This window comes from Spinacia oleracea, chromosome 3, assembly GCF_020520425.1.
Source record: "Spinacia oleracea cultivar Varoflay chromosome 3, BTI_SOV_V1, whole genome shotgun sequence".
NCBI lineage: Eukaryota > Viridiplantae > Streptophyta > Magnoliopsida > Caryophyllales > Amaranthaceae > Spinacia > Spinacia oleracea.
The window spans coordinates 15,000,501-15,072,132 of NC_079489.1; the positions used below are offsets into that span (position 1 = coordinate 15,000,501).

At 37.1% G+C, this 71,632-nt stretch overlaps 7 protein-coding genes across 8 annotated transcripts in view; 5 read left to right on the top strand and 2 right to left on the bottom strand.

Moving 5' to 3' along the window:
- Positions 1-2,152: 2,152 nt before the first annotated feature.
- LOC110793067 (uncharacterized) lies at positions 2,153-6,364 on the top strand. The gene is made up of 9 exons (XM_056838842.1): positions 2,153-2,371; positions 3,109-3,151; positions 3,305-4,072; positions 4,167-4,259; positions 4,352-5,035; positions 5,141-5,278; positions 5,382-5,459; positions 5,602-5,769; positions 5,888-6,364. Exons 2-9 carry the CDS (start codon positions 3,110-3,112, stop codon positions 6,362-6,364), a joined length of 2,448 nt encoding a protein of 815 aa, XP_056694820.1. The 5' UTR covers positions 2,153-2,371; position 3,109.
- A 6-nt stretch (positions 6,365-6,370) lies between these two features.
- On the top strand, positions 6,371-9,020 carry LOC130469499 (uncharacterized). Its single transcript, XM_056838843.1, has 7 exons — positions 6,371-7,221; positions 7,297-7,480; positions 7,557-7,649; positions 8,014-8,145; positions 8,246-8,370; positions 8,459-8,531; positions 8,622-9,020. Exons 1-7 carry the CDS (start codon positions 6,371-6,373, stop codon positions 8,727-8,729), a joined length of 1,566 nt encoding a protein of 521 aa, XP_056694821.1. The 3' UTR covers positions 8,730-9,020.
- Positions 9,021-36,995: 27,975 nt separating this feature from the next.
- Positions 36,996-41,387, top strand: LOC110797439 (glutamate receptor 2.5-like). The gene is made up of 4 exons (XM_022002556.2): positions 36,996-37,420; positions 38,452-38,761; positions 39,375-39,787; positions 40,750-41,387. The coding sequence occupies exons 1-4, from the start codon at positions 37,082-37,084 to the stop codon at positions 41,059-41,061; spliced, it is 1,374 nt and encodes a 457-aa protein (XP_021858248.2). The 5' UTR covers positions 36,996-37,081; the 3' UTR covers positions 41,062-41,387.
- Positions 41,388-59,976: 18,589 nt separating this feature from the next.
- Positions 59,977-63,464, bottom strand: LOC110797438 (glutamate receptor 2.6-like). 2 transcript variants are annotated; one of them, XM_022002553.2, is made up of 4 exons: positions 63,047-63,456; positions 62,682-62,949; positions 61,339-61,760; positions 59,977-60,348 (listed from the first exon to the last, which is right to left on the bottom strand). In XM_022002553.2, the coding sequence occupies exons 1-4, from the start codon at positions 63,380-63,382 to the stop codon at positions 60,088-60,090; spliced, it is 1,287 nt and encodes a 428-aa protein (XP_021858245.2). In that variant the 5' UTR covers positions 63,383-63,456; the 3' UTR covers positions 59,977-60,087. The 2 variants fall into 2 exon arrangements, with proteins under 2 accessions (XP_021858245.2, XP_021858247.2); XM_022002555.2 differs by having other exon boundaries at positions 60,212-60,348; positions 61,310-61,760; positions 63,047-63,464.
- A 997-nt stretch (positions 63,465-64,461) lies between these two features.
- LOC110797452 (putative leucine-rich repeat receptor-like serine/threonine-protein kinase At2g04300) lies at positions 64,462-67,719 on the top strand. The gene is made up of 7 exons (XM_022002569.2): positions 64,462-65,451; positions 65,757-65,855; positions 66,086-66,309; positions 66,395-66,524; positions 66,635-66,688; positions 66,865-67,054; positions 67,148-67,719. The coding sequence occupies exons 1-7, from the start codon at positions 64,674-64,676 to the stop codon at positions 67,560-67,562; spliced, it is 1,890 nt and encodes a 629-aa protein (XP_021858261.2). The 5' UTR covers positions 64,462-64,673; the 3' UTR covers positions 67,563-67,719.
- Positions 67,720-67,846: 127 nt separating this feature from the next.
- Positions 67,847-70,062, bottom strand: LOC110797453 (glutamate receptor 2.6-like). The gene is made up of 4 exons (XM_022002570.2): positions 69,661-70,062; positions 69,261-69,537; positions 68,350-68,768; positions 67,847-68,266 (listed from the first exon to the last, which is right to left on the bottom strand). The coding sequence occupies exons 1-4, from the start codon at positions 70,000-70,002 to the stop codon at positions 67,991-67,993; spliced, it is 1,314 nt and encodes a 437-aa protein (XP_021858262.2). The 5' UTR covers positions 70,003-70,062; the 3' UTR covers positions 67,847-67,990.
- A 607-nt stretch (positions 70,063-70,669) lies between these two features.
- LOC110797465 (putative leucine-rich repeat receptor-like serine/threonine-protein kinase At2g04300) overlaps positions 70,670-71,632 on the top strand; it is a 3,718-nt gene continuing 2,755 nt past the window's right edge. The window contains exon 1 of the mRNA XM_056841201.1: positions 70,670-71,589. Coding sequence (XP_056697179.1) covers positions 70,797-71,589 — 793 coding nt within the window. The 5' untranslated portion in view covers positions 70,670-70,796. The remainder of the gene's footprint in view (positions 71,590-71,632) is intronic.

Genomic DNA, 71,632 nt, shown 5'->3' on the forward strand with positions numbered 1-71,632 from the left:
AATACCGGAACAACAACTTATACTGAAAGTCAATATTTGAAATAAACACACATACAACGGAAGAAACAAGCTATAGAGAAGGAAAAACAATGGCTCAATTCATAGTGGCCATGGGCTTGAGGGAATCAACAGGAACCCAATCCAGCAACTCTGCTTCTTTATCATTGGAATTTGTTGCAACAACGGCATAGAACCTCCTCTTAACTTTACCCTCCAACACTTCCAACATCATATGGTGCAAAACTCTTTCTTCCGCAACCAATTCAATCCAGGCTCCCACGACCTCCAGATATTTAACACGTGGCCTCTTTTTTTCAAAATTAAAAGAAAAAAAGTTGAACAGTCAGTTCCCAAATGGGCAAATACCTCAAGTTCTCAAAGAAAAACCAGTAATGTTAGAATTGAAATTTTTTACGCCTACCATAAGAATGAAACACCCTTCTCAACCATAGCGTTTAATGAGGAGAAGACACAAAGGGGAGACAAACACACAACATAATTTTGTAATAACATTACAAGAATTTATATCTTTTATGAAAACCTAATGAAGACGGGTTAAAAATCCCGTTTAGTCTTTTGCGACGGGGATAACAACCAAACAAAGATGGGAACAATAGTCGCAAATGTCTTTTATGACAGATTAATAACGGAATTTTCCATTAACGATTGACAATTTTAGGGTGCGTTCTGTTCACCTTAAAAAAAAAGTTTGAGGTCCAATAAGGTCAGATATTTCAATAAGTTTCAATAAGTTCAGATAAGTTCAGATAAGTTACAATAAGTTCCAATAAGTTGCAATATTAATAATAATAATAATAATATTATTTATTATTATTAATATTATTATTTATTATTAATTATTAATTATTAATTATTATTTATTTATTATTTATTTTTATTATTTATTATTTATTATTTATTATTTGTTATTTGTTATTTGTTATTTTTTATTTATTATTTATTACGGAGTATTTATTATTTATATTTATTATTTATTACTCCCTCCGTTCCTAAATACGTGTCCAGTTTCCATTTATGCCATTTCCTTTTATGTGTCCACTTTCCGTTTTTGGACATATATACACTTTTCCCACTTTTCCATACACTTTTCTATACATCATTATTACATTTTCTTACACATTCTACACTTTTCCCAATTTTCAATCACCACCTCCACTTTTATTTATACTTTAACAATAAACAATTATCTACTTTTTCCTTTCCTCCAAAAAAAACATTCCCAATCATTACCTCTTACACACCATTCAATTTTATTAATTACCGTGTACATGTCCAAAGTGGACACGTATTTAAGAACGGAGGGAGTATTTATTATTTTTTTATTTATTATATGTAATAAGTTTCAAGAAGTTCCAATAAGTTCAGATAAGTTCCAATAAGTTCCAATAAGTTCATATAAGTTCAGATAAGTTCAGATAAGATAAGTTCAGATAAATTCAGGTCAAATAAGTTAAACAGAACGCACCCTTAATCTTAGGAAAAATAGTTTTACACTCCTTTGCAAACCAAAGACACCTTGCATCTTCAACCATTGTTCCAAAAAAAATTCTGATAACTCCAGAAAATCATATGCCTAGTTCTCAACGTATATAGAAGCCAAAGAGATAGTTACATACGAATCTACACAACTAAAGCACAAAACAACAAGATCAGATATAAGAAAAGAGCAAACAAATATAACCTGGTCCTCATCTTGTTGATCGAGTACAAACATTGCATGTGACCAAAGTGCATCATCATCTAATGACACATTGATGACACGTGGACGAGAATTCTTAAAACGGAATCTATTTAGCTTCTTGAGACCTAGACGTTTAGCTATGATAGGACAGCTACGAATATTGGAAAAGAGGAGGGTCTCCGATGAGGGTTTCTGAGACTCTACCAGCTAGAGTCTTTGAAGACTATACCAAGGGTAAAGGTAAATGCAAGGGGATGAAGTTGTTTGGCCCACTTTTAATTTCTTTCTCCTTTTATTTCTCATTCTCTCTCTAAAAATCTGGTCCAAAATTCAAAAAATATAATTTGTTTTCCTTTTAATTATTTTGGGGAAATATTGTTGGCAACTGTAAATTGTAATAACTGATGTAATAAAATTTAACACCCAACTTTTCACTCTCTCTCCTAAAACTTACCTTGGAAGCTTCAGTTCTTGCAGTTCGTCTCCCGCTCGTTTCGTTTCTTCTCCCTCCAAATTCGGAATCATCAATCGATTAACCGCCTCCCATTCTACAACTTCGTAACTGCCGTAAAACCGCCGCACTTCTTAACTGCCGTCCCGTACTATATAATTGATAGGAGGTTGAAGTTTTTTCTTGCGAGAGGAAGTTGGTGAATTGCGAAATCTCAGGTAAAGAGTTAATCTTTATTGAAGAATATTGTATAGGTATTCTGCTGTTATAATCTAGGGTTCATTTCGATTTTGGGTAAAAATCTGATTTTTATTAACAATAATATAATTAGGGTTTATAATTATGGATTTGGTATGATTTTTATGCAATTCTGATATAAGTTGGTGATTATTATGCAAGTTGTATGATTTCTGGAATATAGAAAGTGTTGATTTTTTACATAGTTTGGAAATTTGCATGCTATTGTAGTTGGAAATGACTTTGTACTCTGTAATAAATAATCTTTATCTGATTCAAGTTAGTAATGAATTTGTAGTCATAAATCTTTATCTGAATTATAGTTATAATACGTATTAATTAGATGGTTTGGAGTGGGTTCTGTTATAATAAATTTGATTAATAATCCCGAGGTACAAAAATTGTTCTTTAATTGTTATTTTGATTTCTGCTTATGTTGGTCAAAATGTTCTTAAAATATGTTAATGTTTGTGTATTTTGTCATGAATATCCCAAAACATGGTTACTCGTTTATTGAATTGTTATATAAATTGACCAAACGTAGGGTTTAATATTGCTTATATTTGTTATGTTTTGGTTATGTGTTCATCTGTTGCTTCTTATTCAGTGTCGTATTTGTTTGGTAATGCCTAGCTGTTCTGAAAGTTCAAAATCCTGAAGTAATTGTTAGTTCGTTATTCAGTTTCTTATTCACTTTATTGGCCCCTTGTAATTTCAGGATGGTCTTCAAAAAGGGTCACACCGGATCAAATAAGCAATGGGTGAGTGTTGTTAAGTGTTGTTTATATAATTTTATGATAGCCATATAATATTTTGGTTGGTATTACTTAATATTGTATATGTCTTTTCATTAAATAATCATGAATATGTTTGTGCATTACGTAATCATGGAATTTGTTTTCGTATATTAGCAGAAATTTGCAATGAATGAAGTTTTTAAGGATAAACCTCCCCAGGTACCCGGCACTAGTAACCGTAAGAAGTATGTGGAACCGGAAATTGATGAAGATGATGAAGAGTACGAGGAAGATCTCGTTGGATCAGGGGATGATAGTGAAGATACACCATATGAAGAGGAGGGTGAGGAGTTAGAGGACGAAGAAGAAGACGACGACGAAGAGTATGTAGATGAGGATGAGGATGAGGGGGAAAATGATGTTGGTGTAAAGTGTAAGTTGAAAAATCAGGGCAGGAAAACGGGTAATGCTAAAGGAAGGCGTCCTGTTGTTGTAGAGGAGGATGATGAGTTTTATGATGATCTTGAAGTTGATGCTCGTGCTAAGTTGAAGATGAAAGAGCGCAGTAGGAAGTATGCTAAGAGCAGGCGTTTAGCTAATGATGTAGAGGATGAAGGAAATGATGATGAAGAGGATGACGAGGAAGATGGAGAAGCTGATGTCCGTAGAGTGGGGAAGAAGCATCCGAAGCATGTAGGCCAAAATGTTAGGCGGTATCCAGAAGATGAACAACATGGGTTGAGGAAGAAACATTTGAAGGTGATTAGGAAGAGGCGTCGTGGGGATACTGATGACGAGGAAGAACAGGGGAAGCCTGTGAAGAAGAAGTTGTTGCTGAAGAAAAAGGTTGGTAAGATTGTTGATAAAGAGCGTAGAAAAGGAAAGTCTCCTCTTAAAGATAAGGGAATGACTAAGAGAGGCAAGAATAGGAGAGTGTTTCTGCGGGTATGAATGACATCTATACCGTTATTTTAATATGTATTCATTAAATTAGTATCAACTAGTTGTTTAATAATATGTTGTTGTACCCTCTGATCAGGTTCCAATCCCCCAACATCCAATATCTAGGGGTGAATATGCCAAGTGTCATGATGTTGTAGTTGCTACCCAAAGGGCTAATTGCGATCGCAAGGTATATGGTAATTTAATTCTTGAGATTATGATTATGTGATTGTGAAGCAGATATTATGTTAGGTTCTGACTTACTTAATGGCATGTTGGTAGCAACCGAGTGTTATATGCCGCACTGATGCTTTCTCAAAGATCATTGCTGGATTTGATGACTCTAGAAGAGCCTGTGTGCAAAAAATGGGGTTTGGAGGATTGTTGGAGTTGAAAATATCCAAGCTTCCGAGGCAGCTTTGTTATTGGCTGATGACCAGATTGGACGGAGTCAACAGTTATCTGGTAGGTGGTGACGGGCATGTGTTGCCGATCACACCTGGCCATTGGGAAGATGTGTTTGGTTTGAGGAACAGCGGGCTTCCCGTCCCTGAAAAGGATTCTGATTTGCCGGCTGGAAAAGCTCTAGCGTATGCAGTGAAGTATGGTGAGAAAAACCCTGCAAACAACAAGACCACAGTACTGATATCCAACGCAACTCGCGTGTTGTTAGGTCCCTTGGACAAGCTCGGCAACTTAGTGCCGCTCGCAAATCAACGTCAAAGGACTGAGTTCATGGAGAACTTCATGATTGTGGTAATGGGACAGATTCTTTGTCCTTCTACTGATGGTGCAAACATGTCGACGAAACTGCTAGGTGCTGTATGTGTTGCAAAGGACGCAGATCAGTATAACTGGTGTGAGTTTTGTCACAAATGGCTGCTAGACTACGCGATCACATGCCAGCGGAAGCTAGAAGTTCAGGGTTATGCGGCTGGGACTGGTGGTTGTGTTTTGTTTTTGTTGGTGAGTGCTCTCCTGAAATTGACATTTAATAAGTATGTTCATTATAAGTGTTATATGTTGTAGTCCTTTTCTGGCATGTTTTAATTAGTTATCCATTTCTGGCAGGTTTTTTATCTAGATCGTTTATGTCGGCTTCCTGTCCGTTGGGACGAGTTCCCCAGACTAAAAGTCTGGACTGAGGAGGAAGTGGAGAAGGTGAAACTTCATGATAGGAAGCCTACTGAAGACTATGGGAGGTTATCGGTGTGTATTCTCCTGTGATCAATATATGGTGTTTGTTGCTTTAAATATGACATTGTTATTAGTACTTCTTAAATATATTCTTGGTTTTATTTCATTTCAACAGACGTTTGATGTTGTTTACCGGGAGCCCCATCCTCTATTTGGAGAAAGAAGGCCATTGGCAGAAGAGGTTGCTGATATGGTATGAGTAGCAGTAGTTTGATATCAATTTTTCTTGTATTGGTATTAAACACATTCTATATGCTGTTGTTTGAAGGACGATATACAAGTGTACAAGTGTAGCTTCAGAAAGCTTATAATAATACCTTGGGAGGATTCTGTAGTCCAATGACAATGAAAGAATGGTGATTCTTTCATTTAAGGACTGCTTAATCCCCCAAAGTATTATTGTGAAGTCTTTTAAAGCAGATGAAAGACTTATGAGTGTCATGGTGGTTAAGAAATTTGGTACACCGGACTGTGTACCAAATAATAGAAACTGGAATATATTTGTAAATACTGAACGTGTACCAAACGGTATTATTTGCATTTTTATAGACTGTTCATTATTAATAATATTGTGTCAATGTATTAGACTAAAGCGTCCTATTTGTTTGACCTTGGTATTAGGTTATGCAAAGGATGGCCCCCTTACTGCAAGACCTCCGTGTCGTGATACGAGAACAAGTAATCATACGCAGGCTGGGGGCAAAGGAAAGTGTTGCTGAAAAAGATCCCTCCCCTGGTGTTGCTGAAAAAGATCCCTCCCCTGCTAGCAGTTCCCATCGCCAAATCAGCGATAATGCTTATATTAACGTGGATGGTGAGCCAATGGCGGTGGATAAGTCGGTCAACAAGGTCCTGAGTGAGTTAGATGTCATTGTACTGGAGGAGGATGAAACAGACAATGTGCAACACACAGTGGAACAACCATTGGGAGGTGAAGAAAATGTGTTTGTGAATTACCAGTCCTTGCCTGTGGAGCAGCCCGTGTTTGAGTTTCTGCATGTTCCAGCAGTGGTGGCCGTGCAGAATGAGCCTATGGAGGAGGCAGAGCAAGTGCAGCAGGCCCCCCCACAACAAGTGGTTGAGCTAGTGCAGCACTAGGAGGCCATGCAGAATGAGCCTATGGAGGCACTGCCGCAACACGAGCCACAACAAGAGCCACGTCATGAGCCTGTCCAGCAAGGTCATACCGAGGGAGACCAAGGCGGACCACAAGAAGAAGGGCCAGTGGTGCCTGTTGTGCAGCAAGAGGCAGACCCCCAGGGCCCAGTAGAAGAGCCACCACAACATGATTTTGTGGAGCCACAAAATGATGTTTTGGAGGACCCCGAAAACGAAGATGAAGAAGATGAAGAGGAAGGTGATGAAGAAGATGGCGAGGAAGGTGATGAAGAAGATGGCGAGGAAGATAATGAAGAAGATGGCGAGGAAGGTGATGAAGAAGATGGCGAGGAAGGTGATGAAGAAGATGGCGAGGAAGATAATGAAGAAGATGGCGAGGAAGGTGACGAAGATGAAGAAGATGTTGGTAATACCGCGGATCAAGATAAACCTGGTGATGATGATGATGATGAGAACCAAGGAGCAAATGGTGGTACAACGGGTCCGGTTGCTGGTGAAGCTGAAGGTGCAGATAATGCAGAGGGTCCGGGTGCCGATGGGACCGAGAATACAAGGGGTGGGGGTGAAGGTTTGGACCATGGTGCTGTTCATGGTTCCAATCCTGAAGATTTTGATGGTGCTGAACCAGGTGGTGATGGTCAGGTGAGAACAAGAATAAAGGCAGCGAGGCCTAAACCTAGTCCCAAACCCCGCACTGCGACAAAGAGATCCCGTAAGCCTAGTGAGAAGGCAATAGCAATGAGAACAGCTCGTCAACGACTAGGTATTAGAATGACGAAGGCAGACAGTTCTATTTTGAAGTACGTAGAGGCTTACGACACCAAAAAGAAAGCAGGGTATGTTCGATTCTCTAAAAGATGATAATTACCCCACTGTTTGTTGAAATCTACTAAATCGTTGTTGTTTTGCAGAGGGGCTATGTTGATTGAATGTGATGGGAACGACGCAAACCAGCAGATGTGTTACTCGGTTGTTCACCCCAGGTCCTATGTGAATTCCCAGTATGTTCGTACAATTGCATATCTCTACAACCGGGAGTGGGCTAGTGAATTTCCAAAGAGTTGTCGCAGACTTATGCTTGACTCTATGTTTGCAGTGAGTACTAAAACTAGGTCTTTAATATACGTTATGTTTGATCCAGTTTATTGAATGCTAAATCCTATGTTGGCAGCATCAAAAGCTAAAGACGAAAGAAACATATGCTGGGTTGTTCAAGAAGTGGTCGCAACCACTTAGGAAGGTGGTCTCCTCGGATATTTCTGTGGTATTACCATCTTATACTATTCATCCCTCATTATTAGATATTTTGTATGTTCGCAATAGTTGACTCATGTTGACTTAACACATGATCGCTAACCAAAACATCATCATGCATGTGACTATTATCCATATTCATTGGTACCAAACGTTCACATGGCATGTGATTGGGACCCATTGTCTTTAGGTTTGATACAAACAGTTGATGGTGTTGTTCCGTATTGGTACCAAAAGTCGTTAGGAATTGGTATATTGAATACCAAACATTAAATTGTGTACCTGTTTTGTTAGTCCATATCTCATCACCTATGTGTCATTGTTATTACTGAATGAAGACAGGTTTAAGAGATATTAGACTTTGTAAATTACAGGTTTTTGTTCCAGTTGTCGAAAACGAACACTGGTGGTGTGTTGCTTTTGCACTCAAAGACCAGAAGATATGGTTCATTGACAGCATGTATAAAAATCCCGCTGCAGAGCATTCTGCGGAATTAAAGAAATTGGTATACGGACTAGAGATTTGTAGTCCTTACTAATTTTTGCGGTGGTAAACATTATTGAATAATGTTTTTAGCTTCATTTAACCAGTTTTTTAAATTCCAGATACCTGCCGTTGACTACGTCTTACTGGAGACTGACAAGGAGTTTAACGCATCCCCGGCATGGCAGACTAAGCAAATGGGGAAATGGCCCCTGGATGTTGTTGGTTTTCCTGATTATAATGACAAGTATATGGCCGTTGATATTCCCTTAGTTTATTTTCCCTCAGTTGTGTACATTTAATATATAATTAACTATGCTATTCCTCCTACACAGTCATGCATGCGGGGTTGTGATGCTTATGGCGATCCGGGAGACTGCTAATGCTTTCAAAAAGTCAATGCATGTGGTAAGTGTTATGTTAATCAAATTTGTTGATTGGAACATAACGTTATGTTAAAATACACTTAGCATGCTGGTTATTTACTTTCCATGGCAGGGGGAGATAGGCGCTGCCCGGAAGGCTCTGTTCTTGTCCCATTTGAATTCAGACTACAACTCTTGCCGTCCATTGATACCGGAGATAATTGCTACCCATTGCCGTTGATTTATAATAGTCTAGTGTCATGAACTTATGTTTATTTTAGTTCGAGTGTTTAATCATCAACTTTGTTTATCGGTTGCGTATGAACTATACCGTGCTTTTGTTGTTTGGTGACCAATACTTCCCTTACACTATGCATTTTGGTTAAAGGGGATGGAATACTTTGTAGTTTTGGCACCAATATATGTGTGTAATATTTTAACGACATTGTTCTATATTGCAATGTCGTCAAGTTCTACAAGTTGATCCCTTTAAATGTTGGTTTAGTCAAATTTCTTATGATTTGTTACCCCCAACACTCGCTGGTGTTGATCCCTTTTACATTTGTGTTTTTAGTTCGTGTACTACAAGTTGTGTTCATTTCAAAATTCTTATGATTTGGTGTGAAAATGTGTTATTAGCCTGGTACCCAATGTCATATAGGTTTGGTACAATATTAACTTTTATAGCTGTGGTACCCAAAGTCATATATGTATAGTTGGTACCCAATGCGTGCACTTGAAATAAAACGACATAAAAAACACATATAACGCGCGTGTTTAACAAAAGAACGTTTATCTTGAACAAAAGAACAATACCCTAGAACAAAAGAATATTAAACGCTCTAGTCTTCTCATCTCTGTTTTTTGCGTTATTTATTCGATTTGCTTTCTTCTTGCGATATATATTTTTCAACATCAAATTAAATCGATTATCTTCTTCTGCAAATAATGTTTTGATGAATTTGATTTTGTAATAATCGTGTGTTTGATGATTTAGTTTTTGTAATAATCGAGTTTTGGTGTTTTTGATGATTTTAATGAATCAAATTATGTAACAACACGTTGATTTCATTGAAATCGCTGATTGATTTTGAAGAATTTGATTATGTAAATACGATTTTTTTCATAAAAGGACTGTTTTACCTCTATATGCTCGTATTACAAGAAAAGTTTCTTTATGGTAGAAAAATAGACCATTTTCGTTTCATAATTTGTTCTTTCATTATATTGTTTTCTTATTTTTTATTATTTTCAATTTCATTTGTGTTTCATAACTTGTTGTTTTTATGTTATTGTGTTATTTTTCTTCTTACTTTTTATTTATCCTTTGTTCTCTTGGTTGCGTTCTTTTTATTATTATCAATTTCATTTGTGTTTCTTAACTTGTTGTTTTTATGTTATTGTGTTATTTTTCTTCTTACTTTTTATTTATCCTTTGTTCTCTTGGTTGCGTTCTTTTTATTATTATCAATGTTATTGTTGAATAAGGTACTTGTCTTGTTCTTTTAGTCTCTCCATTTGTTCTTTTAGTCTTTTGGCATCCTTGATTTGAGTTAATCTTTAGTTATACGTTGGATGCATTGTAACGTTGGATCCAAAATAACTGTAATTATATGTAAACTCCTTTAAGTGTATAATAACTGTAATGATATCCAAATAACTGTAAGTTAATCCAAATAACTGTATGTATTTACAAAAATATTTAACTGAAATATGTAACTGTATTTACAAAAATATTTAACTGAAATATGTAACTGTATTTTTTTAATTTCCGATTTTTTAATTAGTCGTTCATGTAATAGGGTTATCGTATGACGTTCATTCAATCACCATAATATATTAAAATATTTAAAATTTAAACTTTAAACAACATAATTCACATCTAAACAACAGATAAACTTTAAACTTAAACTTAAACTTTAAATCACATAAATCACATAACATAAAAAAACAGATAAACTCCTTAAACAACAGATAACAACGTATTGTTGAATAAGCATCTTCCCTCCTTAAACAACATATTCAGGTTCTTCCTTGCGGGTGTGGTGGTGGGGAAGGTGTCTCATCTCCTCTCCTTCGTTTTTTTTCATTCACTTGAGGAGGAGTTCTCGGTCTTATGTTCACATCAGCTTCAAGTTCAGCCACAACCTCATCGATCTCCTCAGCATCAGGTTCAACATCAGCTTCAAGTACGTCCTCGATCTCCTGAGCGACGTTCACTACAGCAACATCCTCGATCGCCTCTTCGACGTTCACTGCACCAACTTCCGGAACAACACCTAGGGGAACATCTGGAATTGGTAAATTGGCATCCAATTCCTGATCACCAGCAACACCTAGGGGAACATCTAGAATTGCTAAATCGGCATCCAATTCAGCGTGTAGGTGGAGCAACGGGTCGGGGTGTTCCTCATGAATGCCCTCAGCTTCAAACACTTGCCAATAATGCTCGAGAAGTTCTTCGAAAGTAAGGACGTCCTCTAGTGGAGTGTGTGGAGGAGTGGGAATTGGGGTACCTCCCGAGCTTGAAGACGAAGAAGCCATGGTGGTTGAAGAGGAGAAAATGTGGTTACACAAAGGTGTTTTGGAGGGAAAAATGGGTTTTGGAAAATGGTGGTTTAAGTATGGTATTTATAGATACCAAACTCCCTTGATTCGATGGTGTACGTCATACGATAGTAGGGGAGTTAGATGGTCGTTTTGAAAATTTAAATTAGTTGGTATACGTTTTGGGTATACGAAATGGTATTGAAAATTGTTACTTTTTTTTAAGAATTGTGCCCTAATTAATATCCAATCACGCCTAGTTAATAATTGTGCCCTAATTACTACCCAAACACGCCTAGACAATAATTGCACTGCACTAATGAATAAGCCTTGCATTGGTACCAGAAATTTAAAATTAATACATATTAGAATTAGTTGTACATGTTAAAAATTAATACATATTATAATTAGTTGTACATGTTTAATATTAAAATTAATACATGTTTAATGGAAAAATTAGTGTGCAATGAAAAGATAAATTTATTATCTAATGTTAATATGATAAATTTATTATCTAATGTTATTATCATAAGACACACTTACAAACATCTCAAACCCTAATTTCATAAACAAAGAGACACTAACATACTAGTAATGTGTGCAACATACACTGCGTCACACAATATGACAAATTTGAACATAATATTTACAACTAACACTGGCGTCACACTAACTTACTATTAATATGTACAACTTATAATGCGTCACACCTTACTTTAGCAAACATACGAAATTGCACTCCCGAAGCAATGTATTGTCTCACGGAGCAAGTGTAGGGGACTTGATACGCTCAATTCCTATATTAAGATCAATCACCCTTTGTTCTGCGTCATCATATTGCTCAATGATTTCTTTCATATGGTCATATAGATCTCCATGACCACCAATACGCAGCGCTTGGTGAAGCGATGTGAAGAACTGACGTTGGATGGATTTCAATCGATGTATATGTTCTTTGCAATTTCGTATCCCATTCTCCATTACCTTGTTCATTTCATCAACGCCTTGTTCCACATCGTCATAGCTCTGTAGCAAATCCTTGAAAAGGGTCTCAGCCCGACTATTCCCTTCCCACCTCATTCTTATCATTGTTGATTTTATGTGTTCACGCTGATTTTTTTTCGCGTCCTTGATTTGTTGAACCTTTGCATTAATTTCTGCCATGGCACGTTCTTCCGCCGTGGGTCTACGCGGGACGCTAGACCATCTTGAGTTTGCGGATGATGCCATTTGATTTTCGTTTTTCTAACAAATGTGTTCTCCTAAATATGCACTCTTAAAACGTGGCGTAGTCCGACCTATTTATAGAAGACGATCACTGGGTCCGTCCTTATCCAAATAATGTGGAAATAAATAACTACCCTAATAATGAAAATAATGAAACTGCCTTTAACTACCAATAATGTGGAAATAAATAACTACCCTTTATTATTATAATAATGAAAATAATGACCCTTTATTATTTTAATAATGAAAATAATGAAACTGCCTTTAACTACCAATCGGGGGAAATAAATAACTACCCTTTATTATTATAATAATGAAAATAATGAAACTGCCTTTAACTACCAACCGGCTAGTACTAGACTATGTTACCCTTTCTGTTAAAAAAAATTAGTACTAGAGATTGGAGACTATAACAAAAACAACATAAGGGAAGTTATATTTAGTACAAGGTTACCAATACGAATACATAAGGAGTTCTAAACATAAGAAGTTCTAAACATACGAATACAAATCGTCTCTTATGTAACATGAAGTATAACATAAGGATTTCTAAGCATAAGAAGAAATAGTACTAGAGACTGGGGACTATTTAATACAACACATATCATTTACGATTCATCGAATGCCGATGATAGTCTTTAAATCTCCTCACTAGCGTCGCTGTTCGAACTATCTTCTTCGTCAGCTGAATCCTCCACAACATGCTTCATGTATTCTTCATCGAAGTACCATTTCCCCGTGTAGCGCATTGCATTTGCCAATGCCATCTGCCTTTCGTAAGACTCAGGATAATTATGTTCAGAGTAAAACGGATTTTCTAGTAACAAATCAAGCTCGCTCATTGTGTCTAACCCATTAATGTCTATCATTTCGTTCTTAAACTTCAAATACTTACAATCATCGTATTGTAAGTAGTAAAAAAGATCAAACATTCCAAAATTAATCCAGTCGAACGTTATTTCCCTTTCAGTGAATCCCATATATTTGCGACCTAGCACCAAAAGTCCAAAATGACCAGACTCTTTTTCATGCACTGCTAACCTATGTACAACATCATCTAACCAATACTGGATAGGCTTAAAGAGCTCAAAGAACTTCACCAGATAGCGATAGAATAGCTTATTCTCCATGCACTTCATTAATATTTTTTTCAGCTTGTGCAAGTTAAAGCTAAATGCCATGTTGTAGGAGTCAACTAAGTAATACAAAAAGCAGTACGCTTCTTTCCTAAAACGTCGTGCACTGATAATCTTAAGCGGAGTTAAAAAGGGCCATTTAGGGTTAAATAATATACCCCCAATTGCATCATCCCCGTGCCTAGAAACCGCAACAAGTAAGTGTGGGAAGAATTGACCTTTAGCCCTACTGCGTACCGTGAATATGCCGACAACGTCTTTCACATCCCGCTCACCTGACTCAGCTAAAGTGGCCATTATGTCGTCAGTGTCTATTGCCTTAGCCTTCCCTTTCTCCCTCGCTGTATAGCGCCTTCCTCTCGGTGTTTGCCCCTCTTCCATACCATTATCTACTTTTTCCTTTCCTTTCCAAGCCATGGCCTACAATGAGTTATATTAAAATCTTAGCTAAATAACAGCGAACGGATTTGTATTAAAATCTTAATTATATATGACAACGTACACTACCAGACCCCTCATAACATACTTGTACCGAACCCAAACTCTATACGTACCAGACCTCACATAACTTACATGTACCAAACTCTACATGTACCAGACCTCACATAACTTACATGTACCAAACTCTATATATACCAGACCTCACATAACTTACATGTACCAGACTCTTTGCGTAATGTATTTACTTTTAGTACCAAACGACATATTTAAGCGGGGAAACACTTTTGGGTATAATAGTGTGTGTATGGTGTATGAGTACACAATTATACATTTGAGATTTTTGAATTATTACTTGTAAAAAAAAAAAAAAATAGTCCGAAAACAAATATGTGTAACCCAAAACAACAGACAAATTAAATTAAAATGCATAATTTGATACATGGTGATCTATCAAAAGTTGGAACCATGAACGAACAACATTAAAGTTAATGTTCACGTTTAATCTCCACCTTTGACAATAAGGTAAGCTGTGAATAGTAGATATTTAAACAATTACAGTAGATAAACTTGGATTACCTGGACGTTGTATGTCCCCTATTGAGTGACCTCTTATGCCGTATGAAAAGGTTTGAAATGTTTGTGTTTTGCAGTTAGAAGTTTGGAGTTCTGGTTTAACTATTTAAAGGAGGATACCTCTTTTAGGGTTTTAGGGTATCCGTATTTGTTTGGTGGGTGTGGTAAATGCAAGTAAATGAAGGGATGATAGATGTAGTTATACGAACTAAATGAACTCTCCATATTGGTATGAATGTTGACAGAATGAATGGATAACCCCTTGTACCTTTGTACTTTAAAATGTATTTAAAATTTATAGTTCACTTAATGCTTATAAATGCAGAACACCTACTCATAATAATGAAAACCAGCTTATAGTACACTTAACTTGAATTTGATAACAACATCACAACCACACAATCTCAGACAAACCAGAAAGTTCAGTTTTGCATAACAAACACTTAGTTTGGTTGTCTGTCTCTTTCCACGTAGAATTGAAGATGAATAAAACACCCCATAATAATAATTCTACCACTCCCCACAAGAATAATTCTCCCCACGAGAATGTTCTTAAACAAGTTGTGTCGCATGAAATGTCACCAACACGACAAATTCACTTTCATCCCCGTGTTTCAATGTACTTCGCCCCTTCGAAAGGTACGGAACCGGAGATTGATTTAAATAATACAATGTTCTTTAAAACATATGACGAATTACTCGAAGATGATGATTACAACCCCATTTCTAACGAATGGGTTAGAGCAGCCATATTTTCAAAAACATGGGACAGGGACGGGTTCCCTGGTACGTTCATGTTAAGAGAAGGACCACGGATTGATCCTTACCATTTACCCACCCCAGACGATTCTACAGGGATCATTCACGGTGGTTTGTTGTCGTACATCGAGTGGGAAGCTTGGCAAGAATTTGATGCCATCCCTGCAAATTATCTTGCGCCTATCGACCCACGTCCGGTTCTTCACATAGATCAGACACCCATATATGCGGTCCCTATCCGTAAAACTCCGATCTTCATGGGTTCTTATACTGATGCCTTACATGTCATGAGAATTTCAAAGCATCTACAATCTATTGACCTAGATGTGTTCTACCACGAGGTCAAACGAAGAAGTAGGAGATATCATCAAATACAAGTAAGTGCTACAGACCAGTATTCCGGCCAGCTAACAAAGGCGTTGCTAGTAAAGGGGTTGGTGGTTGTTATATGGAATGCAAGGGGTGTGACCCGACCCTCGTTTATGATACACTTCAATGAGATATTTCAGAAACTCAACCCAGCCCTGACTATAATTACTGAGTCCAGAATTGGTGAAGCCCCCCTGTTGTTGCTTGCCCAAAAATTACCTGGGGCATACCAGCACGATGTGTTTGGTCCAACCGGCCGTGCGGGCGGTGTTGTGATGTTCTGGAGTGTTAAAGACATTCAACCTTCCATTACCCAACGAATGTTTACCAATTCATGCTTCCCCGACGAAGTGAATCATCTAGTGGGGTTGAAGTTCCATGTAAGTTTCCTCCAGACCTGTAATACCAAACCTTGTAGGTTATATAACAAATTAGATTTTCAGGTATAATTTAGTAATACCAAACCTTGTAGGTTATATAACAAATTAGATTTTCAGGTATAATTTAGTAATACCAAACCTTGTAGGTTATATAACAAATTAGATTTTCAGGTATAATTTAGTATACCTTGGTCTATAACAAAAAGGGTACCAAATGTAGGTTTCAGATATAGTTTAGTATACCCTTATGTACTTACATAATTATCTGTTTGTATACTTATTTAATGTTTCAGGCAGTCATACAAGGATCCCCGTGCAAAGTAAAAAGAAGGCTGTATGAATGAAATCCGGGTTAGTAAACGTTTAGTTTTTTATTTACTTGCCAATTTAGTGTTTGATGTGCTTCGAATCTCATATGGAGTTTGTATTATAAAGAAATATAAATAATTATAAAGAAATATAAATAGATTCAATTCCAACGGAACACGATTTACATAAGTGATTACACAAAGTAATCGGGATATTAAATTCAAATTACCAAAACAACTTTGCAAATACTACAAATAGGCATATTACACAAATTCGGAACACTAAATCTAGACGTTTTTCAATTCTAGCTAGGTGATTTTTGACTACATCAAACCCTAATTGTACTAGGGATGAAGGAACCATATCGTCTTCCTTAATTAAGTTATGGTCATCCACCCACTGAAACCATCCACAGAATCGGCACTTGTAATACAGCTTCATCGGATTTGATGTACTCTGTGAAATGCGGAGTTCGGTAATACAATTGGTACACGTTGGGCACATTACGGTCTCACACCATAGAATCCGGTGGCCGGCGGTCGCACCAACATTGACGGCAGGAGACGTGTGGCCAGTCGAACATCTTGACATTATGACAATTGGGTGGAAGGATGGATTTTATTTTTTTTCTTCTGCAACATACTATTCTACAAAATCAAGTTCAAATATATAGTGCCAAACGTATGTAGAAGCGTATTCGACACACTTCACTGTAGGGGATATGTTGGGCGGGAATTTTCCTGCTCACCGAATTTGAACTACTTTGAGCTAAAAATATCAGGGGACTTTATTGTATGGTACAACGTGCCCAACCGATTGGTACCCCAACATCTGAAAACAAATTATTAATATTAGCAACCACTAAAATTGGTTAAATTCAATAAAAATAAATCCAACAGAACTTAAATGACTATTAATATTAATATTAGCCACCACTAAACCACATACCATAAAACATAATCGTGTATTTGATCAAACATGACTACAATGGGTTCGGATTCATATTAGGTCAAATCGTGTATTCGATAACGGGTCATTCGGGAATATGTTGTTTATAAATATTTTAAATTTCGTATAATCATATTAAAACAAACACCAGGAATGACACGTATCAATTCACGTGTCAAATCCTGATGCGATTTTTTCTATGAATAGAACAAAGTTTAAGATTATTATGTTTGGTAATATTTATCATATTAAAAAACATATAAAATATATAAAATATATTTTCCTAATACATATAAAATATATAAAACCATTTTTAATTCCTAGTATATTTTTAAAACATATAAATCTAGTAAACCATTGTAAAAACATATAAATCTAGTAAGATATATTCCTAAAACCATTGTTAATTCCTTGTATGAATGGCTAGCCCTAATTTACCATTCTCGAGAGTATATTGTACCAACATGTATACTTATACGTACCAAACACTCAAATACTTGTCCAAATATTTATTTTTACCCATATTATGTATGAATGGATAACCCTATTTTACCATTTGTTCGAATAAAAAGGACCTTTGAGGACCTTTTATAACACAAATTTTGCGAGAAAGGACCTTTTATAATTTTTTTTGTGAAAACACACCTTAAGGGACCTAAAAGGAAGTTTTCGGCATTGTCTGAGCTTTCCCGGCGCCCATTGACTTGCACGTGAGCAGCACACGTGGCTTACGTTGGCTAAGGACATTGATTTTCCCGAGTCTTGAATTTCATGTTTGATTTTCTTTTGATTTTTTTTTCAACTTTAGGTTTTACAGCTTATAAATTGTGAATGGCTTACACTACCCTAATTTACCAATCGGAATAATACATTCGCCCAAACGGTTTACTTTAAAGTACCATACACTCAAATCGTTGTCAACAACTGAATCACTAAATTCAATTGTTAATTGACTAAATTCAATTGGGGTCGTACCACACAACTAATTAAAAGGTTTAATTAACCCACATTTATAACGAATGTAGTTGAACATTATTTATATAGGATTTGCTGTATAAGTAGTAAACACTGTTGTACCAATTATGATCAATGAATTAAAAAGGGTACCAAACTAGGGTACCAAACTAGTCGTTCAATTGTAATAAAAATGTAAGGGCCAATTTAATACACAACTACCAAAGATGTTAGTAAAAGTAAATGCTAACAACTACCTGCTCAGAACCCTAAACTGGGACTTCGTATTTATAGGTACAAACTCCCTTTTGAGCATTCTTAACAACATTTAACTTCCAACCCTACCTCTTACAAATATTTTCAACTTCAGTGAGTAGCCGTAGTTGAGCAGCCGTAGTTATCACTTCATCATTATACCAGATTTTCAGCATGAAGAAGATGAAGTCCATTTCTAGTAGAGTTGCCCAAAACCAGGTTTCAGGGCCATCTCAAAATTTTATTTTTCACCCAACATCTGTTCTTTACTTCGACCAGCCAAAAGCATCAAACTTACCTGAGGTAGACTATAACACCACTAGCTACTACGTCGACCTCGAAGAATTTGAAGCGGAATTCACCGTACCAGAGGCAATAAAGTCAGATTTGGAGTTGCAACTTACAGCGGTGATGACAAACACCCCGTACGTACATGATGCTTTCCCGTGTGCAGTGATGGCTACAACCGAAGGAGGACCTGCTCCTTCACACCGTCCTCTAATTACCGACCACCCCCATTTACATCAGGGGTTTTGGGCCTTCTTAGTATGGTGTTCCAACATTTTAGCAGACGAAATGTCTTGGAAGTTGTTCCCTTCCGAGCTTATTGCAATAATCGACCCCAAGCCAGATATTGATGTTCAAGATCTGCCCATTTATAATTTTCCCGACTTCGAAGCTCGGATATGCATTGCATCATACTCAGACGCAATCCACGTTATGAGGGTGGAACAATTCTTCTCTAGTCTGGTAGTGGGAGTCATGGACAAGAAATTTTCAAAGCCTTCACGGGCGTATGCGGAAATACGCGTAGAAGGGCAAAAGATGTTCGCCGGAGTCCCCCCAACGATGATCCCACGCGGAATGATTGTGGTTGTGTGGAATGCCAAGTCTATGACAAGGCCTTCTTTCAGGGAAACATTCTTCTCACTTTTTGCAACCTACCACCCATCCCTCATAGTTGTAACTGAAGCTAGGATCAGCCACAACGACGGTAAGGAACTTATAAATAACCTCCCGGGAAAGTACGACAGTACCGTATTCGACAACATTGATCTGTGTGGAGGGGTGGTGCTTATGTGGCGTGTGAATGAGCTTTACGTCTCGTACAAAGAAGCAGATTTCATGATAGAAGACGCGTTGTTCAACGTCACGTTTGAGGTACTTTTCTTCCCTAACGCTTCTCTTTTCTCGAAGTTGTCAACTTACACCTGCCAAATACATGTTAGAATGGTGCCAATTTCATGTTAAAAAGGTACCTAACAATTATTACCGAGTACACATTAGTATCAAAAAGTACCATTTTAAAATTGCAACTGCGTACCATAATACATCAAAATGCATTCTTCTTTAGTACCAAATAACACTAAAGTGTACCACATACTCAGATGATCTTATTTTGTTACAATAAGGTGTACCAGTTTCATGATCGTCTGTTGTTTAGTACAGTTATGGTGTACCAACGTTACGTCAAATTGAAATTCATAATTACTGGCTTGGGTGGTTGGAAATGGAAATGAAATAAATGTGCAAGTAAATATGTTCTTTTTAAGGGAGACCCAACCATTTTCAACCACCCTACCGTTCATTTCATCCAAACAAACAGTTCCCCAACATTTAATCCTTCCACCATGTTCAGCGCCGTACGAAAACATAAACACTCATCCAAAGGAAAATCTATTACTTCACAGATCGCCAACATTGAAGTGGGTAATAATAGCAGGACCACTCTCCTATTGAATCCAAAAAATATTATCTATTTCAAACCCTTATACACTTCTAAGTTGGTTCCAGAAGTAGATTACAATAACACGTTGTTCTACGTTGACGGCGAAGACTATCATCGTAATGTGTACATACGCGACGCGATCCGATTTGACTTAAGAAACCAGTTGAGGGACAAGCTGTTGAGGAAGTCTTATGATCGTGAAAGCTTCCAATGCGATTTAATGGCGACGCCAGATGGAGTCGCTTTGCCGCCGCACCGACCCTTAATTGAAGACCAACAAGACCTACATCTGGCATTTTGGGCATTCTTGGATTGGACATCAAGGAAGTTAAGAGCATCTGGGTCTACCCAGTTGTACCCAGACATTTTGATCCCAATAGTAGACCCCATCCCAGGCATCGACATAGATAATCTACCAATTTATAGCTTCCCCGATTTCAACCGTCACTTGTTCATGTCGTCGGACGCGGACGCAGTACACGTTTCGAGCATTGACGCCTTTTTCCATTATGTGGAAATCAATGTGACACCAAGATCCTTTTGGAGATGGCCTCGCGAGTATGTCGATATTAGTTTGAAAGGAGATACAATTGGCTACGGGGACTACCACCCCTTTTTCCCGAGGGGAACAGTGGTTGTTGTTTGGAACGCCAGATCCATGGCGAGGCCTTCTTTCGAAAAGGGTTTCAAAAAGCTTTATGAAGCTCATAAACCCTCGCTCCTGGTTATAACACAAGCTAGGATTACTTGGCAACATTGCAAGCAACTTGTTCATCGACTTCCAGGTAATTATAAATGCAGTGTGTTCCAGAACCTGCGTGACTGTGGTGGGGTGGTAGTTATTTGGAAACTCTGTGAAATTGTCGTTAAGTTCATCGAAGAGAACTTAGAACCAATGACCCTGTTTAAACTCATTGCAAAGGTTAGTTCAACCTCTAAATGTCTGTAATTAATTATTAGTTTCGTTGCTTTCTGACTATATTAGGATATCCTCTTGCATATTAATCAACCAACATTATTAATACAAAATTTGTTTACGTACAACTTCTTAGTTTGACAACCAAATAGTACAGGCCCTGTGTTCATTTGGTTCAATCGAATATATTGTTGATAGTTCGAAACGGAACTAGTATAGTCCTTGTGTAAAATTTGGTTACTTACTAGGTACCAACAACGATAGTTTGATATCCAAAAAGTATAGTCCCCGTTTAATTATAATATGTAGTTTGAAAAGGAAATAGTATAGTCCTTGGTGTAAAATTTGGTAACCGAATATGTTGTTCCAAATTTTACAACTGTAGTTTTAATTCTTTTGTTGTTGTGTTCTCACTTTTTATATTTCACTAATAATGTTGGATGATCTATGTTGAGCAGCCAGTCTTCAAGCCCCGGAAGCAACCCCTTGCGCGTAAGTTGGACCTATAAGGAGGAGACGATGAAAGTCGTGTCAGCAACAACTTTGACACTACTTTAAATAGGTTATTAACTAGACTAAGCGAAAATTATTACCAACACAACCAACCACAAATTTTTACCTGTGGGTTCGATTATCTCGGCTTGTATCTCGGCTTAATGTCTAATGTCTAATGTCCATTTGTCTAATGTCTGTTAGTCTAATGTGTAAACTTTAATATGTATTAGTCTAATGTCTAAACTTTAATATCTCTCGGCTTGTATCTCGGCATGTACTACACCTTATGTACTAGGTGCTTTGTGTTGTATCTAAACTACGTTTTATTGTATTAAAGGACAATTATTTGTCAGTGCTAATAGACGAACTCTGAATTTAACAAACAACTATTTATTATTGTGTACCAAGCAACTATCTCACGAACTCTAAATTTAACAAATACCTATTTATTATTGTGTGTACCAAACATCTTATACACGAACTCTAAATTACACCGATAGGTTGACAACCAAATAACTATTTATTATTGTGTGTACCAAACATCTTATACACGAACTCTAAATTACACCATCATCTAAGAAACTTTTTGTACCAAACACCTTATAGGCAGACACCTTATAGACAGACACTAAATGTAGGCCGAACAACACCTATCTCACGAACTCTAAATTTAACAACTAATAAACAATGTTATACAATGTTACATTATTACCAAGTGTTATAAATTAAATATAAATAATCAACAACTTATTACGGACTACAAGTACCCTATCAAATGAATTACGTATTAATTTTTTGACAAGTCGTGGCAACTAAGGAGGTCTTTGGTGAAAATTGGGTTGCGTGAAACATTGTCTTGGTAAACCTGAGTGCTAGTATTTCCTACAAAGCACTGATTACCTTGAAACACATTATTGCTTGTGTGTTGGTAATTTGGATTATCTATGTGTCCTTGTAACGTATGATTTCCATGGACTTGATAATTCTGGTTTACGCCCGGCATGCACTGATTTCCAGAACCTTGGAAAGTTCCAGCAACATTACTGGTAAAATACCGTAGGGAGCCTGCGTTCTGCGATACTTGCAAGGCATTCAAGTTTTGCGGCATTTGAGGTAATGGACGCACGCATTGGATTTGTGACATTTGAACTCCGCCTTGGTTTTGAGAAATTTGGGACAGTTGCACACCACTCATGTTCTGTGACAAAACCATCTGACATGGATCTTGAGAGAGCATTACATCCTCTTGGGACATACGAATCCCCCCCACTGACATGCGGATTTGTTGTTGTTCCACTGGAAACAAATTTGTAGCAACGCCTCCACAAACTCTACCGGATGGCTGCTGCTACATGTCACAGAATCAGTTTACACCAAAACAGACTACACACAAAAGAAAATTCATATTAACATTACAATTCACCTGTAAGTTTTGAAGGGGAGCACCATTCATGAAATTGTGTTGCGGATATAAAATATGCCCACCAGGTTCCCGACCGTTCTGAACTCCTACGAGTTGTTGCAATTCACCTCCATTCCCGCGAAGCTGACCATGCATACCCTGAAACCATAAACCACAACAAACATTATACTCTGTACACACTCCACAATGTTGACAAATTTATAACAGAATTGGATGAGGATAAATCAGCTCACAATTTGGTTGGACCCCCATCGAGGATGGTAGTTGTTCTGTATACAACCTTGATTATTTTGGCCTGGTATGTTGGTATTCGCTAGACTCGGTCCAGGAACTTCTTCCGCAACAACGTCCTTATTTTTCCGTACTTGCTTTCTAGCAGGCTTTTTGATCTCACCGGCAGCAAGGAATCGTTTCTCACGAGTCCTGTGGGCCTTCACACCACCACGTGGAACAGGATCCTTAACAACCACAGGTGGGGATAGAGATGGTGTATCCTCCCCGTAACTGTTGGGAGGTTTGTTAACAGACCCAGGAGTTAGAGGAGCATCGCTGCTCTTTCTGTTGCCAACAGAAGCAGCACCACCGCCTTCGTTATCGCCCACTGCTGATGTAAGTACATCGCTCTCATCCAAACGTAGCACAGTTTTCTGAATCATCTCAATAACAATGTCCATTTTTTGCTCTGCGAGGGAACCACGCAGAGCAACCGGTTCTATGGCATTCATAATTTTGTCGTATCTCTTAACTTCCTCAGTCTTCTCTGGATCATGATACGCAACCTTGACAAGGGTGTGCTTACGTTGGATATCTTTCCTCCAACGATCAACAATATAAGCGGCAGGTACTGTTTCCACATTCTCCACGTCCAGTACCTTGATTATATGTCGGCACACTATGCCATGGCACTCAAAGTGTTTGCAATCACACTTCGCAACTGACGTTTCTTTGTTGAAGAGTACAACATATGTACGCTTTCTACCAGACAAGGATATTTCCTTCTTCAGAAACTTGGACCACACCCACACTTTGTCTGATAAAAGGTGTTCCACCTCCACGTCAGAAATCAGTTTCGAACTTATGGGGGAAACATAGCATACGCGCATGCACTGTAGCTGAACTTCAACAAACTTCGCGTCCGTGTATATCTTCTGAAACTTTCTTTCCACAGCAAACTCACCCACTAACGGTCTACTGAAACGACTACAGTTCACATCCGCAGCTCTTTCATCATTCGCCCTACTTTCCATTGCCTTGCAATATCTTGGAGCAAACTGATACAACCTCGTGTTCTTCTTCAAGTAGCCGTCGAAAAAACTATTTATGCTCTCCACCCTTTGAGTAGTCTGCATACCTGCCCAAAATATATGTTTCACATAAGCCGGTATCCACATTTCTCTCTGGTTGTACAAACCTGCCAGGGATCCAAAATGTAAGAGACAAACTCTGCATTTTCATAAATCACAATTTGAAGTACCAACTTCTTATATATATAAGGGAGTACAACAAAAATATGTACCAAACAACACAAATAACGGAGTTTGGTACATCTACTTAGCACATGAAATTCAAAATTTTGGAAATTAACATACCTTCAAGCCACTTATAGCATTTCTTTGTCTCCTCCTTTGTGTCGAGTTTAAATGTTTTGATAGCAACCGCCCATTGCTCCTCAAACTCAACAGGAGTTAAACTATTGTATATGGCATTCTGTAACGCAACTTTTATTTGGGGAAAATCATTCAACGACCCTAGTTTCCGGCTAAACTTCTGCATTATGTGCCACATGCACCAGCGATGTCGAGTTTGTGGCATTGGCATTGCTATCCGAATCGCCTTCCTCATTGCAGCATCTTGGTCAGTCATCATTGCTGCTGGCGCTTTTCCCCCCATACAGGACAACCACGACCGAAACAACCACACAAATGTCTCTGCATCTTCGTGGGATAATAAAGCACATCCTAATAATATGGTCTGCCCATGGTGATTTACCCCAACAAAGTTCGAAAACGGCAACTCATACTTATTTGTGAGGTAGGTCGAGTCAAAGCAAACCACATCCCCAAAATACTTATACGCTTCTCTACTACGAGCGTCAACCCACATAACGTCCCTCAACTTCCCTGATTTATCTACGCGGTGCAGATGGAAAAAATTTTGGTTGTCCTTGGTCATTCTATCTAAATAGTTTATCATTGCCGCAGCATCTCCGTCTCTAAGCCTCAATCGCATCCTCTTATTCAAAATATTATGCATATCTTTTTTGGTAAACCCAATATTCTCAACCCCGTTCCGTCTACCAGCTAAGTTGTTGAAAATCTGTGTAATTGGCGCCCCTGAATCATGATCATTTACAATCTGATTTAAAATTGTATCAGTAATTTTCTTCACCCTATACATCGATATATGATTAGACTTTGTAGGTGTTGGATTGTGATTCACGTGTTCGTTTACAACACTCTTCACCACCCAACTATTATCCTGCTCACGAGCACCATACAACATAGCAGGGCAATTACACTTTTTGGACTTCTTCTTCACAAGTGGATCCAAGGCCATACTCACTTTTTTCCCATTGACCATGCGCCTGTAAGTGGTTCTTCCGTAACACTCGCACCTCCACACATAAGTTTTTAGGGAATTTGATTTCCCATTTTCTTGTTTTAATTTGGGACAACTTCTTCCCCCTACACAGACTACACCAAATCCTTGTTGTTCCCCATACAAACGGTAATAGTTATTCATACCTTCCCAACTAGGAAATGACATTCCAACTACAGGGCTGGCTAATGCAGGGCCTTCTCTCCTCCTTGTAGGGGTTGTATACACTCCAGAAATATTTCCTTTCAATCCACTACCTTGTCCTACATCATTACCCACACCTTCTCCTACTAATGAGTCATTTTCTTCTCCATCAACATCATTTTCAGCTTGATTTTCAGCATCAACATCATTATCCTCTTTAAGGTCATCGTCATTACCCATGAAAACTTCCTCATTCAAATCTTCTCCCACATCCAGTTCCTCATCATAATCATCCCCACTATCATAATCATAAGATTCATAACCACATTCATCTTCAGCGTCTTCTTCATCCACATTTCTGTATCCATTACCATTTTCATCGGCTAAATCTTCACCACTTTCATCGGCTAAATCATCACCACTTTCATCAACACCTTCACCACTTTCATCAGCTAAATCATCCCCACTTTCATCAACACCTTCATCACTAGATATATCACATTGTTCACCCAACACTTGGAATGTCATTTCATCCAGTTCACTATCATCAGCCTTGGGGAACATGGAAGTTTAAGTTACCAACAGCACATCAAAATAATCTAATACCAAATTCACATTGTTCACCCAATACAAACACTATACCAAATTGCAATATTCATAAAATTGATATGATTAAACAATACCAAATAAGTTAGATCATATTAATTTTCCTATACCAACTTACACTTTTTAATCAAGTTTGGTTTTACTTGGTACAAACACTGAAAATAATTTCCATCAAATTTAGAGCGTATAAATGTCATCATTATTATATATTAGTTATCAATTCATTTACTCGTACACCAACGAAATGATTTTAATTAATGTTTCAACTATGTATGTACTAATTATCCCTAATAATACACATTTACAGTTGCCCCAACCCTAAACCCTATTATTGATTAGTAATAACAATAATTAACAAGAAAGAACTGATGTAATATCTGTTGTGTATGGAAACATAAATATAATTAATTTGTTCATCCATACCTGATTATCTAGCTGTAATCTTCTCCTTCCGCCGCCCACAGCGTCTTTCGCCATTGATAACACAGAGTTCACTCACAGAACGGTTATCGATAGATTTATTGAATTCGAGGAGACTAAATCAAGAGTTCCTCCATCGATTGTTTTGGGATTTTTTTGTGACAAACCCTCATCACGAATCTAAGGGAATTTGAGAAATTTGAGTTCCAGAAATGGTTGATTGTATCAGATTGATGAAGAAGAAGAATATGTGGATTACAATTCACCTTGTTTTTGCCGCCAAACAATTGGACTGGAATTTTGGCGCTTTGGACGAAATTTTACTTCTCTCACTAACTTTGAGTTAGCGCCAGGTAATATCATGGTTTCCTTTTTTTTTTCTGTTGTTTTTGCCCCACTTTAAAGTTTATTATTATTATATTCTTGGTATAGTTTTTAAAGCCTCTAGTAGGTATAGTCCAAGACTTTCTCGTCTCCGATCCGTATATGATATGCTGTCTGTTTCATCTTCAGTTTCATCTTTACATAGCATGAAGGGAGCTGCAACAAGGTTCATAATTTTGGTTAGGTGACAATAATACAATCAACTAAGATCTACCTTAATTTTTGGTTAAGGGCATCGTTAATGATCTACCTTAATTTTGGTTAAGGCCCTCGTTAATGATCTATCTTAATTTTTACTTTCCAATAATATAATACTACATCCGTTTCAAAAAGATCTTTACAGTTACTATTTGCACGGATTCCAATGCAATATTTAACTATTAATATATTCAATTACATATGTGAAAAAATTATAAAAATTTGATATTCTGAAAATATATCCCGAGACCAATCTAACAAGATCTTACATGTAACGTTTTGATGTACATAATGGTGAGAATTTACGGTCAAAGTTTTTATACTTTGAACACATTTTCCAAAGTGTATAAAAATTTGATATTCTGAAAATATATCCCGAGACCAATCTAACAAGATCTTACCTGTAACGTTTTGATGTACATAATGGTGAAAATTTACGGTCAAATTAAGTTTTTATACTTTAAACACATTTTTCAAAGTGTAAAGAACTTTCTAAAACGGAAGTAGTACTACCTTATTTTTAAGGTCCAATGACTACGGAGAAAAGAAGAATAAGATGTTATGCAAGTTATTTCAAGTACTTTTATATTTTGCAAAGTAAATAGTATAACGACAGAAGACTACCCCTCTAATCACTACTCCCTCCGTCCGTCCCATATTTATAGTTCCGTTTGAAAAAAAATATGGATTTTAAGAAAAATTGAAGTACATGAAAAAGTGGAATAAATTACAAATGATTATTGAGTTGCATAAAAAAGTGGAATAGATTATATGGGAAAGAGAATATAGTACATAGGAAAGTGGAATATAGTAATGGGTTGAGATTTTCAATGCATTTTTAATTAATATAGTACATGAGAAATTGGAGAACCTTACTAGTCAAAATTAGAAACATGATTATAATTTTGGAACATTCGATTTGAAAAACAGGACTATCATTTTGGAATAGAGGGAGTAATTAAATAGAGCTGGAAGTAAAAATATTTACCAGGCTTGAAAAGCCGAACTCGTTCCACCAGGAATTTGTTATTTCTTTGTTTACTGCAAACTGCTCTGAGTTTTGATGGACACACGTAAAGCAAAAGGATCACAAGCCTGAATCAAAATATGTCTCTGCAGGGCAGTATTACCCATGTTTGCTCTTAACACATTCACAAATTCAAGTTTCAATCTCTGCACATAATAACAATTGTATGATAAGAACATTTATAATAATGACAGCATTAATAATAGTAATGATACAATATTACTACTCCGCAAAATACTACTTCCTCCATTCCGCAATAGATGCATCGTTTTTCTTTTAGACACTATTCATTAACTTCACGTCTACAAATCAAATTGAAGTAAACCAATTACTTTCTCCTTGTTATACTGCATAACGGCGAGCTGGGCCATTTGACAAACAGTGGGATCATCAGTATCCAGTTCTGTATTACCTTGATAGCCACGCATGGGACGAAGAAAGAAATCATTTGTTTTTCGGTCCACTGAGGTATTTTTGAGTTTGCAGAGGGTGTGTCCCTTCTTTCGTTGAGGCGGAGGTGATTTTGGAATAGTTGTTGTTTTTCCTATTGTACTTCTTGGCATCCTTTAACAGACTCTTCAAAGTGTTATAGTCATTACTTTGAATTCGATCCAAACGTTCAATTTCATTGGAATAATTGGCAATTTGATGCTCATCTATAATTTTGTCGAAGATATATAGACGACGCGAATCCTCATATTCGAGGGATAAACGGTTACTGCTCAAAGACGGCGAAAACCTCGTCTTTAAGCTTGAGTTAGGGACTTAGGGTTACTGCTCAAAGATGACTGACAAAATCTGGAAAGAGAAACAACAGGAAGAGAGAATTTTATGCTTTTCTTAATTGATGAAAAAACTGAATAATGATTATTACAATGGTGCTTGCCTTTTATAGCTTAAACTAATTCTAGAAGCTACTAAAACTGTTACAACTAACTCCTAGAAATAAGGGAGCTACAATAACAGAATATGCCAGCATGGCAGCTCATGTGCATTACTTGTTTTGCACGAAATGATCTTATGCTCAAAGCTGAGTTAATGCAATGCTCGATCATAAGCTTAACAGTCCCCCTCAAGATGGAACATCACATGTTCCAATCTTGGATAGTAGTTGTTGAAACTATGCAGAAGAAAGTGGTTTAGTAAACACATCTGCTAGCTGATTTTCAGTAGGCAAGTATGCAAGATGTAGTAGCCCTTCCAACACTTTGTCACGAGTAAAGTGACAATCAATCTCAATATGTTTTGTTCTTTCATGAAAAACTGGGTTTCTAGCAATATGCAAGGCTGACTGATTATCACAGTGGAGACTATAGATTTGAGATTGATGACTCCCATATCTTCTAATAAATTAACCAACCAAGTTACTTCAGCTGATGCTGCAGCCATTGCCCTGTATTCTGCTTTTGCAGATGACTTTGAGACTGTGTTTTGCTTTTTAGACTTCCATGAGACTGGTGATCCTCCTAAGAGTAACACATAACCAGTGATGGACCTTCTAGAATCTGGACATGAAGCCCAATCTGAGTCTGAAAAGGCTTGTAAGCTGATACTATCTGTAGCTTTCAACAATATTCCTTGCTCTGCAGTGTGAGCTAGATACCTTAATGTATGATGTAAGGCTGTAATGTGAGGTACTCTAGGGTGTTGTAGAAACTGACTTAGTAACTGAACTGCAAAGGACAAATCAGGTCTGGTGTGGGTTAGAAAGTTAAGTTTCCCAACCAATGATCTGTATTTTTCTGTGTCAGAATACAACTCTCCATAAGACAATGTCAACTTCACATTCACTGGAAGTGGTGTTATGGCCTTCTTTGTGATGTCAAAACCACAATCACTGAGCAACTCTTTGGTAAACTTCTTTTGACTAAGGATGATCCCTTCAGTTGAATAGCCAACTTCAATCCCTAGAAAGTAGTTAAGTTTCCCCTTCAGTTTATGTTGATATCATCAACATAAACTGCTGCAATGCTAATATGACCATGTTCTCTATGAATAAACAGACTGTAATCATGCTTGGATTGAATAAAACCCTGTGTTTCAAGAGCAGTCGGAAGTTTCTCATGCCATTGTCTTGAAGCTTGTTTTAAGCCATAAATAGATTTGAGTAGTTTGCACACTTTATTATCAGGATTGTCAACACCTTCAGGAACTTGCATGTACACCTCTTCTTTCAAATCTCCATGGAGAAATGCATTATTAACATCTAGCTGATAGAGAGGCCAATTTCTGCTTGCTGCAACAGCAATCAAGCATCTCACAGTTGTCATTTTAACCACTGGACTGAAGGTCTCTTCATAATCTATCCCATATTTCTGGTTGAACCCCTTTGCAACAAGTCTTGCTTTACATCTTTCCAGGGCCCCTGTTGACTTCAACTTGACTTTGAATACCCACTTGCATCCTATTGCCTTTTTTCCTTTAGGTAGCTTTACCAGTTCCCATGTCAAGTTATGATCAAGTGCATTGAGTTCCTTTTGCATAGCTTCCACCCACAGTGGATGTTGTACAGCTTCATCATAGGATAAAGGCTCTGTAATATCACAAAGTTGTGACAAAAGAGCCTGAAATGCTGCAGGAAAAGTGTCAAAAGAAACCAGATTGCACCAATGTTGAGTGTACTGTGGAGGAATGATGGATTCTGGATTTAGAACAGATGAATAGCATTGGTATGAATCTAGGTATGATGGTTTTCTGTGTGTTCTTGTAGACTGTCTAGGTGGTGGAATTGTGGAAGCATTCTCAGCAGTATCTTGTCTGTGAGAATCAGGTGGAGAAGGAACATCAGTGGGACTAGATGAGGGATGAAGATCATCATTGTTTGAACTAGATGGAGAAAAAGGTTGAGTGTATGTAGGTGTTGAATGTGGTGAAGGAAATATGGTGTTTGGTGAGTTGTAATGTTGCTGGATGGTAGAAGATGAGTTAGATGAAGGTGAGTTAGGTGAGGGAAATGTGGTTTCTGGGGAAGAAAAATCTGGTGTATCAAAGATTACAGGTGATGTGACAGCAGGTAGATAAATGGCATGGATATAGGGATGATCAGAAGAACTGTGTGTGTGATAAATGTGGAAGGGAAAATGTTTTTCATGAAAGTGAACATCCCTTGACACAAACAGTTTGTTTGTATCAAGTACGTTCTAGAACCTTGTATCCTTTCTGAGAAGTGGAGTATCCTAAGAAAACACATGGTGTAGCTCTGTGATTTAGTTTAGTTCTCCCTACTTTGGTTGTAGATACATAACACAGACATCCAAATGTTCTTAGGTGAGACAAATTAGTGGTTTTCTTGTATAATCTGAAATGTGGGGTATCAAGATTGATTGACTGCAATGGCATCCTATTGATCAGATATGCAGCACATAACACACATTCACCCCAAAACCTAGCAAGTACTTTGGATTGAATGTACAAAGCTCTTGCTGTCTCTAAAAAGTGCTTGTGTTTCCTTTCTACCACCCCATTTTGTTGTGGTGTATCACTACAGCTAGTTTGATTTATAATTCCAAACTTTAGACATAGTTTCTTCATTTCCCCTTCACACAACTCTTTAGCATTGTCAGACCTAATGCATTTAACCATGACTCCAAACTGTGTCTAAACCATATTAAGAAAATCAGTCATGACAATAACAGAATCACTCTTATTTTTCAACAAATGTATCCAAGTAAATCTGCTGTAATCATCTACAATTGTCAAGAATTGATTATATCCAGAAGGTGTTTTAACAGAGTGAGGACCCCATACATCAAGGTGAATCAACTCAAAAGGAGCAACAGTCTTAATACTACTGTGAGGGAAGCTAACTATAGTCTGTTTAGCAGCAGGGCATACTTGACAAATTGTATCCTGTATACAAGTATTCACCTCACACTTAGGATTTATTAACTTCAATTGACTAAAAGGCAGATGTCCTAATCTTAAATGCCAAAGTTTAGCATTGTCTACAGAACTAGAACAAACTGCATTACAAACATGTTCTTGTTTCTTCTGCTGCAATTCTCCCACATTGTACAGATCTGATTTCACTTCACCAAGAGGAATCAAATTCCCTTTCTGACAACAAACAAAACACTGATCATGAGTAAATCGAATTTCACACTTCAGATCTTGACACAATTTGTGGACAGATATAAGGTTGTACTTGAAGTTTGGAACATATAAAACATTCTGTAGAGTTATGTCAGGATTTAAAACCACAGAACCAACATGAGTCACAGGAATTCTACTTCCATCTGGTATGGTTATAAAGGTGTTTTGTATGTCAACTGGTTTATAAGTAGTGAATTGAGACAAATCATGACAGAAATGGTCAGATGCACCACTATCTAACAGCCACTTAGAATTAGATTGTGATAGTAAGCATATACCTGCCATCAAAGCAAGATTAGTCTGATTTCCAGAGGTTTGTTGTTGTTGTTGTTGTTTCGACATCATATCCAAGAGTTGCTGGTACTGTTCAGTTGTTATTGTGGGAGCAGTCACAGTCTGTGTTTCAGCACAAACATCAGAATTAGTGCCAGATGAGAGTGCAGCTACTTTAGAATCTCTGGAACCTTTGAAACCTGGTGGATAACCATGAATCTTGAAACATCTATCCACACTGTGTCCTTGCACTTGGCAGTGTGTGCAAAAATAGCTAGAACCTGTTCTTCCATATCTGTTTGTGTTTCCAGTTTGAAAACCACCACCAGTCTGCTGTGTTTTGAATGTTTTGTTGTTGTTGTTGTTATTCCAATGATCTCCTCCAAAACGTCTCTTCTCAGCTGCAAAGGCCAGTGTCTCTACTTGTTTGTTTGAGTGTGAGATTTCTTTGTGTCTTTCTTCTTGAGCAAACAGTCTGTATGCTTCAGATACTTTAGGCAAAGTAGGCACCATCAACACATTTCCTCTGATAGTAGCAAACTGATCATTAAGCTTCATCATAAATTGCATCACCATCCTCTCCTGTTGCCTCAGAAAAAACTTCTTAGTGACATTACAAGTGCAGTTGTTACATGTGCAATATGGCATAGGATTAGCTTCCTCAATTGCATCCTAAACAGATTTAATTTCATTGAAAAACTCTGAAATATTCTTATCTCCTTGAGTGATCTCAGCTAGCTTTTGTTCAAGAGAATAAATCTGTGCCAAAGATGCAAAACCAAACCTGTCTTCTAAATCAGTCCACACATCTCTAGCTGATTTCAGAAACATCACACTCTTAGCAATCCTATCATCCAGATTACCTAGAATTAAAGAACACACCAAATCATTGCACCTTTCCCAAGCCTTACTCTCCATTGAACCAGGATCAGGTTTGATGTAGCTTCCATCAATGAAACCAATCTTATTCTTTGCTGACAATGCCAGCAGCATTGACCTCTTCCAGCTAGCAAATCCTTCACCATTAAACTTGAATGTAACCAACTGAGTTGAATTTGCGTCTGATGGATGAATATAGTAGATACTTGCAGGATCTTGATTAGGAGGTAATACAGAATTTCGTCTTGAGGTTTCTGCACTTGAATCAAAATCTTCAGCAGCCATTTTTAGAAGTAACAACTCTTGGATTAAGAATCAGAAGATCAGGAATATAGAAAGAAATTTGGAGTTTAAACTTCGAAGTTGCTACTAACACCAGAAAATCAGTGTAACAAATTGTAGAATCAGGAAGAACAGAAAGCAATTTTTGAAGAAATCAGAAAGAATTTTGCGGAATTTCAGAAAAAATGAGCCAAGAATCTTTGATTCTTCTCTGATACCATGACAAAATCTGGAAAGAGAAACAACAGGAAGAGAGAATTTTATGCTTTTCTTAATTGATGAAAAAACTGAATAATGATTATTACAATGGTGCTTGCCTTTTATAGCTTAAACTAATTCTAGAAGCTACTAAAACTGTTACAACTAACTCCTAGAAATAAGGGAGCTACAATAACAGAATATGCCAGCATGGCAGCTCATGTGCATTACTTGTTTTGCACGAAATGATCTTATGCTCAAAGCTGAGTTAATGCAATGCTCATAAGCTTAACAATGACAAACACCTCGGAAATGAATTTGAGTTTGCCAATAACTGAAGATGCATAGCCGTGGAATGTCTCGTGCTCCACTTTCCAACTAGGCGTCGAAGCGCAATCACGCTCTCAAGTTGTGCAGTGTAAATACTGGACAAATCAAAAATTCCATCAAACTACTCCACAAAAGAAGAAATGACAAGGAAATAAGGTGCTGAATATAAACAAAATAAAAGCTAAATACATCACTTAAATGGAAAATTGTAAAAAACTTGCGGGCTTTGGGCAACGCAAAACAACATTTTTAGTTATAAATTTGGCCCGACCCGAAAATGGCCCGAAAAGCCCGCTAATTTTGGCCCGAAATAGCGGGTTTTGGGCACACAAAATTGGCCTGAACCAGCACGGCCCGACACAATGGGTAGTTTTTATTCTCTCGGCCCGGCCCAAACCGGCCCGACCCGACTTTTGATCAGGTCTAATCATTGATTCATCTTCATGTGATTCTTGAATACTTCTATCAAGGCTGCTTTTTTGAGTCTCTTTCTCTTCTCTTCATTTGTGAGATTCTTCTTTGTCCATTGTAGTTGCTTAGCTACCTGTTTCTGATATCACTAGGTAGAGTTTGTAAGTATAGTTATGAGCTTTTCATCATCAAAATCCTAGAGTCAACAGTTAAATTGCCAATTACCACTGTTGAAGGCAGGGGCGGGGGAAGGAATTTTTAGATGGTGTGTCACCTTCGTCTTGTCGTACTCCACAAACTACACCCTTCAATAAACTATTTCAAAAACCCGTAATTTGTCTCATATGCTAAAATACATTGAATACCTTATTTAAATTATAAACAGTGATTACATTAAATACGTAGTGTATATTTACTAAAAACTGAGTTAAAGTACCCTCAAAATTATTTACTTTTTAGTTTTTTTTCCCAAAAATACATTTATTGGGTTTTGATTTTTAAACCAACATAAACATAGATAACAAAGGACTAAGAGGTGGGGGAAATGTTTAAAAGTAAAAAAGACGAAAAGAATTTGCCAATAAATAAATAAATAAATACATACTGCAAAAATAAAGAGCACGGGAGCCCATGGGGTTGTTAACCCGCAAAGAAATATGCAGAAAATAGAGGACTAAATAAATTTGGGGGAATTGAATCAACAACTAATTAAATAGGGAAGAAGGTAAAAATAAAATGAAGGTGTTGCAGTCTTGAGGGATCGAACACAAGACATAGGTAAGAAAATTAAGGGCACTGACCAGTAAACCAAACACACATAGTATGATAGATTATGCACGACTTTGTATATAACCTTTTTTTTGTTTGAACTTTGTTCATTTTTTTTGGAAATGGTGTGACCCGTGACATATTATGCCCAAGGGTGGCTCCGCCACTGGTCGAAGGAGACGATGATGCAATGGTAAGTAATTCTTTTTGAGAGTGTGTATATGTATTGTAGAAATTTGGAGAAAGGTTTTGAAAGGAGTGATCATGTTTGGCAATGTGCCGAAAGATTTGACAACTTTTCCGGGTTGAAAATGCGAAGACAAGAGAAAAGGTGACAAAAATAGGGCTCAAACTCTGTCATTTTCATTAATTCTCAACGTGTATATATTATATAGGAAGGTTAATTAGGTAACTCCGTATATTTATAATATTAGAATATTAACATAATATACTCCGTATATTCCGTATATACTATCGTAACATCCCTCACAAGGTGGAGCATGAAAGTCTCGAATGCCTATCTTGTTTAGAAAAAACTCAAATGGTGCCTAACCCAATACTTTCGTGAAAATATCCGCTAAGTGGACCTTCGTCGATACATACGAAGGAAAGATGATTATCTCCTTGATTGCATCACGAATAAAATGACAATCCGACTTAATATGCTTTGTCCGCTCATGAAACACCGGATTCTGTGCAATATGCAACACAGATTGACTATCACATAACATGTTCATACCTTGCTTGTGCGTTATCCCCAAATCTCGTAGTAGTTGCTTCAACCACTTTAATTCATACGTCAATGCGGCCATCGAACGATATTCCACCTCTGCAGACAAACGAGAGACAATATGTTGTTTCTTGGTCTTCCAAGATAGGGGAGACAAATTACTAAAAAAAAACCTCGTATAGCGACGGATTTATAACCGTTTCTAATTTAAAGACGGAATATTTAGAGACTGATATTGTAAATCCATCGTTACTTTTATCGAGGGATTTATAAATACGTCTCTAAATCAGGGGCGGATTTCAAAATCCCTCTCACCATTACGTACCCCACAATGAAGCTTCTTACTTCATGAGGCATGTAACCCAAAAGTCAAAGTCCACTCGATCCAAAAGTCAAAAAGTCTACTTAATTTTTTTCTTCTTTCTCTTCTGCACAAATGGTGGCACTAATTATATGGGATTTATTCGGGGAGATACATAACTACATATCCCAACAACTAGCATATCATCCACATTTGTTAATTATTTGTACCATGGAACAATGCAAGCAGCACCTTTATTATTATTATTATTATTATTATTATTATTATTATTATTATTATTATTATTATTATTATTATTATTATTATTTTTTCCTGGTTGGACAAATTAAATAACATTTTAGTGTATTATAGACTTAAAATTGTATTTAAAAACCAAAAGTCAGAAGAACTATGGATCAGATTTTGCTTGAGTTGAATTATCTTAAGAACATAACAAAATAATTAAACTCCAAACACAAAGAAAGTAAACAATGATGAAGAAACAATGTTGTATTTTCTACGTGATGATGATGAATGTGTTCGTCTTCATACCCATCCTGGTATTGGGGCAAGGCAATACAACAGAAACAACGCCAAGAGAACTAAGAATCGCGATCCCGGTGCGCGAGTTCAAGGATTGGGTAAGTGTCGAACATGATCCCAATACAGGAGAGCAGATCATCAGTGGGTTCGCTATCGAAGTCTTTAAAGCTGTTGTAAATAAAGGTCTTCTTTCCCCAATTCCTTACAAATTCATCCCCTTTGTTAAGTCTGATGGTGTCACCATGAATGGCACTTTCGATGATATGCTTCGAGCCGTCTTCAATCAGGTACATAATTAAAGTCATAATTTTATCTGTATCTATACACTACAAGAAATTGTACCATTAACGACGGGAAATCCCGTCACTAAAAGCTAATAATCGTTGATTAATGATAGAATTTTCTGTCGCGAACCCGTCGGGTCCGTCATTAATGAAAAATCCCGTCGTTAAGCCGTCATAAAAGACATTTGCGACGGTTGCTCCCGTGTTTGTTTGGTTGTTATCCCCGTCACAAAAGTCTTTTACAACGAAATTTTTGACCCGTCGTTATTAGGTTGTCATTAAAAATACAAATTATTGTAGTGCTAATATACAAAAGGATAAATTACCTAATGATAGGAGTAAAATATCTTTTAATTAACGACTAGATGTGTGCATTCATGGTACAACTAGTTGTTCACTTATTGATCAACAACGGAAACATTGAAGATTGCCTAACAAGTCCATACCTAAAATAATAAATAAACCTGAGACGTGTCTTTCAGTGAGAAATAGTTCAAAATAAAAGTAACATATCACATGTTGTTCTTTATAATGTCATAGTCTTTTTTACATATGAACTCAGTGTTCTCTTTGTGCACAATATGTCCATAGTCCAAGCACTTTGAAAACTTTTGATTTCGTATTTCTCTATAGTGTTTCATAGCAATACCTTTCTAATTTTCCGAAAATGATAAAGGTCGCAACATGCGACCTTTAAGCCGTGTCATAATGATAATATGACATTCTTATGTGTCATGATTTAAATTGGAAACTAAAATATTTAATTTATATAACCTATTTTAAAAAAAAGGTAGGAAAATTTTAATATTCTAATGTGTTTCTTTCTTTATATCGAGTATCTTATTTACATATTTTGATAGTAAAAATATTCTGATGACACATAGCATACGTGACGCCTATATATACCAATTATACTCCAACACGTAAAATTGCGACAACTAAATATTGTCGCTACTTGCAACCTTTTAATTTTTTTATATGAGAGTTTTATAGAAATATTGCACTAACATACATACATAACATATTACAAGCAGGAATTCGACGGTGCGGTGGGGGAGATATCGATTCTATATTATAGAACGGAGTGGGTTGATTTTACATTACCATACATGGATACTCAAATATCAATGTTGATTCGCCAAAATCAACAGCCATTTTCAAAGGGGGGAGGAATTTCATTAGCATCAGCCACTAAGTATGTTGTTGCTGCAACACTTTCCTTCAGCTTCATTGTAGCAATGGTTTTCTGGATTTTGGAATACAGAACTGACAAGCATGCTTCACAATTCACAAACACAAGCTCATTAGCACAACCCCCTCGATCTCTTGATGACGATTGGCGAAGTAAGTAGCTCGTTTTTGCTCTTAATTTGACAAATAAACACCACAAGAATTTGTATCTTTAATGACAACCTAACAACGACGGGTCAAAAATTCCGTCGTAAAAGCCTTTTGCGACGGACTAACAACCAAACAAAGACGGGAATAACCGTTGCAAATGTCTTTTACGACGGGTTAACGACGGGTTTTTCCATTTATGACGGCCCCATTTTATGACGGGTTTGCGACAGGAAATCTCGTCGTTAATCAACGATTATTTGGCCTTTAGCGACGAGATTTCTCGACATTAATGGTATAATTTCACTACAAGAATTTGTATCTTTAACGACAACCTAATTACGACGGGTCAAAAATCCCGTCGCAAAAGCCTTTTGCGACGGGGCTAACAACCAAACAACGACGGGAATAACCGTCGCAAATGTCTTTTACGACGGGTTTACGACGGGATTTCTATTAACGACGGCCCCCTTTTATGACGGGTTCGCGACAGAAAATCCCTTCGTTAATCAACGATTATTGGCCTTTTGCGACGAGATTTCACGTCGTTAATAGTACAATTTCTTGTAGTGTTTCTTGTAGTGAAAATATGGCTTTGGTTAATTATTTTTTGTTGTAGGAGACATGTTGGGGTCAATAACACATACAAGGCTTGTGATGATACTATTCTTCATGGTATTGTTAATCCTAATGGCTTGTTATTCTGCGAGCCAGACATCATCCCTTACCTCACGAAGTCGGAGTGGCGGCTTCAACAACTTGAACCAATTGATAAGGAAGGGATCAAATGTGGGTTATCGAGAAGGTTCATTTATCAAAAACCTTCTTATCGAAAAAGGTTTTTCAGAATCGAAGTTAATAATCCTTGATTCCGAGGAACAAATGGTGGAAATGTTAACCAAAGGAACTGAAAATGGTGGTGTTGATTCTATTGTTGCTGATTCCCCTAATCTAAGGCTTCTCCTTGCTAAGCATTGCGACTCTTTTACCATCGTCCCTTCCGTCAATCTCCCCGCTGCTGGATTTGGCTTTGTACGTATACATTACTACTCCCTCTGTTTCCTTTTGTTGGCTACGCTTCCTTTTTAGGCGTTCCTTTTTGTTGGTTACGTTTCTAGTTTTGGACACTTTTTTTTCCCAAAACACCCTTATATCCTTTCTTATTTACCAAAATTACCAAAGATTCCTTCCAAATTCCCACCTAATTTTCCTAACCATCAATATTGAATTCATTTACTTTCCCCATACCCTCTCATCCACCCTTTTCCTATTTCTTTAATACTTTCTCTCTCCTTACTTTGTTCTTTAAATATACAATCTCTTTCACCCAATCATTACTCAGATTCCAATACAAACCAAGATTCTAGTTTTCTTAAAACGAAAATGATAAAGGTCGCAACATGCGACCTTTAAGCCGTGTCACAATAATGACATGGCATGCTTATGTGTCATGATTTAAATTGGAATCTAAAATATTTAACTTATATATATCCTATTATACATGTTTAAAATAAGGGTAGAAAAATCTTAATGTTCTAATTTGTTTTTTTCTTTATATCGATTACCTTATTTACATATTTTCATAGTAAAATTTTTGCATTGATAGTAAAAATATTATGATGACTAATATCCTACGTGGCGCCTATATGTACCAATTAAACGCCGACACGTAAGATTGTGACAACTAAATGTTGTCGCAACTTGCTACCTGTATCATCACCCTTCTTAAAAACCACCCCATTTCCCAAAAGTAACCAACAAAAGGGAACGGAGGGAGTACCTTGTTAGCTTCAAATTTTCTCAATATGTTTTCATGAATATTAAGAGAAAACGGATGTGATTAGCAGATAAATATAAGGTAGTTAATTACAACATTTTTTCCATAAGATAAATTTTCACAAAATTATAAATCCAATTTTATAAGGTATTTTTAGACAAATTTATCTATGTTTAACTTGCTTGTGCTAACATAAATTGGTTAATATGTCGTGCAGGCTCTACGCAAAGGTTCCGCTTTAGTAAATGAGTTTTCAAAGGGAGTATTAAGAGTGATTGACAATGGTGACTTGGGAAGGATCCAAGAGAGGACAATTGGAAGTTTTGAAGCGTGTGAAAATGACCCGTACAATTCGGGTTCAAACCAGCTTTTGGATAGTGATAGTTTATGGATCTTGATTGCCGGTGGTATTAGTGTGTTCATCCTCATGGTTATCATCTTTGTACTCTATTGCGGATTCAGACACAAGGGTACTAATAAGAAGAACAAATCCGTTGCCTATCCGTGTTACTTACTCCCATGTTGTTAGCTTGCTAGTCTTGAACAAATTATAAGTTCAAGTGGTAACTTATGTATATATATAATTATAAGTTTAAGCCGTGTTAAATTTTTATGAATGTCATCCGCATTTAGACTTCTTTAAGTACTTCAACTAGGATAATGATTGATTTGTAAGGGTTTGATTTCGAGTTATTGCTCACTTGGCCGGTGGAGTGACTATGTACGTTGTGCCGTGTCAAATTCTATTTACGGACTATGGATAAAAAGTACATATGTGGATGAGTGTATATATAGACTAATTCTTGGTCATCCTATTTGCTAGAAAAAATAAATAATATCTTTGTCATCCTTAAATCTTATATTGAAAATTGATTGTTTAAAGTTGGTGAAAGCGACTTAGAATATGTTCTCTTCACATGGTCGAATATGATTTTTCGATTTTCTGATTTGGTCTGGTCTGATCTGATTTTTATTTTGTCTGAATTTTTTCTGTGAATGCTTTTCACTTTTACTATTCTGTGATGGTAACATATTTTCTTATTTGGTATGGTAATAATTTTTCTTTTTCTATTCTAGTATGATTTATGAAAAAATGAGTAATAAGTAATAAAAATAAGGTGAAAAAGACAAAGCCTTAATTAGGCCGATGTACAATGAATTGTTTTAAATATACTTGTGAGAGTATCTCTATCCACAGTTAGACTGGTAGTCCAATGAATATAGGTTTAAGGTCAATTTAATAGGCTGGGCTTTGTTGGTCAGAGCTCTTACTAACATGATTTTTATTGGACATGATCAATATAAGGTGAAACTTATAACATAGTAATTTTGGACACTAAAATAGTAATGATGTTAAATAATTATGTGTATAACCTCGTATTCACTTAGCTTGTATTCGCATACGGATTTTTTTTTTAATATTTTCGTTGCTCGTTTATTGACCCGCCCTTTATCCTGTTATCAACCGCCAATCCGCTTTGACCCGCCCATTATTAACCCTTTAAAAATAACTCTAGACCCGCACTGACTATAACCCGATCCGCTCAATAACTTGGTCTATCCACTGCCCAGTGGACATGAATTATCCGTAATTTGGCAGTCCATCGATGATCGATCACCATGTCGATCGCTTCATATATCGTTCGTTTCTCATCCTTTAAATTCGTGCTCCGTCCATCTAATAACATTGTGGATGAATATGATAGTTGACTATCCGTTTAATTAATAATATATGTCATCCCAGTACAATCAATCTATAATACAGCAATAATTTAGTAACAAGGTAGACAAAAAGATCACACACGTATCTGAACAATTTTGGACACATCAATTTAATTTGCATGGTGAGCTTAACAGGCCCGTGATGCATGTTTTCCGTGACCATCCGCTGTTCATTTTGTCCTTCGTATTATTGAAGGCCGATTCTCTTTTATATACTACGATATCAAAACATGCATAAACCGAACCATAAAGTACGGTTCAGTATTCACAGCGTCCCTGACTTTCTCTCCAAATTTCTCTCTGGTGCATGATACCTTATCGTGCACCCCTGCCATGGCAAGAAAATCTGGATCGAAAAATCAGGGGAACAAGCATGGAAATGGTAAGTCGAAACCTCGAGGTCCATCATCTGATTCTCAAGCTCTGAAAACTCGCTCATTGGAGGAAGTTCTTGGGGTGGAAGCAATTGATTTTGGCATTGAGAATGAAGTGCTGACGCCTAAATCGAGTTTGCACCAACTTCAAATTCGCTCTGAATTGCGACATTCCTTCAATGATTACTTGCAAGCAATACACAATTCCAATGGTATTGCGAGTCGCACTCAATCCAGAAGCAATTTGGACGTAGGTACAATCCCTATCCTACTTGATGAAACTGTTGATGATAATACTGATGATGAATCGAATAATATTGTGATTGATAATGAGGTTGGGAATAAAGTTGAACCTCTGGATGTGAATGGTGATGATTCTACTGAGACTGAACTCAATAATCCTGTAGAAATTGAGTTGGAAGATATTCAGGAAGAGGTTGAGTTTTGGATGTCAGCTGTAGTTTGTTATGTTGTGGGTGCTAATCCTCCAATCAATGTTATGGAGGGATTCATTAGGCGCATCTGGAAACAGTTGAATGTTGATAAAGTGATTATGGTGAAGAGGGGAGTATTCATTGTTAGATTTCTAACCATGGACTCGAGGGATAAGGTTTTAAATGGCCATTACTTTTTTGATAGCAAACCCTTAATAATGAAGCCATGGGATTCTGATATGGACATGGATAGAGAGGAGGTGAAATCAGTGCCTATTTGGGTGCAATTGAAGCTTGGTTTCAAATACTGGGGGGAGAGAGCTCTGTTCAAGATCATTAGCCAAATAGGGAAACCTATTAAGAGAGATCAAGCTACAATAAATAGGGACAAGTTGCAATTTGCTCGAGTGATGGTGGATGTTCCATTATCTAAGGAGCTCCCTGATTGTATTTCCTTTAGAGATGAGAATGGTTTGATGGTGAAAGTAGGATTGTATTATGAATGGAGGCCTACTTTGTGTTCTAAATGCAAGATGATAGGACATTTGCAGGAGGAGTGTAGACAGGGCAAAGCTAAAAGAGTATGGGTGCAGAAGGCTAAGCAAGTGCAGCCAGATACAGCACTGCATACTGCTACAAGTCCAGTGGTTGATCCAGATGGGTTCCAAAGATCTCTAAGACCTATTAGAGTTAGAACATCTCCAAGGGAACCAGTTAGAACCTCCAATGTGTTTCAGATTCTTGATACTAGATTGAATGGAGATGCAGGTGTGTGTGATGATGGCAACATTGGTGAGGACCATAGAGTTACTACTCCTGGAAGGGGGGACCCTTCCCACCCTCATGGATAGAATAGCTGCTTGGAATGTCAGAGGCCTTAACTCACTTCAGAAGCAGAATGAAGTTAAACACTTCATTCAGAAATATGAAGTAGGATTGGTGGGGCTTCTGGAGCATAAGGTGAAGCTGCCTAACCTGGGTAAGCTTTATCAGAAAGTTTTTACAAAGTGGTGTTTTACTAGTAATGCTAGTTATCATCCTGGTGGTAGAATAGTTGTGGCTTGGAAGGCTAGTAGCTTTAATGTCAATATAGTTGCTGCATCTAGTCAGTTTTTGCATTGTCATATTACTCCTGCTAGTGGTATGCCTGCTTTTTTCTGTACTTTTATATATGCACATAATGAAGCTGGGTTGAGACAGGATCAATGGAGAGATTTAAATCTAATCCATACTGCTGCCCCTTGGATTTTATCTGGAGATTTTAATTGTGTTATAGCCCCTGAGGAAAGGATAGGTGCTCCTGTTAAACAATGTGATATAGTGGAAATGTATGGGTGTATGCATAATTGTGGTATGGAGGATTTGAAGAGTGTAGGGAATTTGTTTACTTGGAATAATAAACAACAAGGGAGTAAGAGAGTCTTTTCAAAAATTGATAGAATGTTATCAAATCAAGCATGGTTAGATGCTTATCCTGATGCAGAAGTTTGTTACCTACCTGAGGGTCAGTTTGATCATTCCCCAGGGTTACTTACTGTTTATCCTAGAGTAAATGGAGGAAAAAAACCTTTTAAATACTTTACTATGTGGAAATCATCTCCAGTTTTTGCTGATACTATTAAGACAGCCTAGAACACTCAGATTGGGGGGAGTAAAATGTTTATAGTTGTCAGCAAGTTGAAAAAAGTGAAGATTGCTCTCAAGGAATTGAACAAGAGTGGTTTTACTGATGTGCATGCTTATGACTTGAGAGCTCACAATGAGCTCATTGCAGCTCAAGAAGCTATGCATAAAGATCCCACTAATATGGAGCTAGCTGATGCTGAGTTGAGAGCTATTCAGGAGTACAAAGAGAAGCATAAGATTTATTTAGAGTTTTTGAGCCAAAAAGCTAAAGTAGCATGGCTAAAAGATGGAGATGAAAATACTGCTTTGTTTCATCAGAGTATCAGAAGCAGAAATTTGAAGAATCAAATTTACAGTATCCATGATATGGGTGGTGTATGGAAAGATAATCCTACTGAGGTTGCTGATGCCTTTCTAGATTATTACAAGCAGCTGTTGGGGAGTAAACATGAGAATAGAACCCCTGTATTGAAGGAGGTGGTGCAGTTAGGCCCTGTGTGTCAAGCTCATCACAAAGCAATTTTAAATGCAAGTTACACTGCAGATGAAGTTAGGGCTGCCCTTTTTTCTATTCCAGGAGCCAAGGCACCTGGTCCAGATGGTTTTGGCTCTCATTTTTATAGAGATTCTTGGCATATTGTTGGTGATGAAGTGGTTGCTGCTGTTCTTGATATGCTGCAGCATGGCAAAATTTTGAAAGAGTTGAATCATACAGTGATTACCTTGATTCCAAAAACCAATTGCCCTAGAGATGTGACTGAATTTAGACCAATATCTTGTTGTAACACACTTTACAAGTGTCTTACTAAGGTGCTGCGTGGAAGGCTTAGACAGATTCTGCCAGATCTTATCTTAGAAAACCAAGAGGGCTTTGTGCATGGTAGGTTCATTGTTCATAATATAATGGTTGTTCAGGATTTGGTGAGACAGTATGGAAGGAAGGGTGTGAAGCCTAGTTGTCTCATGAAGATTGATTTACAAAAAGCTTATGATACTGTGGATTGGCAATTTCTTCAGGAAATGTTAGAGCAGTTAGAGTTTCCACAACATTTTGTAAACTTGGTGATGCAATGTGTTTCCACTCCCATGTTCTCTCTGATGTTCAATGGTTCCATGCATGGGTTTTTTAAATCCAAGAGGGGTTTGAGGCAGGGTGATCCCATTTCACCACTCTTATTTGTCATATGCATGGAGTATCTGTCAAGACTCTTACATAAGATGAGTGATATGTCTTTGTTTGGTTTTCATCCAAGGTGTAGAGAGATCAAGCTCACCCATCTATGCTTTGCTGATGATTTGATCTTATGTTGTAAGGGTGAGTATCCTTCTATTCTTTTGCTGCTCAAGACTTTTAAAATCTTTTCTGTTTCTTCTGGCCTCAAAGCTAATCAACAGAAGTCATCTATTTACTGTCATGGCATGTCAGATACTGAAGTTCAGAGGGTGGTAGATGTTTCTGGTTTTACCAGAAGCAATCTTCCTTTCAAATATTTGGGGGTCCCAATTTGCTCTAAAAAGATCTCTGTGGCTCAATGTAGTCATTTGGTGGATAAAATTGTAGCTAGAATCAAAATTTGGAGCTCCAAAAATCTGTCTTATTCTGCAAGAGTGCAGTTGATCAATTCTGTTTTGTTGAGTCTGCATATCTACTGGCACTAGTGGAAAAAAATACCTGTTGAGGGGGGCACTTTGGGCTTATTGAGGCGAACAAGGCCCGCTTCGACAGACGTGGCTTCAACAGCTCACATAGCTGTTGAGGCGGGCTTTGTTCGCCTCAACAGGTGGTCTGTTGTGGGGGGCTTTCAAAAGCCCGCCTCAACAGCCCAAAACCAAAGCGAAAAAATAAGGACCTGTTGTGGGGGGCTTTACAAAAGCCCGCCTCAACAGACACCTCTGTTGAGGCTCACTTTTAAATGCCCCCCTCAACAGACCTGTATTCTTGCGCCAATACCTGTACATTGGCGCCATAAATTCATATGTTGTCGAGGCGTACATTAAAAGCCCCCTTCAACAACATTATTTTGTTTTCCAAATTCTTTTAAAATATAAAATAGGTGGCAATAACCAAATCTATATATATATACACCATTGAGTATTGAAACCTGTACACGCACCAATCAACACCAGAATAGCAAAGGTATGAATCTGCTTATTTTTTTATTAACAAATCGATCATTAAATTAACTTCATTTATATTAGCCTAATAAAGAAAAACGTATAGTACGTACGTTTACCATTTTTAAACACCTAGCTAGCTAGTCTAACAAATTAAAACTAATATTAACAAATAAAGACAAAAGGCTAGAGACCTAGTCTAACAAATTTCTCTAATCCGGCCACTTAGCTCCCTTTAGATCGATCATGCATTACGTACAAACCTTAATTAAGGCCGTGTTGACTTTCTAATTCCAATCGACTCGATCCCTGCAAGATGGAAGGAAAATATATGAGCTATAGAGTACCAAAGTTCACACTCACGATATTATCTTTACATTCCATTGAAGCATAAAAAGATATAGTTGCAGACTATAGAGATAATTAAGTTGTTAAAAATATGACCTATAACGAGCCTTAAATGTGCATAAATAGATTCGAATGAGTTTTAGAAAGTTAAAACTATGCATATTAATCATGTAATAAGAATCAAATGAGTCCTTAGGTTCTTTAGTTCAAAGTTGGGAGAGAAAATGTTATTTTAGCTCTAAACATGACCTATAACCACCCAATGAGCCTTAAATGTGCATACGTAGATTGGAATGAGTTTTAGAAAGTTAAAACTATGCATATTAATCATGTAATAAGAATCAAATGAGTCCTTAGGTTCTTTAGTTCAAAGTTGGGAGCGGAAATGTCACCTAAATATGACCTATAACGATCCTATGAGCCTTACATGTGCATAAATAGATTCAACTGAGTTTTAGAAAGTTAAATTGTGTTCTTTCACTTAGTTCTTAATGCTAAAATCAGAATAAGTGTCTATATTTCTAGATGCACAGATGTATGCTTGGATTTCATGGAAATTCCTGAGAATCATCCATGTCTCAGGAACTAACACTGCCAGGTTAAATAAACATATTGTCTGCTGATTCCTAGAAAGTGACAGACGTTGAAGAAACCAGAGGGATATTTTTATTTATGCCTTATCAGTTGGTAGAAGAAGGTAACTATGTGATTTATAAAATGAAAATAATGGTTTGTTGTAGCTTAAAACCATTATTTTTACGGTTTTTTCATGAAATGCCCCTGAGGTTTGCAAAAACGCACCAAATACCCTCGCGTCTTTTGAATCACATAATATACCCCTATTTTTTCATACTGTTCATGAGATGCACTTGGAGTTAACGGACGTTAGTCCTCCGTTAGCTGCAGTTTACCATTTTGCCCTTAATATATATTTTTTGACCTAAAATCAAAAAAAAAAAAAATTCTCAAACTTCTCTCCAAACTCTTCCTTCGATTCCCTAACCTCAAACATATCTCCCTTTCCGATTTCCATGGCGAACCATTCTTCAATTCATTTCACTTTCCTTGGCCTATCTAATCACACCGATTTCCCTTCGAATTCGATTCAACAATTTCCCAATTCATCTCTCAAGTCGATTAAATCGCTCAAGTTGCACAATTTTTCAATTGTTACTGATTCCGATTTGGGGGTTATTTCCCAGTTCATCACAAATTTGGAGGAGTTGGATGTAAGTAATCCAAAGGATGATTACTGCGTTACTGGTGTTTCTGGTGGTGGTGGTGCTGCTTTAGGGATCACTGATGAAGGCGTTGATTTGATTGCTTCGAAGCTCCCTCATCTCAGAAAAGTTAATTTGTCTAGTAATTACTTCATTTCTGATAAATCTCTTATTAATCTTTCTGAGAAATGCTTAAATTTGGAGGAGATTATAGTAAACAATTGCAATTTCGTGACTCAAACTGGGTTTGCTTTTGCTTTACAAAATTGCCAGAATTTGAATTCTATATCTGTTCTAGGGATGGATTTGGTTTTTTCTCCTGAGATTGATTGCAAGTCTGCAAGGGTCTGATGTTTTTGTTGATGTTCCTCTGTCAAAGTATCCTGAGATTGATGTTTTTGTTGTAACATGCTGGTGGCTCTGGTGGATTGGTGGTCAATATACAGCTCTAGAATTTTGGCCTTAAAATCAATATGCAGTTCTAGAATTTTTATAAGGTGATGGTGAGCCGATATGTCACTGGCTATGTTACTTTTGCTCTTCATTTCTGGGGATACTTTGACAGAGGAATATGCTCAGTACCAATTAAGTAATGTTGCATCAAATTATGAAAATATTTACTCTTCTAGCAGCAGCAGTGAGTTCGATTTTCCAACTTGGAATACACAATCTCCTGCTACTCTTTATCCTAGCACAGCAGGCCGAATTACTAGTGAATTCATTTTGTTTGTAGCTTTGCTTAGAATTCAAAATGTTACTGGTAGAAGCTACTTTGCAGACCACTTGTATTAAACATGGTTGTTACGCAACTTTCTTTCTTTTGATAGTATAAAACTTACTGGACTAGCCATTTGAATCAAATTCTGCCGTTTAAAAGCAGTTTGGGTATTTCGTGCAAATAAGTTTACAAGTAGGTGTATATTGTGTAATACATTTATAAATAGGTGCATTTGATGAATTATAAACATGACTTAACGGAGGACTAACGGAAGGTCGGCTTAGGGGTATTTGGTGCAAACTTAGGCAAAAATAGGGGTATATTATGTGATTCAAAAGACGCGAGGGTATTTGGTGCGTTTTTGCAAACCTCAGGGGCATTTCATGAAAAAACCGTTATTTTTAATTATTTACAGAAAACCCACCTCCTAAAAACAGACTACTTTACCTGCTACTTGATAAAACGTTATCCTTAAGAAATTTCTGGGTAGATACAGATCGTTGTTGAATAAATACAGTATTTTATTCCATATTGGTTTAACCCATATCCTAATAATCAATTTTCCTAATGGTTGTGTATGAAGATCATAGTCTCATGGAAATAGAAGAATAAAAGGGTCAATGCCTATAGTATTTGCATCAATTTTAGCAAGAAAATTAACTAAGAAACGGCTAGCAGTTGTCGTCTTGTTACACTAGCATTACTAGTTCATGTCATAGTTTGTTTTACTCTGATCAAAGCTGCACCTCAAACTTCACTAATTACCAACTTACCAGGATTCACTGGCAACTTCCCTTCTAAGCACTACTCAGGGTAAGCTCTTCAAATCGCGTTCATTTTTGTCTTCTAATTTTGTCTGGTGTTATGCTGATCAAGTCAGCCAGGCCTGCCAGCCATTTTCCTGCTTGATTAGTTTGGCCAATTTTGGGATGTACTTAGCCTGATTAGATTGTTTAGGCCATTTAGGTTTTAAGGCTACTTCAGGTCAATCCAGTCCCCAGTGCACCCTATGAATCTATGATCAACTCTAGTCAGTCCCCAATACAAGTATCTATTTTGACTATCAATTGTGATTTATACGGAATACTTGAGAAAAAAATACTTAAGATTTTCTTACCTTTTTTGTGACACCACTAAGGTATCAGGAAAGCTACCTACTATCGGGCAACATACCAAATATTTGCAATAACAAGTATATCTGAACCATCTGACTAAATCAACAAAACCAATCATAACCACCAGAACTTAATGAAATAAACTGGAGAAAACAGATAATAACCACTTCAAACTTTCGTATTAAAGGCAGCATAAAATAATAAAAATGCAGCAAATTAAAATAACCAACAAAACTTTAACATCATCTCACCTTGACAAATCCAGGACGACGATCCAGATTCAAATGCAGGTTCTTAATATGACCGACATCTCCGAAAGCATTAAGGAGATCCTCTTCCTGTGCCTCTTCATGCACTCCTGTGACAAGTACAATCCAGCCTTCAATTGCTGCAATGAATCAAACTTTGTTAGAATTCTGCTTGCAGAAATTTCAACTTAATTGTAATCATATAAAAGGAAAGAGAAATACAGGGAAATTTAAAATTCAACTACTACAACTCTGAAATTCACAACCACAAGCAAGACTTCAGCAGTACATATATAAGAGCTTGTATCCTTTCCTTTTAGATATAAGAGAATTGAAACGAAACATAAATACCTTTCCATATCTAAGGAAAGGAAACAAGCTCGGACCCCTTGTTTATCAGAGTTGGTTATGTTTGATCTGTCAAGCTACCAAGGAATACAGACAAGAGAAAAAGAAAAGAATATGTCTAAAGGTTTACCTTCAAGGGAGGAGACTTGGTGACCTCTACAGTCGGAGGCTCGGAGTCAATTTGGTCAGGATTCTCTATTCCCAAGTTTGGAATTACAAATTCATCAGTGTCTGGAAGTAGCATGAGAATGAATTAAATAATACAATGAAAAACTGACTAAAAAGTACGAACGTTCAGGTTCAGAAATCAACAGAAATTCCAACAAACTAAAAACATGGTTTGCTAATCATGGAAGAGCAATATGCTTTTTTTCCCAACCTCCTACCCACATATTCTACTCCGTACTGTCTTCTTCCCTATCTTCCCTATATTTATTTATGTAGCCTTGGCCTATATCCATGCATAAGACCAAGAAAGTGTGGATCAAAATTACAATAGCGGGTTAGCACTCCATTTACAAGAACTCACGATTCTAGTCCTTGTAACTTCTATCTTGCATCACTTTAGTAATTAAACACTTTTTTCAGTTTTCAAACATTTTGCCTACACAAAAACTTCTAAAAAAAGGAAATTTTAACATGAATGAGAACCTAATAGGTCATTCTCATTCCTTTCATGTATATATATACTCCTTATATCTATAAGTTATTCCCTCCGTATTTTAAAAAGACATACTTTGACCGATACATAATTTTAGGAGAGTGAGTTGAGTTTATTAAAATAAGATGAAAGTGGGGTAGTGGGTGGTGAATTATTTATTATAGTAAAAAGATGATGTGAGTAAGTGTGGTAAGAAAGAGAGAAATATTAATATAAGAGAAGTGAAGACCAAAATATGTAAAAAAAAGAAAGTGTATATCTTTTTAAAATTCAACCGTTTACGAAAAGTGTATCTCTTTTTAAAATACGGAGGCAGTATTTAAATTCTTATAGGTTCTAATTTTAATTTTCAGACAATGTGAACGACTACCCAAATTTTGTTCTCGTCAAATTTAATATATTATTACTAATTTACTATGTCTACATGTTAGTGAAGGACTACCCAAAATATATTTTTAGAACCAGAGGGGGCAGATCAATTGATCTGACTTCAGTTGCGTAACATGATTTTGAATATTTCAAAAAAAACAAACACTACTACAAAAAAGGGCATAGAGTACTGTTGAAATACACTTTATAGGACGCCTTAGAGGCGTTCTCCAACTCAGCGCACTATAAAGTTTATAAAACGCGTAAAATAAGCGTTTTATATACCTAGTTATAAAGTACAGTGATAAGAGATAAGCGTCCTCTATTCCCTTCCTAAAATCAGAAAATAAAGAAGGAATGTAGAACGGTTAACGTACATAACCGTCTCCTATACTCTATAATAAAGCGCGCCTTCCGTACATAACCGTCCTCTATTCTTCCTGTTAAATATTGAGATATAGAACATCTTACGTACATAGGCGTACTATATACTTCATGTTTAATATTAAGATAGAAAGTTGTTTTCTTACACAAACGTTCTATATTCTACCTTTTTTTAATATTATTTAAAAATAGCAGCACACACATCCCTAAAATAGGATATTACGATTCTAGTATGTAAACCAAATCTAAATAGATAAAATAAAAATGATATTCACATGATCTTTCCAAAAATCCTTTCATTCAATAACAAAATAATATTGTTCGTTCAATAACAAAATCCTATTATTCATTGATAAAATATAAATGATCTACACAAGGTACGGCAAAAACAAAAAATCCAATATTACTATAAAAATAAAAATAAAAATAAAAAATAAAAAATTCAAAGACCTAGCCTCTGCAGCAGCCACTGGAGCTTCTGCAGCAACTGGGGATGGTGTAGCAGCAAGAGCAGCTTCTGCAGCAATAACAGATTCTGCAGCAACAACTTCTACAGCAACAGCAGAAACCCGTCTTGGCAGTTCTTCTGCAGGAATGAACTGAGGTAACCATCTACTTGAGCTAGCTTTAGTCACACTAGATCATCGTCATCATCATCATCTTCTTCGTTATTTGGTTGGTGATATTCGGTAACGTATGAGCCTTTATTGGTGTTCGGCTACCATAGCAAGAATTTGAGTTCGGATATTTTTGCACTTTTAAGCTTAGCTAGAAGCAAGAGTAAAATACTTCAAAGTACCTATAATAAAAATTGGGGAAAAACCGATGCAAAGTGTTAACGATCAACTCTACGATTGCTAATCTGCAGTCGTAGTGTTGGTCATGTGAGTGTGCTGTAAAATAACAGGGGGCAAAAGAAACACTAAGACTTAGGACTTGGATCCACATTTTACAAAATTAATAATGGAAAATACTTTAACAGTACGGAAGTTGTAACCTTCACAGCGACTTTTTGGCCATTACGCAAATGTGCAACATGAACTTGTACAAGGGAAGCACTTGCTATGGGAACAAGATTAAATTTGGTGAAAATCTGCACATAACAGGGCATAAATCAGTTGCAAAGATGTGTTGCTACCGAACAGATTTCAAGTATGTTTCATTAAGAAGGAAATAAAATTTTGAGCTCCAGCTCCTCATAGGAGGAAGCAACTTGCTCTGTTTCCTGCCTATTGGCTAGGCACCAATACGAGTGAGTGAAGTAAGCCCTCATCTTACTGGGGAAAATAAAATCTAGCAAGAAGTTGGAAGAAGCAAAGAATAAAAGGGGAGAAATATAACAGGAGTTCTTCTTAAATAGACACCTCCTCCACCATAGAACCCTACTATTAGATGAGTCGTCTCGTCTAGCTTAGGCAACAAATTCAGTCCCCCTCTTATCAGTATTAAGAAATCCGAAAAGGATAATTCAAATCGTTCAAGTACCATTCCAAAACACCACCTCATCCAGCCTAGCCTTTTTGAGGAGAGACCCCACAAGAATCGGGAACTGTCATGCCAAAAGGGTACTTAGAAGTTAGAACTACTCTATATGTATATTAAGCTCTCCTACTGTCGTTATTTCAAAGCAGTGCCAAGTCCTGAATAAAATCATACTTCTTTACTAAAAGTTACATTTCCTCAACCTGCCACTCTCTTAAATCTTAATGGAAGCATATAGTTTCTTGGTGGTGCTTCTCTCTAATGTACTATTGTATATTGGAACTGCCCATTTGGTTGCTATCTCAACTTTTCAAGAACATAGAAAACATAAATGAAGAAAGATGTAAGAGTAAAATAGCAATGTATGAGCTCAAGGAAGAAGATACACAATACACAAAAACATGCACAAACTTTGCTTAAAAAGGTCCCGTGGGAGAAAAAGGACAAAGATGAACATACTTCATCTGGCATCACTCTAAGCTCCTTCTTAATGACATCACACACTTGATCATATGACGAAACCAGACATCTATTCAATATAGACTCCCTCGTCATTTTTACATACTCTTCGGGCACCAGATATTCCTGACTCGAAGATGAAAGAAAAACCATCAGAACTGTAGAAAAAAAGAAAGAAATCATACATGCCCTATAACAAGTCTATTAGATATACTCATGCCAAGCCTACAAGTCTATCACAAGTAGAAATTTCGGTTTGATTTCTGTCATCAACGCTAGAGAGTATAAGGCATACCAATTGACTAATATGTTGACTAAGCTTAATATATATTCCTCCGTTTCTGAAGCATAGATCTTGAAGCTTATGAGCACTACTAAGATGAACTTCATGTTTCATTTTTGAATACTCAGTTCTCCCTTCTGATAATCCCCACAGAGAATATTCATAATCTGATTCATGCAGAAAGAAATCAGGCAAATCAGGGAAAGAGTCAGTGTAGTCTAAACTGACTGAATTTTGTACTTTTATGCTAATATATGACCTTAGGCATCTGTTTGCCATTCTTAAATCTGATTAAGCTGAATGGTTAACACTACCAATATAACTACTGACTTTCAGTTCGTCATTCTTAAATCTGATTAAGCTGAAGGGTTAACACGTACCTTATTTCAGGGAAAACCAAATGAACATGCCAAATAAAAAATCATGACTCTTGGTATTAAAATAAAAGTTGGGTAAAGGAAATTCAGATATTGCTTACATGAGGAGTCTGAGGACATAGGGAGGAATCGGGGATTTGGAGGGGTATATGGGTCATTGTAACAAATTATTAAGTCCTTTGTTACATTAAAAGTAAAAATTGGCAATTTGAGTAATGAATGCAGCTACAAATTGAAAGAAAGAAAGAAAGAAAGAATACATACATTTGACGGTGAAAACATTAATTCATGCACAGGCCCTTCATGACCACTTAGAACATCAAGCAAACGTCTTGTTTTCATTGACCAAACAAAAATCTGACAGAAAAAAGAGCATATTGTATAAGATATGTTCTACAACACAATACCAATATGAGGATTGAGGGGTGAAACCTTTTAAATAAATATGTACCTCAAATGAGTCTAAAGTACCAACACATATCACTTCACCACTCTGATCAGCAGTTAAAGAAACAAACTGCCTAGGAGAAGGTGTAGTAAATGTCCTAAAGTTCTGATACCGGAAAAGATCCCATGCACGAACTGTTCCACCCAAAGACGCACTTAACAGGCTATGATGGTTAGCCATAAAATGGAGGGTTGTGACTGCATTAGTATGTTCGGGAAATGTCACAAAACAAAATCCTGATGAGACATTCCAAACCTGCAAAACGGAGGTAAACTTAAGCATCTAGTCACGGAAGCCTGCGAAAATAGCAAAGCCTGCTATTATATAGCACAAATGCAATATACAGTGCAAGATGAATACATCTATATTCAACCGCAAATACACAAAGTAACCTTTCAAATAATCATGTCAATTTACTCAATGACAGTTCAAAGGTTGGAGCTCAAAATATCTGACAAACATAACAGATCAACGAAATACAAAAGGAGGGAATAAGCAACAAATAGACACTGGCTATGCAAGAAAAGAAAATAGACTGCAATAAATTCAACATCAGCTCACCTTGATTTAGTTATCATCAGCTCCAGTAGCCAGGAGCTGAGAATCAGGTGAATAAGCAAGACAATTCACGTCCAAATAATGGCCCTGTTGCTTCAAAATATAACTCTCTGACTTCCATTCCCACACAAGCAGCGGGCCAAACCTTGCACATCCAAAGGTCAACCAGTTACCCAAGTCATTAAAAACAACAGTAGTGATCTTCTCCCGCAAAATCGATAACAAGTGTATGCAAACAAAATCAGGCATTAGTACAACCCAAAAGCCCCACTTGAATACCCCACAACTACAAGATCAATCCCCTGGTGATAATCGCAGGCAGTCACTTTAGCCGGTGCTTGCATAAAGTAATCCTTCTTCAGTAACTCCCACTTCATCTTATGCAACAAAAGCTCACTTCCTTCATCCTCAAAATCCTTTTCTTTCCCATCAAACTCCTTCCTCTTCTTCACACTATCCACGACATTAACATCATCGCCACCAACACCACCCTCCTCGTCCATCTTATCAGGCGTCTCTCTAACTGCAAATTTCAATTTAATAAGACTTAAATCATATTAACAATGTGATTGGACTAAATTCACTAGATTTTTCGACAATAATCCTACTAAATTAAATGTAATAATTATTATACCCTCGTCTTTGATTCGACCTAAAACTTCAATTATGAAAGTCTTTTCCACACAAGTATCAACATGGATTCGACATTACAATTTCATAAATAAGAAAATTATTAGTTGACGGATAAAGATATACAACAAAATTAAGATTACCAACCTCGAAATTCGGAGTGTGGAGAGTCGACGTTCACCAGAAGTTGCAAAGAAGCAGCGGTACAGTAGTGCGGCGGTGATCCGTGGTGGTGCGTGATTATGGTTTAGGTTTTGCGGGAGATTGAATTTGGGGGGTTTTGTCAGAAAAGTTTAGGTTTTGCTCGATTATGGTTTAGGTTATGCAGGAGATAGAATTAAAAGTTAGAATGTGTAGGTTTTGGTTTTTCCTAGAGGTTTTGATTTTGCGGGAGGTTTGATTAATTTAGCCTGCCGCCATTGCTTTGGTAGAATTAGTGTTTTTTTTATAAAATAAATAAATTAGAATATAGTACGCAGTTATCAACGACTTAAAACACCGCTTTATATGTTATTGATAGATTCGATTCATATACATGTATATATTAAATATAATTATTATTTTATTATGGTACAAAATATGAAACGGTTAGGTGACGCAATCGTTCTCTATTCTTTCTCCCATAGAACTGTTATTAGAGAAAACCGTACTCTATTCTCCTATGAAACGCTTAACACATGTAACCGTACTCTATTTAGCGTTACTTATTCCAACTTTTGTAGTAGTGAAAATCAGAATCCAAACAAATTTATAGATGAAATCAGGAAACTTTGATTAAGTAATTAAGTTGTACTGTTGTAGATGAAAAGAGAAGTTACCTGGGACTCATCATATCGATCTACAATTAACAATTTTATCTCCGAAATTCAATCAGACACTTGCTAAATAAGATCAATATCAAAGAAAATTCGAGTCAAACTACATCGCATCATCAACAACAAATAAAAAAAATACTAAGTTCATTTTGCTAACTGCTTAGAGACTCCATAATCAAATTCAATTGAGAACAAGTACATAGTTTGCTAGCTATCTTATTGATTGCACACAGTTATGAAAAATAAATAACATAACATAACTTAAAGGTGATGTAAACACCATTCAAGACACATAATTTCTGGAAAATATTCATGTTAGTTGAAGAATGATCGAGAAATAAAGTCCGACGTATATGCGTAGTATCATAGAAGTAGTTTCAAAGATTCAATATTGAAGAACCACCTCATTCTACTAAACACTCTCCATTTAATCCACCCCAATGAACATTTCTCTACATCTTTACATCAAGAAAACAGTCTACTAGGGACACAAACACAGTGCCTATCCGAAACCACACAAGGCAGCCACATACACGGATACACCCAAAGACATGGGAAACTCAAAATTAGCTGCCAATCATAAACATATATGGCAACATACTGAAATTCCAAATTCTCATAATCTTTCTTCAATTAGATTCAAGATATCTAGTTTGAAGTTCAGTTTTAGCACAACAAAAAAGACCAGGAATCAAGAGGAATTCATAAAAATAAAAATTAGGAGAGAGAATACCCCAAGCAACAGTACACTCTTCACTGGTAGCACTCGCCTGGTTTGCTTGGCACTCAATGCCTATTCAAAATCAACATCAACAAATCAAAATCAATTTTTGACAAAAACCTTTAAAATAAATTACCCTAAAAAATTGAGGGAAAAGAACTCACAGAGATCCATGATGTGGTTCCTACAAATTGCGCAATTATCGACCACAATATCTGCCGAAAATCGACCCCGAAAATCAACAAAAAACAGTAGAGAATCCTCCATTAAATTAGGGTTAGGGTTTATGAAGATATTTGAAGCTAAAATGGTAGAAATAATAATTACCCCAAGCCCAGAGAGAAACGGCGTTCCTTTTTTTGATCTCGAAACGCTTCGATTTCTTGATAGATGAAGATGGGCCAGCAGCAGCGTTAGAACCCTCGCCGACGGGAACAAAATTTGACACCAAAAACCAATCTCTATTCCCAAGAACAATAATTCAAAATTAACAGAAAAATTCAGTTATGAAGACACCTTCTTTGAAATTATAGAGAATGAGGGAGAGAAGATCTTCCATGGAAAGGGGCGGATGGTTTGAGGAGTTTTGAACCGGGAAGAGAAGAGAGAGAAATGAATATTTCAGGCTAACAGAAGAAATGAGGAGGAGAGAGAATTAAAAATTAGAGTATATGCGAGTAGTATTTGTTGAAGCGAACATTTAATGCCCCCTTCAACAATTGCTATTGAAGCGAACAATAAAAATGTTCGCTTCAACAACCCTTTATAATGTTTGACCCGCGTTGACCAATTACTTGTTGAAGCGTATTTCTCTATGCCCCCTTCAATAAGGGGGCTGTAATAAGTGTTTTTTCTACTAGTGTGGGCTCAAATTTATGTGTTGCCAAAGAGTGTGTTGCATGACATTGGGAAGATCTGTAGGGCCTTCTTGTGGAGTGGACAAGCATACAGTCAGAAACCTAGCAATGTTTCTTGGGATAATACTTGTTGTGGCAAGAAATTTGGTGGTTTGGGTTTTAGGGATATAATTCTGTGGAATACAGCAGCAATGGGCAAATATGTTTGGGCTCTGACTATTAAGCAGGATAATGTGTGGATCAAGTGGATCTCTTCAGTGTATCTCAAAGATGGGGATTGGTGGGAGTACAAACCTCCAGTTGCTGCAAGTTGGTATTGGAAGCAAATCTGTAAAACAAAAGAACACCTGAAGCAGTTCTTCACTCAGTCTGACTTCAGAGGTATGACAACTTATTCTGTGAAGCAGGTTTATGAAACCATAATTGGCAATAAACCTAGAGTACATTGGGACAAAGTAGTTTGGAATAGATTGAATAACCCCAAACATAGATTTATTGGCTGGCTAGCTATGCAGTCAAGACTCCAGACCACCTCAAAGCTGGCCAGAATTGGAGTTAGTCAGTCAGCTATGTGTTTGATCTGTGGGCAAGGAGATGAAACTCATCAGCATCTGTTTTTTCAATGTGTTTATAGTTGTGCCTGCATCAGAGCTGTTAAATCCTGGTTGGGTATGTCCACTAATAGTAACAACCTCATCAGTTTGATTAATCAAATTGGTCATAGCAGGTGGTCTAAATTTAAGAAGCAGGTATATTATGCAGTTTTGATGGTTGCAGTGTATCTGATTTGGAATTGTAGGAATACTAGTTTCTGGGAAAACTATGTTCCTACTGTGAATCATACTGTGAACAAGGTGAAGCAAGTGGTGAGAGGTAGAATACATGCTGTCATGCCTAAGAGTGTTAGCAAAAGAGACAGTGAGTGGTTCATGAGTTTGTAATGTTGTAGCTTGTTGTTTTTTGCAGCTTTGTATAGCTGGTTGTTGCTGACTCCTTGTGATTAGGGTCCAACCTAGTTGGTTCGTAATGCTTGGAGTTAGCTTAGGTTGTATTCTTGTTTGACATTAATATATCTCTCACTTGCTTAGCAAAAAAAAAAACCGAACCATAGTAATCATCACATGATACGATATTAAGTATAGATAAATAAAACTTTGGTAATTTTATTAGTAACCTTAATCGAATTAATTACTCGACTTTGGCAATCACAACAATTAATGTACTAGGTGTGATTGTGTGAAGCTCAGTCCCGTACAGTAAGATAAAAGTATAACAGTATAACCACAAGTACGACAACAAATATGGCACTCGCTATTGGGAGCCAAAGAGACACTCGTTCTTGAAACGTGGAACCAATGGCTTCAGTCGTCTTTTCCGGACATTTATTATCCAAATCACCAATCGTCCTGTCTTGAATCGTTTTGATCTCACCATTGTCAATTAGTCTTACAATTGCTTCCGAGAATTTGTCAACTAAACGAGGTGATTGATTTTTAGGAAATGCCTACATGAGAAACCAGATCGAACATAATGTGAGAGTGGATGCATCACCAGATAAACATATATACAACAATTTAGTACTTTTGATAGATCGAGGGGAAAAGATACTTAAGCTAGCTTGAATATACTACACAAAGTTTAAAGTGTTTTTAATCAATGCAAAAAGGTGGAGAATAAGTATTGGAAATAAAAAATGATGAAGAGAGAGTTACAAAGTAAAAATGATGTAAACTGTATTTGATCTTTGGTCTTGAACCCCCAAGACGTACTTTAACTCACTACAAGAATTTGTATCTTTAATGACAACCTAATAACGACGGGTCAAATATCACGTCGTAAAAGCCTTTTGTAACGGGGATAACAAACAAACAATGATGGGAACAACCGTCGCAAATGTCTTTCAAGACGAGTTTACGATGGGATTTTTCATTAATGACGGCCCCCTTTTATGACGGGTTCGTTACAGGAAATCCCGTCGTTAATCAACGATTATGCGCCTTTAGCGACGGAATTTCCCGTCGTTAATGGTACAATTTCTTGTAGTGACTAACTAAGATCATTGACGTCCACAAGATTTTCAATATGCCATTACTTGTACTTAGGTTTTATTATAATTAACAAAAATGTATACCCCCTCCGTCCCTTAATACTCGCACCAGTTTGACCTGTGCGGAGTTTAATACATTTGAATTGACTTATTAATTTAATGGGTGTTAATTGATAGTGGAGTATTTTTTAATATAGTTAGTGGGAAATGTGTAAGCGGTGGGGAGTAGTGAGTGAGGGGTGTGGATTTTTAAATGATTTTTTGTAGGAAGTTAGGGGTGTAGGTGGGGTAGTAGGTAAGTGTGAGAAATAATATATAATATTGATAAAGATTTTCATTTATAAAAGCGGTGCAAATATTAAGGGACGGCCCGAAAAGGAAAGCGATACGAGTATTAAGGGACGGAGGGAGTACATACAAAGGAGAAGAGGAGTGAAAGAGACATACAAAGCCAAGTCCTGTGGATTTGAGACGGAAATTGGGGACTAGAACAAAATCATCGCAATGATTCTCTTGGAAAAGCTTAAGATGATGAGTTCCAGCAATAAGAGCGTCAACACCGCCCTCTTCGGTTCCTTTTTGTAGCTTGTCGAGCATTTCCACTTCTGAATCCAACTCTACCAATTGCGATTCCGATAGACCTCCTTTACTTACCAACAAATTTTTAACAAAGGCACCTTGTCGATAACCTACCTTCGATCCCTTTCTTTTAAGGTCATCTAGGGTTTTTATATCACTAACCTGGCGTTGGGTTGGAAGCGATAATGATGAAGTTTGGCGTGGCATATAAGAAGATATCGTGAGCAGTGAAACCATTAGAACTAGTATAATAGCTAGTCTTGTGTACATTATTGATCCCATTATTGGCTCTGCATTATTAAAACACAATTAAAACATAATACAAGGCTAATAATTGGGGATGTCAACCATATTGTATGTACGTTAGATTATATACCCGTTTTTCTTATATGCACCCGGAATAAGGTACCTCCACTAATATAAAAAAGTTTACATGCTCATGTACCTATGTTAGAGATGGTCAGTGGGTCGGGTCTGACTCAATCCACCGTGACACAGCTCCCATAATGGTCACGTGGGTAGGAACCACTTATGATCCTTGACACAATCCGCCCCACTCAGATATTTTTCTTGATTTGTCATGGGACGAGCTTTTTCAACACAACCCATATCAACCCACCACATCAGACCTGACACAACCCACCATGACACACCCGACCCACCCAACCCGAAACACAAACCCAACCCTGTGACCCACCAAACCCTCCATCCTAATTTAAACTATTTTTAATATTTAAAATGCTAATAAATTTTAGTTTTATAGTTTAAATGTACATTAACTACACTTATAAGAGTATGAAATAACATAAAAATTTATTAAGTTCATATAAAATTTATAATTTTTTAACGCTTAAGTAATCATGCAAACCCACCTGACCCAAATAAGCTCCTAAAACTCGTCTAAATCCTTCTAACCCACCTGAGCCCTCAGAGTCACACCAAGCCCCATAACCTATCGTAAATCACCAAACACATCGGACCCACTCAACCCGCACAACCCATCACGACCCATGACCCATGTAACCCACGACCCATCATGTACTGTGTCCATTTTTCCGGACACAACCCATGATTCGACCCACCTTAAGTTAACTGAGATAGGTTGTGTGTCAATTATCCTTGACCCACGACACACCAAACTCACCCTACAGGCCATCTCTAACCTAGGTGCACCATTCTTTTTCAACTTATTACAAATTGTATATATTTACCTGCAGGTCGTAGCGGTAACTTCTTACGGTTGTATTGACAAAATATCCTAATCCAGAAGACAACTGCGAGAAAGACGCCAATGCCGAGTATACCGATTAGTGTCGAAATCACTATTGTGGCTGGTGTGAGAAGAGCGCTTTCTCGGGGTTTAGAGGCCTGCACTCGAACCAACATGCCTATCTCCGAGTCCAAGTAAGGCATTGTAAAATCCACCATTTGCATCCTATAATGTAATATTGTTGTCTCCGCAATCGCACCATCGTACTCCTGTTCTTGTAATGGAATTATTTGTGGTTTAATTATCAATCGAATATCCAAAATATGACTATTAATTCTAGATGGTAGAAGGGGGAAAAAGATGCACCTTATTGTTGACGGCCCGAAGCATATCATCGAAAGTGCCATTCATGGTACCATCTTCCTTAGAAAAGGTAAAGAACTTGTAACGAATAGAAGGTATGGCAAACTCGGCTGCAGCGTTGAAGACATCGATGGAGAAACCACTAAAATTCTTCTGCCCGTTGCTCAAATCTATGATTTTCACAAACTCGTTCAATTCTCTGACAGGAACTAAAAATCGTAGCTCCTTTGGCAACGTTGTTGTTTGGTTTGTGCTATTCTGGCCTATTACATGGACAGGGTAAGCAATGAAAGAAATTGCGAAAAGCAATATCAGAAGGGAATTAAAATATTTCTTCATTTTGTATTAGTATTTGTTTTGTGAATAAGAAAAAAGATGGCAAAAGTAAGGTTGATTTGTTAATTGTATGACCTTGTATCTATATATCAACTATGCCAGTATTTTAGTGCTACTTGCAGTGTTTTATAAGAAACCATACAAGTTGCAACATTAATTTTACCCAGATAGATCAAACAAGTTAAGAAATGGGTCTAGATAAGACGATAAGTTAGGATGAATAATGTTGAAACTTCATGTTGGACATGAACCTGTGAGTTGTCCCGTATTGAATTACAATTACAATGTACTCCCTCCGTCCCTTAATACTCGCACCGGTTTGACCGGTGCGGAGTTTAAGACATTTGAATTGACTTATTAATTTAATGGTGTTAGTTGATAGTGGGGTATTTTTTTAATATGGTTAGTGGGAAATGTGTAAGAGGTGGGGAGTGATGAGTGGACAATGTGAATTTTTAAATAATGTTTTGTAAAGAATAGGGTTGTAGGTGAGGTAGTAGGTAAGTGTGAGAAATAATATAGTATTTGATAAAAATTTCCATTTATAGAAGCGGTGCAAGTATTAAGGGACGGCCCGAAAAGGAAAGCGGTGCGGAGGGAGTACGTGACAAGGGTATCAAATTAGATGTTTACAAAGAAGAGTTTACAAGTCCGCCTATTCATGATGCTTGAGTGTTGATTCATGACTAGGATTCTCGTTGCACTACTGCAGTTGAATGATTCGTTGTTCATAAGATGTTGACTTTGATATGTTAGTTCTAGTTTCTGATTGGTAATTGGTATATCCTATACTTAATTAGGAGATTCAATTATTTGTATTACTTAATCATTGCAAGTTGTATCAAGAGTATATTATTAATCGCTGTCTCATTTTGACTAACAATATTTTAGTTATGTTGGGACGCGGGTGCAGACCTCGAACAAGCATATCGAATGCATTGACCGGAAGAGTTAATTAACCAGAGCTGTCCAAGTCGTCCCTAGTTGTTAATTTAAGAACTTGAAGATGCAATCATGAAGTGTACAAGAATCTCAAGCTTGCAAGTTGGATTTTATTTTTTAATTTGTCAACTTTGGCACTAAAAACAAGCATGACATATTGATACGTACTTCTTTATTCTATATTTGAATGGTCTGCTTTATTAGAAATCATGTCATCTCATCTTAGATTGACTGATCCATCTAAAAGCTAAGAACATCTGTACTTCGATTTGGAGTAAATTAAGAAATTAATCGAGGCACAAAGCGCATTTTCGCTTTGTATTCCTCTAATTTGAGTACAATAATTTGAGAAATGAGTTGTCTTAGGAAGATCATGGGCCTAATCATGATCACCTTGGTACTAGTTTCACCCACATGTAGTGCTGCTGCAGCCGATGACGACGACGATGATCCTCCGTATCATGATTGCCCAGACACAGGCTTTTCTTACAGTTCAGGCAGCACATTTGAAGAAAACCTCAACAACACCCTTTTCACTCAATTGCTTGCTACCCCCTTTCGAACCTTCTCTAACTTCACCAATGGCACAGGTATCGATCGATTATACGCTCTTTACTACTGCAGAGGCGACGTTGATATCGATACATGTCATCAGTGCATTCAGGATGCAATACAGGAAATTGTACAGAAATGCAGACTTAAGAAACAGGGGATTATTTGGTATGACTTCTGCACTTTGCGTTACGCCAACCACACCATATTCTCAGTTGACGAGGAAAGTACTCCCGCACGGCACTATAACCGCACCAGTTCGGTGAGTGACCCAATTCTTGAACCACACCGTCATCTCTTTGAAAGTACTATGACAAGCCTCACTAGCAGTGTTGCTTATGATGGAAATAGGCCTCTTGGTTTTGCTACAAATGAAGCAAATTTATCATCGTCTCAGAAACTACGCGGCCTTGCACAATGCAATCCTTTTCTTACTAGTAATCTCTGTGAACAATGCCTAATGGCTGCTTTTAGGCAGATGGATCTATGGTCTAACACTATTGTATTTACACCGAATTGCAATATTGGGTTCGAGTTATATGGATCACCCCCTCCAACCCCGTTACCACCTCAATCAGGTAATAAAATTTGCTATCTTAATTACATAACTTACTGAAAATCTGAAATACAAGTACCTTATAAGAGGAGAACTATGAAATTTGAGTGTTTAACTTGTGTTCCCTTTTAGTTTATTTTGTTAGGCCTGTTGGCTTTTTGTTCTTTTGAGGCTTGAGGTTGGAGGAGTCCTTCCTAGAAGGTTTTCTCTTCCTCAAGTTCTTTGTGTTGCTTGTGTGTGTTTGTGCTTTTCCGATTCTAATAAATTTTCTTACTTTCAAAAAAAAAGTATGAAATTTGTCCTGAAATTCTTCTTGATTTCGATCAGCTTCGGGGCGATATAAAGTCCTTCTTGCTGTGCTGTTACCTGTCACTATAATGTTACTTATGGGCGGATTTTGGTTCTGGAGGCGGCATCGGTTATCAGGTGACTAAACACCACAACATTAATTCTTATCAAGAATTTAACTTCCTTCATTACATATATATGTTGAAGTATCATGCATTATGTAACCTTTATCATCAATACTTTGTATTAAGCTGGAAATTTGAATCTGACACAAGTAATTTATAAACTCTTCTATGAGGAAATTATAATCCTCATCTTGGTGTTTTCCATCTACCCATGATTTTCAAATATATTGCCACTTGGTACAGGGAAGACTGGCGACGAGATAAAGCCGCCTATAATGGAAGAAACAAGGATGCAATTGGCACGATTTACCTATTCTCAAGTAAAGGACATGACAAATCAACTCAACAGAATTCTAGGAGAAGGTGGCTATGGAATCGTGTACTACGGTCGATTGAGCGACAACCACCGGGAAGTCGCGGTGAAGGTTCTGTCAAAGAATGATGCTCCTAAGCAATTCAGCAATGAGGTTTGTAACTTATGTATGTTCCATGACTTTGTAAAATTTGTGGTTCCATAATTAAAAGCTCAATTAACAAAAGATTATGTAACAGATTAATGTGCTAGGAAGAATTTATCACAAGAACTTGGTTTCTCTGATTGGATACTGCGACGAAGGTTCCGGCAACTTGGCACTTGTTTATGAATACATGTCTGGAGGAGACTTGAAAGTTCTTTTATCAGGTGCACTAGTTATATTATTATAGTTTTAAGTGTTGCATCTCAGTGATTAGCTTATCCAACTAATTAACACTTAAGTACTAATTAATTATTTCTTTGACCATAACATTTAGGTGAGGTTGTAAGCTGGAAAAGGAGACTTGCAATTGCGTTTGACACAGCTCAAGGTGTGCAGAAACGGACTTTTTTTCCTTCCTTTCCTAACAATCCGGCCATAAGATATGTGACTATTACTTGCGGATAGTGGAATGGTTCATGTACTTCTAACTGTTTAATTATTGGTAACTAATATTATTAGTTATTAAAGCATGTATTAAAATCATTTAATAATCTGTGGCACCAGGATTGGATTACTTGCACACTGGTTGCAGCCCACCCATAGTCCATCGAGATGTGAAGCCGGCTAATATACTACTAAATCAACATCTTCACGCTAAGGTAGCTGATTTTGGTTTCTCTAAAATCTTCCCAGCTGAATACGTCTCAAAATTGTCCACTAGGGTCATTGGAACCCCTGGTTATGTTGATCCTCAGTAAGTGCATTTTACTAATTAACTTGAATTAATTAATAAACATTATCATCACATCAGCCCATTTAACAAGACTACGTTTATATATGCCTGTAGGTACCATTCTACCGGGCAAGTGAATGAAAAAAGCGATGTTTACAGCTTTGGAGTTGTTCTGCTAGAGCTTATTACCGGGAAATCAGCAATACTAGAAGGTAATACAAACACTAATTTGGTGCAATGGGTAACTCCTCTCTATGAACGAGGTGACATTGAAAGCATATTCGACTCAAGGCTGCAGCTAGAGGTGGGTGAAAACTACAACACCGTCTGGAGAGCAACAGAGCTGGCAATGAAATGTGTTAAATTAGAAGCAAAACATAGGCCATCAATGACTCAAATTGTTGTAGAATTAAGGGAGTGTTTGGCTTGGGAGAATGCAGATGCTGGGAATTCAAGCTTGGCTGTTACCTCAATCGAGATGATGACTGCTCCAGTTTCAACTACTTCAATGAGCCCACAACCCCGGTAGTACGTATATACTATCATGACTCATAAGAGCTAGCTGCCTGATTTAGTACATAAAATATGGGTTTTATCTGTAGTTATTGTTAGTAGCAGTTAGATGCCTCTAATTACCGGCTTTGTCATTGGTTTCGATGGACAATTGAAAATATATTTTTGTTTTCTTTGCTTTGAATTTACAACGTAGTTTTCGTCTTTCAAACCCGAGATCCCCTCATCACCCGTGTTGCCTATCAGTGGATCCTTCTGAGTTTAGACTAGTTATAGTGGAGAAAATGATCAGATCACAAATCAACCAAAGCAGAAACAGTTGCATTTACATATGTATATACATTAACTTTGTGTCTGGGGTAAAGCAGTCATCATAAGAATGAATGAAAACATGACTATAGAACAAGCACGAGACATACGTCATGGAAGCCGGAAGGTGGTGACTTATTTCATCATGCTCATTACTCCACAATAAGATAAAAGCATAACAAGCACGAGTACAACAACGAATATGGCACTCGCGACTGGGAGCCAAAGAGAGATAATATCTTGAACCGTGGAACGGGAACCAACACTGCTGTTACTGTTATCTTGACATATCTTATCCAAATCCCCAATTGTCCTTGCTTGAATATCTGCGATACCTCCATTGTCAATCAATGCTACAATTGCTCTTGAGAATTTATTTGCTAAAGAAAGAGGATGACCTATTCTAAAAGCCTGCATGAGAAAACCAGCAATTATGTAAGCGCATCATCTAGTAGAAACAGAGGAACTAGAAACAGAGAAAGAGAGGTATGTACAAAGCCAAGTCCTGCAGATTTGAGACGGAAATCCTCGACGAGTGTAAAATTAACACAATTCTTTTCTTGGAAAAGTTTGAGATGATGTATCCCAGCAACAAGAGCATCGATACCATCCTCTTCACCTCCTTTCTGCAGCTTGTGAAGCAATTCTACTTCAGATTTCAGTTCTACCAATTGTGATTCCTCCAGACCTTTACCAACCAACAACTCTCTCACAAAGGCTCCTTGTCGATAGCCTACCCTTGATTTCTTCCTTATAAGATCATCAAACGTCTTTATGTTGCTAACCGAACGTGGTGTTGAAAGTAGTGAATTTGAAGTTTGGCGTGGCGTATAAGAAGCTATTGTGAGGAATAGTACCATTAGAGCTAGTATAATCACTAGTTTCGTATACATTATTGATCCCAAAATTGATCCTGCATTATATGAAATGGGTATTCGTAATCAAGATACATGGTAAATAAACGTTTGCTAAAACAAATGTTGATTAAGGTAAGCAGCATTCTGAGACATGTTACTGAGGTAAACAAACTTTGAATGTCTTAATTCTCTCGACATAACTACCTAGATAAGGTACAGTCTTGATAAGATATACTCTACATGCCAATTTTCTAGGAAGACTAAGAAATGGACCACAGCTAGACGAAGAAGAGCACTGTTCCGACTACTAAAGAGCCGAAGAGACGTGTCATTTCCAAACGACAAAATTAATTGGCAAAAAGGGGACTAACTCCTCAAGTCTATAAGTTTTCACAATATTAGACAATTCAGATGCGCACAAGAAGAGGATTAAACACTTCCATGTTATCATTCAAGTTAACAACGATTATAGATAAGGCAATCATGATAATACGATGATTAAACACTTCCCTATCTTTATGTCTAATTTCATATTATTATATTATTACCTGAGGCTTGTGTCGATGGCGATGCATATTTGAATTTACATAGTTTCCAAATCCAGAATACTACTGCAACGAAGATGGCAGAGCCAAGTATAATGACTAAAACCAGAATTATTTTTGTGATTGGTGTGAGTCCCGTAAGTCTTTCTCTGTTTTCTGTGAGCTGCACACGCACTAGGATGCCTATCTCTGTGTCCAAGTAAGGCGTTGTAAAATCGACCAAGCCCATGTCAATCCTATTACTTACTATTGTTATCTCCCCAACTGCGCCATCGTAGTCCTGCACTTGCAATATGAATTCTGTTCTGTCAATTATTCAATGTATATGGAATATCAAAAATATATGCTCCCTTCAATTCGTCCAATAGCATTTGCATACCAAGTTAATTAACAACATACTCACCTGAATATCGACTTCCTTGAGCATTTCATCAAAAGTGCCTTTCATCGTCCCTGCAACATTAATATAGGGCTCGAATTCGTATTTATGCGAAGGGATGGCGATTTTCGCGGCTTGCTCGAAGACTAAAATGGAGAAACCACTGTATTCATAGCTACCATTTTTCAAATCTCTAACTTTTACAAAATCATCCAACTCTCTTTTAGGTACTAAAAACTTTAGGGTTCGCGACGTATCTGTTTCATTCGTCGAACCCGTACCATCCTGACCGATTACATGGGTGGCTATGCAGAAAATTGTGAAGAGTGATATTAGAAGGGAAGTACCACAATTCTTCCTCTTCATATGTTTCTGATTCTGGTGCAGGTGGCTTAACAGTTAACAGTTTTCGTGTGTTTGTACTTATGTTGTTATAGTCTCGAAATGCCGCTGGAAATATCATATCTGTCAACATTGTAAAACACATGAAAATAATTGGTCGGTTCGGATTTCGGAAGGCTGAATCATCTATTTGCCTAAGTCAGCTCTAGTAATAGTGGCGTAGTGCATATGATGGACGTTTTATAAATTGTAATTTAGGGAATAACCGGTAAACATGTATAGTTTTGTGTTAAATTATCGATTTATATTCATTTCGACGTGCGTGCAGACCTTGATCAAGCATAAGAAACGCATCGATGATTGACCAAAGTATCAAGTTGCATAAAAAGAATTGAGAGAGAAATGTCTATCCCTTTAAGTTAACCTATTCAAATAATATTGTAAATTGTCAACTTTGGCACTAAGAGGAGCAAGTTCATATACTTCCCGCACTCAAAAACTTAAACGTTGACAATGCGCGTAAATAAAAAGTAGAACATATCTCGTGCAACTGTTGTATTGGAGTAGGAACCTTCAAAGACGAAAGGGACTATTTTTGGATAATTTTTTTTTTTAGGAATTTGGCTTTTTGAGTACTTGGAAATGGATTGCATCTATATTGATAGGGTCAACTTGATCAATTAGTCAAAATACTATCTCGATCAGCTCATCTCAAATCACAAAAAGTTCGCCGGAAAGCTGTAATGGTTTGATTTTGAGTAGTGAATTGGTGTATAAACTCAACAGACCTGAATTCCACCAATTGCAACAATTAGATAATGAGTTGTCTTGGGAAGATGCTAGGCCTCATGATCCTGCTACTGTGTCATACACCGATTTACAGTGCTTTGCCAACAGACGACGAGGATGACCCTCCATATCATGATTGCTCAAACAATGCTGAGTTTTCCTACATCCCGGGCAGCATATTTGAAGAACATCTAAATCACATCCTTTCCACACAAATCCTTACTAATACCGCCTTACCAACCTACTCTAAGTTCACCAATGGAACAGGTATTGATCAAGTTTATGCTCTGTATTTCTGCAGAGGCGATGTTGATGTCAATACATGCCGTCAATGCATCAAGTATGCAGTGCAGGAAATAGTACAGAAATGCAAACTTAAGAAACAAGGGATTGTTTGGTACGAGTTTTGCACCTTGCGTTATGCTAACTACGCATTCTTCTCCCTAGATGAGGAAAGTCCTTTCAAACTGCACCGTAACAGCACCAGTTTGGTAAGCGACCCCATTCTTAAACCACACAATGAGCTCATTGATAAAACTATGAATAATCTCTTTATTAAGGCTGCGTATAATAAACTCCCTCTTGGTTTTGCCACAAGTAAAACCAACCTATCCTCGAATCAAAAACTTCAAGGCTTTGCACAATGCAGTCCTTATATCAGTAGTAACCTTTGTGAGAAATGCCTAAGCCATGCTTACAGTCAGATGCATCAATCATCCATTACTACAGTATTTTTGCCGAGCTGCAATATCGGATTCGATTTAGTTGGATCTCCTCCGTCCCCTGGCCCATCTGCATCCCATAAGCCAGATTCCTTATCAGGTAAGTAATAAATCTCTTATCAGGACTTGCGTTTTTTTTCTAA

Bases quoted from the DNA above. Each gene is read 5' to 3' on its own strand.
- LOC110793067 (XM_056838842.1), top strand. From the start codon at position 3,110: ATGGTCTTCAAAAAGGGTCACACCGGATCAAATAAGCAATGG. The intron at 3,152-3,304 runs GTGAGTGTTGTT...GTATATTAGCAG, and splicing joins CCGGATCAAATAAGCAATGG to AAATTTGCAATGAATGAAGT. The intron at 5,460-5,601 runs GTATGAGTAGCA...AGGATTCTGTAG, and splicing joins CAGAAGAGGTTGCTGATATG to TCCAATGACAATGAAAGAAT.
- LOC130469499 (XM_056838843.1), top strand. From the start codon at position 6,371: ATGCAGAATGAGCCTATGGAGGCACTGCCGCAACACGAGCCACAACAA. The intron at 7,650-8,013 runs GTATTACCATCT...TGTAAATTACAG, and splicing joins TCTCCTCGGATATTTCTGTG to GTTTTTGTTCCAGTTGTCGA. The intron at 8,371-8,458 runs GTATATGGCCGT...CCTCCTACACAG, and splicing joins TTTCCTGATTATAATGACAA to TCATGCATGCGGGGTTGTGA.
- LOC110797439 (XM_022002556.2), top strand. From the start codon at position 37,082: ATGATGAAGAAACAATGTTGTATTTTCTACGTGATGATGATGAATGTG. The intron at 37,421-38,451 runs GTACATAATTAA...TATTACAAGCAG, and splicing joins TTCGAGCCGTCTTCAATCAG to GAATTCGACGGTGCGGTGGG. The intron at 38,762-39,374 runs GTAAGTAGCTCG...TTTTTGTTGTAG, and splicing joins TCTTGATGACGATTGGCGAA to GAGACATGTTGGGGTCAATA.
- LOC110797438 (XM_022002553.2), bottom strand. From the start codon at position 63,382: ATGAAGAAATATTTTAATTCCCTTCTGATATTGCTTTTCGCAATTTCT. The intron at 62,950-63,046 runs GTGCATCTTTTT...TTACAAGAACAG, and splicing joins TTCGGGCCGTCAACAATAAG to GAGTACGATGGTGCGATTGC. The intron at 60,349-61,338 runs GTATGTCTCTTT...TTTCTCATGTAG, and splicing joins AATCCACAGGACTTGGCTTT to GCATTTCCTAAAAATCAATC.
- LOC110797452 (XM_022002569.2), top strand. From the start codon at position 64,674: ATGAGTTGTCTTAGGAAGATCATGGGCCTAATCATGATCACCTTGGTA. The intron at 65,452-65,756 runs GTAATAAAATTT...GATTTCGATCAG, and splicing joins CCCGTTACCACCTCAATCAG to CTTCGGGGCGATATAAAGTC. The intron at 66,310-66,394 runs GTTTGTAACTTA...ATTATGTAACAG, and splicing joins CTAAGCAATTCAGCAATGAG to ATTAATGTGCTAGGAAGAAT.
- LOC110797453 (XM_022002570.2), bottom strand. From the start codon at position 70,002: ATGAAGAGGAAGAATTGTGGTACTTCCCTTCTAATATCACTCTTCACA. The intron at 69,538-69,660 runs GTGAGTATGTTG...TTGCAAGTGCAG, and splicing joins TCAAGGAAGTCGATATTCAG to GACTACGATGGCGCAGTTGG. The intron at 68,769-69,260 runs GTAATAATATAA...CATATAATGCAG, and splicing joins GCCATCGACACAAGCCTCAG to GATCAATTTTGGGATCAATA.